Genomic DNA, 72,089 nt, shown 5'->3' with positions numbered 1-72,089 from the left:
TGTCATAAACTTTTTTATTCCACAAAGTTCAGAATTCAAGATTGGACAGACTGCAGGAAGAGGGGCATGAGGGGATACAGGAGAGGTCAGCTATTGTTCAGTTAAACTGCTCTTGGTTTATGGTGGGTGGGGATGTGGATGGTGGTGGGCATGGCAGTTGATGTGGACCCACAAAGGGGCCAAATATGTTTCTTGTGAAGAACCACGGAGTTAAAGGCACTGCTGCCTGACTTCCCGGGTGGAGCCTGTGCCACCGGGAGTCCCAAAGGAAAGTAATGTTGTGAGTAGGGCTTTAATTCTGTAATCACCAAAGGTTTAGTGAAGTTCCTGTGCAAAGAGACCTGAGGTCATGTCACTCAGTCCGAGTCAAATCACAACAGCCAAGCAGAGCTTCTGAAACTCATTCTGCGCCTAGAGGAGGTTTAGCAGAGACCACTGGTTGGGTCTGGAGATGTCACAAGCACTGACATGCTGAGCAGAAGGCCAGGCAGGGTCTACACCAGCAGGGGGTGCAGTGGGGATCCAAAACCATGTCAGTGATTCAGACATGTATTCAGAGTGTTCTGTGCAAGTCTGAGGATTTGGAAGAGCACGCTGAGTCTGTGGGAGTTTTATGTTCTTCTAGCCCATCTCCTCCAGCTGCCTGATGACTCAGAACTCAGCAAATGCTCCATGGAGGATTCAGGCCATGTAAAGAGGTTGCCCTGTGCAACCCTGAGGGTCAACCCGATTCATTTTTCCCAGGAGACCTCCTCTGCCTGTGCCAAGACAGAGCTTGTGTCCACATGCAAACTTGGCAGATTTGGCAGGAGGACAAAATGTCAGAAGAGCATCAGTTCAGCTAGAAGGGATCCTATTCACTTTGTAATTGTAGGTCACTTAGTTCTCATTTCTTCTACCGTTCTCTGGTGTTATTAATATAAAATTTTGTATTATTTTCTTTCCAGGTTCTTGCAGTGGTTCTCTTAGCCTTTCAACCCCACGTCATTGTCCCAGAATAGGAAGATTCCTTTTGAAACTCACTAGTCATTTAGAAATAACAATTTGGGTTCTAAATTACCATAAAAAACAATAAAAGGTATTGAAATAAGTGAATGTATAATTTTTACACGATGTGGTCATTACCTGAAAATAAACCTGACTCCCATATTCTAATAGTGGTGGGACGGAAAAAGTATGCCTTGTATGGTTTCACTCAAAATAATTCCTCAAAAATATTTGTGAAGATATTTAAACCAAGCTTTCCTCTGGAATCTTACCTAGAATTTCATTTATTTGTGTTCTTGGGCAATTAAATATGAATTTCTGTCATATTACCCAAGATTACACAGCACAGCAAGCTAGCATTTCAATTGTTCTTGGTTTTTTTGCTTGTTTGTTTTGCTTTGTTTTTGCTTTTGTTTTTTTTCCGAAATGTGACTGTCCTTGTGATAGTGTTTGGAGCTGACAGCATTATTCAGGAGCTGTTCAATTAAATATTAAGCACATCACTAACAAATAAAGAAACATGAGATTGTTTCCCTTTGTGATGATCAACTGTGGGGCAGACTCACATCCCTGAGCTGTGCGCATCTTTACATGAAACCATGAGAATGTCAGTTTCAGGTACAGGTTACCCTGAGACATAAAACTGTAGATGTAGGTGCTTGGTCTTCTCACATAGACAATTTCCTTCTCAACTGCAGACTCATGGCTGTGACTGCACCACATCCAGACTGGGGGAGACTCAGGTCTCACTCAGAGTTGGCAAGCACCTGGAAGCCCTGATAGGACCTGATCCCACATGATCAGGGAGACTGTGTGAGAAGAGTTTTCCTAATCACCACTCAGAAAAACATCATGCAATGTTATTTCTTATTTGTCTGTATCGTTAATCTAGGAAATTCTTCCCTATGAGAGCCTGCTGGTTAATCTTGTACATGTGAGATGATCATGATGGGATACATCCCAGATTGAAAGGTTGGTCGCCAGGAATTTTATATTCACTGCCTGAGGCATAAAATTCTTGCGCCCTTTCCTCTTACTTACACTGGGCTCTTGACTCTAAATGTAAAGACCCACATCATTCTCCCTGTGAGGCCGTTGGACAGAGCACTCTCATGGGGCTCACTCATCAGGTGCCAGAGAAGGGGAGATTCTAACCCTTGCATTGAACAATGTTGACCAGTTACCCAGGAAACAGCAGACACCAGGCAACACTTGAACTGGCTCAAGAGCACTTTTCATTTGCAGGCCCTCTGCCCATCAGTGCTTGTGGGAACGGGGCTGTTTTCTTCTCTAGATTGACTGGGAGGGAGCCATGCAGGATAACGTTTACCTCCCAGAGATGCATCCTAGAAACACATTTCCACATTGTCAGGGTGTTTGTGCTTTCTCAGTGTGGCATGCACTGCACAATGTGTCCCTGCCTAAGGTCCCAACTTTCACAGTCAGAGCCTTCTTCCCTTGACCACAGGCAAACTTGACTTGAACTATGTTTGTTTTGCTCCAACGAACATTTTATGTCACATTGTTCACTGAAGAGACAACCGCCCACTACACCACTGACCCTTTTCACGCTGCTGCACCCACCAGGTGATTTGCATGTTGTCCCCTACGGAAGACCTTTCCTTGTGAGTCTGAGATAAAAGCTCAGCTCTAGCCTTGCCTTGACTGATCAGGACTCCTCAGGTCACCTTCTCACAATGAGGCTCCCTGCTCAGCTCCTGGGACTGCTAATGCTCTGGGTCCCTGGTAAGGAGAGGATTAAAATGAGTTGGGAAAACAGGGTGGGAGAGTGAGTTCTGGGGGCACCACAGCTTCCTATATTTATTTCAACCATGTGTTAGAGGCACATGGTCTTTGCTCCAGGAATGAAAATTCATAAATTCATATTTTTGTCTCAGGAATAAGCATGAATCATCTCCCAAGAACAATGATCAGTGCTCTGATTAATACCTTGAAACTGAAGAGTTCCCTGTTGGCTAGTAAATAATAGGTTCATTTTAAAAAGCCTACTTTTTATGATATAAATCAAAATTTGTTAAAAATACGTAACTATAAAATCAGTTTCTTAGGGAAATAATGAAAGTTGCTTATAATGTGTCTATATAACTTTGCACATCTCTGTTATTATTTCAGGATCCAGTGGGGATATTGTGATGACCCAGACTCCACTCTCCCTGCCCGTCACCCTTGGAGAGCCGACATCCATCTCCTGCAGGTCTAGTCAGAGCCTTGTATACAGTGATGGAAAAACCTATTTGCATTGGTACCTGCAGAAGCCGGGCCAGTCTCTACAGCTCCTGATGTATTTGGTTTCCAAACGGGCCTCTGGAGTCCCAGACAGGTTCAGTGGCAGTGGGTCAGGCACTGATTTCACACTGAAAATCAGCAGGGTGGAGGCTGAGGATGTTGGGGTTTATTACTGCATGCAAACTCTACGGTCTCCTTCCACAGTGGTACAGACCCGAACAGAAACCTCCCTACTGGGGTGTCCCAGCTGCTCACATGCACTGCTTGTCTGGGGAGCAGCTCGGTAGGGTCTCTGAGACTGCAGAAGAGGAGGCTGTTGGAGAATACAGGGCAGAGTTTGCTGCTGAGGACTCTGGCCCACGAGAGCCACAGCTGTGTTTTAGTCCCGTATGTTAAGGCCCCATCAGCTGCCACAGGTGGCCACGTGCTCTGGGAGCAACCAGCTCTGATGAAGGGAGAGTGAATGAAAGCCCATCCTCACCCTCCCTGTCTGGCCTACATTTGTCGAGTCCATTTATTTGGCAGAACAATCAGATCATGGATGCAGGTTAGTGGTAACACAGTGAAGTACATACATATTAGAAACGACTGGTTTGGGGATAGCTTTATACATGATAACACTTGGTCATATTGGGAAATTGCTATCGTCCCACTTTCCAAATGTTCTCTCTCCTTTACCACTCCCAGGAAACTGCCTTCTCTAGTATTATGGTGGAGAAAGCATTCTGCACCAGCTGTCTTCACGGGAGTATGACTAAGAATAATTAGTTATAATGTTTGATTTTTTTTACTACTTACAGATTTTTAAAACCCAAGTCAGATATAAATCCTAATACTAAAATAGCTTGATTTGCCTCAATTACGTTTTGCTGACTGAAAATGGAATTCTTGCAATTCCAATAGTGGGCTTTGAAAATAAACAACATAATTCAGATGGAAAACATAAAGTTTACGTAATGTACCACAGAAAAAATGCAGAATTGTATGAGATTTTTATTTCCTTCTCAAATTCTTAGAATTTCACAAGTATTTTACTGACAGTATTTTAGAGAGGAAATATTTAGTGCTATGTTGTCATAAGAAAATGATTCAAAGAATGAATAAATGCATTATTTTTATATGACACTTTTTTCATGAAAATAAACCTGAATCCTGTATTTTAGTTGTAAATGCATAGAAAAATTATGCTCTTAATAAATTCCATTGACAATAGTGCTCTAAATTTACATTTTTTGTTTGTTTGTTTGTTTGTTTGAGACAGAATCTCACTCTGTCACCAGGTTGGCGTGCAGTGGCACGATCTCGGCTCACTGCTGCCTCCGCCTCCTGGGTTCAGGTGATTGTCCTGTCTCAGCCTTTTGAGTAACTGGGACTACAGGTGCGTGCCACCACACCCAGTTAATTTTTATATTTTTAGTAGAGATGGAGTTTCTCCATGTTGGCCAGGATGGTCTCGATCTCCTGACCTCGTGATCCACCCGCCTCGGCCTCCCCAAGTGCTGGGGTTACAGACGTGAGTCACTGTGCCCAGTCTATGCTTTCTTAATATGAGGGCTACGGTCTGATAAATATCTGTATTCATTTTTCCATGCGACTTTTAAACCTAACAGAAACGCTTTCTGTTAAAAAAGTAATAGCGCTTTCTCCACCATAATACTACGGATGGCAGTTTCGTGTCAGTTGGTAAAGGAGAGAGAAAGTTTTGAAAATGGGAAGACAGCAATTTCCCAATATGACCAAGTGTTTTCTTGTAGAAAATTATTCCCAAGCCAGTCATTTCTAACATGTGTTTCACTTGTGTAACCACTAATCTGCATCCATGATCTGATTGCTCTGCCAAATAAATTTACATGAATTCAAGTAATGAGTGATGTCCATTACATGTAATAATACGGTGTAGAGACACAAAAGACTGATTGAATCAATAGAACAAGATCCTGATGCAGGCTATGGGTTTAAATTATACATGAGATGATTTATGTCAAGATAAAGGATTCCATAGCAAGTGCAATTAAAATTCCAATGAGTCATTTCTGTTAGGTTTAAAAGTTGCATGGCAAAATGTATTTCTTGTTTATTCTCATCATAAACCTATGAAATTCTTCTCTTCCAAGAGCGCCCTCTGGTTAACCTGGTATAGGTGAGATGATTAGGATGGGATATATTCCAGGTTCAACAATTGCTCATCAGGAGTCCTATATTCACCACCCGAGGCATAAAATTCCTGCCCTGTTTCCTCTTACTCAAGCTGGGCTCTCGGCTCTAAATGTAGAGACTCACATCCTTCTCCCTGTGAGGCCATTGGACAGAGTGCTCTAATGAGGCTCACTCACCCGGTGCCAGCAGAGGGAAGATCCCAGCACTTGCATTGAACATTCTTGAACAATTATCCTGGAAACAGCAGATACCGGACCACTGTTGAAGGGGCTCAAGATCACTTTTTATTTGTAGGCTGTCCGCGTGTCAGTGCTTGTGGAGAGGGGGCTGTTTCTTTCTCTAGATTGATTGACTGGGAGGGAGCCATGCAGAATGGCACTCACCTTCCAGAGATGCATCCTAGACACACATTTCTACATCATCAGGGTCCTTCTGCTTTCTCAGCATGGCATGCACTACACAGTGTTTCCCGGCCCAAGGTCCCAACTTCCACCACGAGATCCTTATTCACATCAGTATAGGCAAATATGACTTCATCTTTCTTTGTCTCCCTTCAAAGGACAATTGATGTCACATTGTTCACAGGATAAACATACCCCTCCCCCACTGGCTGTTTCCACACCTCTGCACCCACCAGAGGATTTGTATATTGTCCCCTAGGAAGGACCTTCTCTTGTCAGTCTGAGATCAAATCTCAACTACAACCTTGCCTTCACTAATCAGGACTCCTGTATTCAATTTCTCAAAATGAGGCTCTCTGCTCAGCTCCCGGGGCTACGGATGCTCTGGGTGCCTGGTAAGCACAAAAGGAGATGAGTGTGGAGCATGGGGTGGAAGGATGAGCTCTGGGACTCCACAGTGTTCCATGTTTATTCTAACCAAGTGTTAGAGGCATATGGCTTATGTTTCAGGGAAGGGAATTTATAATTTGTGAATAATTAGAAACCTGTAAATAATTAGAAACCATCTGAAAGGAACAATGACCAGTACTCTGAATAACATTTTGAAAAATAAAGGAGTCTCTTGTACCTAGTAAATAATGGGCTCATTGTTAAAAGTTTATTTTTTATGATGTATATCAAAATTATTTTAAAAAATAAATCAATATTATAAGAACAATTACAAAAGTTGCTCATAATGTTTGGACACAACTTTGTACTTTTCTCTCATTGATTCAGGATCCAGTGGGGACATTGTGATGACCCAGACTCCACTCTCCCTGCCCGTCACCCCTGGAGAGCCGGCCTCCATCTCCTGCAGGTCTAGTCAGAGCCTCCTGCATAGTAATGGATACACCTATTTGCATTGGTACCTGCAGAAGCCAGGCCAGTCTCCACAGCTCCTGATCTATTTGGGTTCCAACTGGGCTTCCGGGGTCCCTGACAGGTTCAGTGGCAGTGGGTCCTGCACTGATTTCACACTGAAAATCACTCAGGGTGGAGGCTGAGGATATTGGCTTTTATTACTGCACGCAACATCTACAAATTCCTTCCACAGTGCTACATCCTCAAACAGAAACCTCCCTTCTGGGGTTGCCTAGCTGCACATATGCACTGCTTCTCTGAGGAACAGCTCAGTTTGGTCTCTCACTCTGCAGAAGAGGAGGCTGTTGGAGAGCTCAGGAGCAGGATTTGCTGCTGAGGACTCCGGTCCATGAATTCTCAGTTGGGCCTCAGTCTCACATGTTAAGGCCCCATCGGTTGCCACAATCTGGGAATGGCATCAGCAGTAGGAGAATTCAGGTAGCCACAAGCCCTGCGAGCAAGCAGCTATGATGAAGAAAGAGTTAATAAAATCTTATTCTCACTCTCCCTGTCTTGCCCACATTTGAAACATACATTAGGTTGGGCCAGGCGCGGTGACTCATGCCTATAATCCCAGCGCTTTGGGAGGCCGAGGCGGGCGGAGTCCGAGACCAGCCTGGCCAACATGGTGAAACCCTGTCTCTACTAAAAATACAAAAATTAGCCAGGCATGGTGGTGCATGCCTGTAATCCTAGCTACTAGGGTGGCTGAGGCAGGACAATCACTTGAATCCAGGAGGTGCAGGTTGCAGTGGGTCAACATTGCACCGCTGCTCACCAGCCTGGTTGACAGAGCAAGATTGTCTCTAAAAAATCAACAACAAAAAATTTGGTTGACAGAGCAACCAGTCCATGGATGCAGATTAGTGACAACACGAGGGGAATACATGTTGGAAATTATGAGTTTAAGGTGCATTTTATACAAGATAATACTTGGTCATATTGAGATATTGTTTCTGTCCTACTTTCCCAACTTCATATCTCCTTTATCAATGATACACTAAACTGCCATCGCCAGTGTCATGCTGGAGAAAGCACTCTACACAAGCTGTTCTCAGGGGAGTATAGCTAAGAATATTTAGTAAAAATGTTTGATTTTTGATTATTAATAGACTGTAAATTCATGGCAGATATACAATCCTAATGCCAAAATACCTTAAGTTTTCTCAATTACCTTCTTTCCAGTGAAAGAAAATTCTTGCAATTCCAAAAGTAAGCTTAGAACACAACATGTTCAAAGATGTAGAACATAGACTTTATTAAATGCAATAATACAAGACATTTTTCTTCTTCACCCCAGTTTTAAGAATTTCAAAAGTATTTAACCTAAGTATCATTTTAGAGATGACATTTAGTATTATATTCTCATAAAAATACATTTCAAATAATACAAAAATATCTTATCCTCATATTACTTCATCATTACCGGAAAATAATTATGAATCCGTTCTTTTGGTTCTAAAAGCACAAAAATCTTATGCTTTCAATTGATCCCACTGAAAATAGTGTTCTAAAGTTCCATCAAAATCAATGATGAATCATATCAGTTACAAGACATAATGCAGAGTGATAGACACAAAAGAATGATTGAAGCAACAGAATAAGAATAAGAAGCTCCTGCTTCAGGCTTAGGGTTTAAAGTGTATTTGAGATGATTTTCAACTCCAAGATAATGAATTTGATGGCAAGTGCAATTAAAATTTCAAAGTGACATTTCTTTATAATTAAAAGGTATATAGATAAACTTATATAGAAATCAAGCAAACTGGAACCATCAAATTAAAAAACATGACACTTAACACGCGATTTTAAAGTACTCCTAAAAGCAACATGAAGCTTAAAGATATGAAATATTACAGAATGCAGTGGGAGACAACAAAGTGTGAGTAGTTAGAGCAGGAGGTGAGCAGCCATCGTCATTGCTAGCCCTCACGTGATTGACAGCACCTAGTCACTATAGAATCTACTTTGGTGTGAGACAGGGGATAAGTTATAAAACCACTCAGTGTGGTTGGACACACCTAAAAAATAAACAAGCTCAAAATCTACATGATGGTGATATCCCAAGGGGCTATACTCTTAAATAAAAATGGTGAAAAATAAAATATTCCAAAAACTGAAGGTGGATACCAAGCAGAATCAGAAGACAATCAAATTAGCAATTACAGAGAAGCCTTAAAATAAGGTGGACTAAATATGACAAGGTTTCTCTGTCTATGCCATGGCAGGTCAGAAACAGGGGGTTCGCCTTGGTGGTGTGGGCGGCTCTGCTCCATGAGGTCACTCAGACGGGCAGGAGGCACAACCTCCGTGAGAGCACAGCCTTCTTCCTTCCTCACAGTCATTGCCCCCATGCCCATTCCTCAGCAGCATGAGTGGAACAGAATGGAGAGAAAGCTGTTTTTTTCTAAAGATCAAAGAAAATTTAAACTTTCCATCAGGGATAAATGTTCTTTTGGATAAAGCACACATTTGTGAAATTTTTCACTCTGTGAATCTCACGATAAACTCAAGGTTTTGTTTGTTTCAATTTGAAAATGTATTTACACATTATTTGGAAATAACTTGGAATATCCAATCACATTTTGGCAGCCTATTTGAAATTGTCATTTGCTGTTGATATTTACTGCTCAAAAGTCATCTGTAAAAGAGACTTTCATCTGTGACTAACACGCCTCCTCTGAAAGGAATCTGTCTTTTTTTTTCTCTCTTCAGACTCTTTCCAAGCTCTTTAATTAGCCTTTGGTTTTTTTAATATTCAATTTATTCAGCTTGATATATTATTTATGTGAACTAATGAATTAGTTTTCACTATTACAAAGTTAAAAACCGTATATGTTGCTGTGTCAAACACCTGCCCGTAGATGGCAAACAAATCCCACAATTAAAAAAAGAGAGTTCCATGAACTAAGAAATACTGGGAATGTAAGGGTGATGGTGTCTCACTGTCAATAGGGAGCTCAAAGGCTGGAACAGGGTCTCATGTGTGACCTGGAGCACCTGGGAGGAGCTGCCAGGGTGCCGAGTTGTGAGGAAAATCTGCTCTGCGCTCTGTGCTCTGAGGCTGGAGGCTAGGCCCTGACCCACAGTGTAGCTGCAGAAGATGATCAAGTTTGGGTGAATGGCTGTGTTGTGCAGAATGGAGTGCTCTAGAGAAGAGAAGATAACATTCCCCACTTATCCTGGCCAGCTGGACACCACCATCGTCTGTCTGCAGGGAGTGGAATCACATACTGAAGAGTTTGAGCCTGGAGTCTGCTTATCTTTGCAGCTGTGATCATTCATGCACCCACAGGGCTTGGCCTAACAAAGTGATGTCCTTTACTAGTTCTTCCAAAGAATGGACTATGTTCAGGGCTCATAGAAAAGATGGATAAGCTGCAAAGGAAAAGTGTGTATGGAAGATGAATTTCTGATCAATCACTTCAGCCAGGTACAATCATGCAGCAAGGAAGACGACTGGGTATTTTGGGGGAAAAAAGAGAAAAAGAAACCACAGATTTTTATTTTTTCTTTCAAGAAGTTTGTACTAAACACCATCTGCCTGAATCTAGGTGATTGGTGAGGTAGGAGGACAGGGATAAAATTGTGTGTCCAGAGGGGAGAAGGTCTACTCCTAAGCTGAGCCAATAGCCTTTCTGACCTGATCACCTGGGCAGGGGCTTCTCAGTGCAAAGAAGAGGAGGCAGGTGGTCTCTGCAGCTGGAAGTCTGGCGCCTTCCCATACTTCTTTACATGTTCTTCCCCGCCACGCTGCTGTCTAGAGCCCATATCAATGCCTGGGTAGACCTCAGGGGAAGAGCTGCTCAGTTAGGACCCAGAAAGGTTCATGGAAGCCCCAGCTCAGCTTCTCTGCCTCTTGTAACTCTAGCTCCCAGGTGAGGGGAAGAGGAGATGTCTCTGCACTGAACCTCTCTCAATCTTGTTGTTTCCTCTGGCCTGGCATCCCTGCTGAGCAAGAACAGTAATTATAATTCAATGTAGATCAGTGACTGTGGCTATACTATGAGGATGGTGCGCTTGAGGCAGTTTGTATGGGAAAGTTTAAAACTTTCCTGTTTTATTCCAATCTCAGGTACCTCCAGAGATGTTATGCTGATGCGGTCTCCTGACTCCTTGTCTTTGTCTTCAGGGTAAAGAGACCCTCTCGTCTGTGGGTGCCGTCAGAACATTGGAAGCTCCTTAGCCTTGTATCAGCGGAAACCTGAGGAAGCTCCCTGGCTTCTCATCTATGGTGTATCCAGCAGGGCCACTGGCATCCCAGAGGGGTTCAGTGGTCATGGGTTGGAGACAGACTTTACTGTCACCATCAGCTGCCTGGAGCATGAAGATTTTGCACTTCTTTGTCTTTTTTGATCTTTGTTGGTTTAAAGCCTGTTTTGTCAGAAACTGCAACCTTTCCTTTTTTCTGTTCTCCATTCCTTGGTAGATTTTTCTCCACCTCTTTATTTTGAGCATATGTGTGTCATTGCATGTGAGATGAGTCTCTTGAAATCACCATACCAATGAGTCTTAGTTTTTTTTCCAGCTTTTCGCTCCATGTCTTTTAATCAGAGCATTTAGCCTACTTGCATCTAAGGTTAGTGTGAATATGTGTGGATTTGATCCTGTCATTATGATGTTAGCTGGTTATTTCACAGACTTGTTTATGTGGTTGCTTTGTTGTGTCGCTTGCCTGAGTACTTCTGTGTGTTTTTGTAGTGGCTGGTAATGGTCTTTCCTTTCCAAACCTAGTGCTTCCTTCAGGAGATTTTGTAAGGCAGGTTTGGTAGTGACGTATTCCCTCAGCACTTGCTTGTTTTAAAAGGATGTTATTTCTCCACACTTACGAAGTTTAGTTTAGACGGATATAAAATTCTGGGTTGGAGTTTCTTTTCTTTGAGAATGTTGAATATTAACCCACAATCTCTTCCAGTTTGTAGGATTTCTGCTGAGAGATCCACTGTTGGTCTGATGGGTTTTCTGTGTAGGTGAGTGGGTCTTTCTTTCCAGTTTCCTTTAACATTTTTTCTTTTATTCTCACCTTGGAGAACCTGATGATTATGTGTCTTGGGAATGATCTTCTTGTGGAGTATCTGACTGGTTTTCTCCAAATTTCCTGAATTTGAGTGTTGGCCTCTCTAGATAGGTTGGGGAGGTTCTCATAGATGATATCCTGAAATATGTTTTCGAAGTTTGCTTCATTTGCCCCATCTCTTTCAGGTATACCAATAAGTCGTAAAATGGGTCTCTTTACATAATCCAATATCTCTTAGAGGTTTTGTTCATTCCTTTTCATTATATTTTTTCTCCTCCTGTCTCCCCACCTTATCTCAGAAAGTCAGTGTTCAAAGTCTGAGATTCTTTTCCTCACTTGGTCTATTGTGGTATTAATACTTGTGATTGCATTATGAAATTCCTCTAATGTGTTTTTCAGATCTATCATGCTGGTTATGTTCTTCTCTGCACTGGCTATATTGTCTGTCAGCTCCTGAAATGATTTTTTATTACTTTTAGCTTTCCTGAATGGGATTACAACATACTTCTGTAGCTCAGTGACCTTTATTTCCATCCCTACTTCTATCATTTCAGCCAGCTCATGTTCAGCCCAGTTCTGAACTCTTGGTGGAAAGGTGATGCAGTCATTTGGAGGAAAGAAACCATTCTGACTTTTTGAGTTTTCTGGGGAGAACTAGTTGATCAACTTTTTTTGTGCTTAGTGATTTGTGGACCTTCTTTACGATATATTTTTTTACATGTATAGTCATGAAATACCTTTTTGTACTATTTTTGAAAAGTTTTATATTTTTGACTTGTACATTTCAGGTTATAATTCATTTAGAATTAATATTTGTATCAATGTACAGGGAAAATATACAGGTTAAGATTCATTTTAATGTAATATGGATATCTAATTGATCCAATATAATTGTGTATTATACTTGTTTCTACTAAATGACTGCTATCGTCTGATCATTTTTGTCCCCTCCAAAGTTCCTGCTGAAAGTAAATTTTTATGGTAACAGTATTAAAAGTTGGACTCTTTGGGTGTTTAGGTCATGAGGGCTCTGCACTCAGGAATAAGACTAATGTCTAATAAAAGCGGCTTCACATAGAGTTACCCCTTTGGCCCTCCCATCTTCACCATGTCATGATGCAGCTCACAAGGTGCCATCTTGGGAGCAGGAGCAGCTCTCACCAAACACCGAGATTGCCAGTGCCTTGATACTGGACTTCTCAGTGTGCATAACTGTGAGAAAATAAATTTGTGTTGTTAATTAATTACCTGGTCTATATTTTTCTTTTTTTCAGTACAAGTGCCTTCAGACAATTGTCGTAGGACTTCTATTGTAAATTGAGTGACTATATATGTGCAGAATTGGTTTCAGATTCACTAATTCATTGAACTTGTTTATTTGTCTCACCCTTCACTAGAACAATAATTTTTAAATTTTTAAATTAATTAGTTATGTTTTGGGACAAGGTCTTGCTTTGTTCTCCAAGCTGGAGTACAGTGGTGCGATCCCAGCTCACTGGAACCTCTGCCTCCCAGGCTCAAGCGATCCTCTTACCTCACCCTCTCAAGTAGCTGAGACCACAGGCATGCACGACCATGCCCAGGTAATTTTTTTATGCTTTTTGTAGCAGTGGGTTTTCACCATAGTTCCCAGGCTGATCTCAAACTCCTGAGCTCAAGCTATCCACCCACTTCAGCCTCCCAAACTGCAGCAACTACAGGCATGAATCATAGTACCCCGCCACAAAATGGTTATTTAATATAGGTTTTCATATCGAGAAGTGTTCATCTTTCCATCTTGTTTTCCTTATGTAAGATTACTGTAGCTGTTTTTTGCCTCTTTTTTGCTTGTCTGTCTGAGTTAGAAAAATTGTTTCAATTTTAACAAAAATCCCCAGTGTTTTTGATTGTGACTGTATTGAATTAATTTGGAGAGATTTATGTTTACAATATTAAGTTTTCTCATACATATACATGGAATAATTTTCCATTTATTGGAAAGTTATTGATTCTCTTTCCATAACCTTTTGTACATTTGCATATATTCTTCATACCTTTTTATTTTACCATAATGTTAAATGGAGACAAGTTGCGAAAATACTGTAAGAAATATAAGAAGGACCCACATTCATTTGTCAATCAATCGTTGGCTTTCTACTTCCATATTCCTTCTATAAGTTGATATTCTGGGTAATATTGATGCAAACATCAAAAACTACTCCCAAACTTGACATATGTAAACTGCAATCATCTGTCTATCATCTCTGTGGTTCTGGGTGTTGCCTGGGCTCGCCAAGCTTCCTGCCAGGCTTTCCTAAGAATGCAGTCAGAGGGTAGGTGGGGAAGGTGTCATCACAAAGGTGGTTGATGCTAGATATAGAGTTCTCAGCTGGGGCCCTTTGCCTATTCATACGTGGACTTGGTTCACTCAACCCTTTCCTAAGGAGTAGACAGAAGTTATGTAGCCTAAATGGCCTCTTATAGCCTCAGAAGGCAAATAGTGTTACCTTACCACTGTCCAATACCACCAAGAGTCAGCAGAAATGAAGTGTAAGGCAGTAGGTTTAATGGGAGGAGCATCAAAATCACGCTGTTAGAAGGAACTGTAAGATGGGAGCTCTTCTCACAGGCGTCTTAGAGGATACAACAGGCATCAGTCCACCCTGTGACCAAAGCAATTCATTCCTCCCACCTGCTAAATACTCTAATTCTCAGCTCCACATGCTCAAGTATGATTCCATGATAGTGTTAGGGTACCCTCAAAATGTTGTCCTGGGGGAGTGATATTAGCAAGATGACAGAGTAGGAGATACCAGCCTTCACATGCCCACCCAAAAAAGCACAAACACAAAGAAATAAAAGGAAAACCAACAATTAGACAACTCTCCAAGAAGAAAAATAGCCCTTGGAGAGCTCAAGGGTCCAATTAAAGAAGTGCAGGAACACAGTGGGCAAAAAAGCCCGGAATAATCGTACAGAAAGGATCACTGGGAGATGGCACACCTGAGAGTTTTGAGAAATCTAGGAGAAAAGAAGCAGGAGGCAATTGCTACCAGCCAGGAGGCAGGGCCACTGCAGTCCCCATGGCCTGCTCTGTGGAAGACCCTGCAGTCTTTGCAGCTGAGGATCTCAGAATCTCCCAAGGCAGCTCCACTCTACAGCTTTCCTAATGGAAGTCCGTTAGTGTTCACTGATGAGGATCACAGCAGCCTGCTCCACAGAGGACACGGGTGATTGTGGCACTAAAAAATACCTGCAGCCATGGGCATGTACATCACCACAGAGAGGAAGATCCTGTGACACCTTCCCTCTACATCCTCCCAAGAAGCAGCCACTGTTGTGCTGCCTGGGATGGGGCTGCCTCCCAGCCCCAATGCTGCATCATCCCAGATCCAGGCTCCAGGACCTCATCCTGTGTTGGCAACTCAGACCCTGAGCCACTTCCTTGTGGACCTGTCCAGGTCCAGGCCCAGAGCTGCTGGGACTACAAGTGCACCCACACTCCAGATCCTGGCTTGAGGCTGCTCTAGAAACTGCCTAAGACATAACATCAAAAGAGAATGTACAGTAACACAGTAGAGTGAAATGCAGACAATAACCACACAGCATCTCTGGGAGGTGGCACACCTGAGATAACTGATAAATATTGGCAAATGTGTCAAGAGTAATGAAATACATTAGTCTATAATATCAAAAAAATTGAAACTTATCCAGGATAAACATCAATAAATGCATTACTATACAGATTATAGTTAAAATGCTGAATCACATACAAAGAGAAAATCTCAAATGTATCAAAAAACAAAAAAACCTGAAACAGCAATAAAACCCTTGTTTAACTGTTCATGGGACCAATAGAGGCAAGAAGACAGTGAGATTATATATCTAAATGCTGGGTGGAGGGGACTCAATCAAGGATTCATTATCCAGTAAAAATATGCTTCAAAAATAAAGGTAAAGTAAAAACACTTCTTGATGAACAAAATGAAGAGAAATGATTCCTTGCTGATATGCTCTATAAGATATTCAAGAGGAAATTTTTCAGAATCACAGGAGATGAGAGCAGATAGTAAGTTGAATGCGCAGAAATAAATGAAGATTTCATAAATAGTAAAGAAAAGAGCGAGAAGCCAGGAAAAAAACAAAACAAAAAATAGTGTGTTTCTTTCAATTTATATGAAATTCTAGTCCAAGGGAAACCAAGCTATTGTGATGAATATCTGAATTCCAGTTACCCTGATTGGGATGGGAGAGCAGCTGTTGCCTGGGAAGGTGCACGAGGAATGAATCTGGATAATTTGAAATATTCTAGAGATTCATCAGGATGGAGAACATACATAAAACTTTGTTGCATATTTAACATTTCAGCCCTTTACTTGGTATGTGTATCACCTCAAGAAAAAAAAAATTGAAAAAGCTAATTCTAGACTCAAACCAATACGAACAAAGAAAGAAGAATTATCAATTATTTATGGAATCTCAACCTTTCTAAGGAGAAGTGAAAAATGCCCCTGGGAAGTGCTAAGAAACAGGAAATCTAAGAGAGAAGACAAAAGGGAACAGGGAATTTATCTTACTCATGCAGCATAGATTTTATCTCTGTTGTTTTCCCTCCAAACAGAGAAGACATTTAAGGAACTTTTCTCACAAGAGAGGCCCCTTCACCCTTCCCTTGGCTCTTTCCACCTCACTGCACCCACAAGGGATTTTGCATATTGTCCCCTAGGGAGGACCTTCCCTTGTGAGTCTGAGATAAAAGCTCAGCTCTAACCTTGCCTTGACTGATCAGGACTCCTCAGTTCACCTTCTCACAATGAGGCTTCCTGCTCAGCTCCTGGGGCTGCTAATGCTCTGGCTCCCTGGTAAGGACAGAAGCAAAATGAGATGGCAAAATGGGGTGGGAGGGTGAGATCTGGGTGCTCCACAGCTTCCCACATTTATTTCAACATGTGTTAGAGGCACACGGTCTATGCCCCAGGAAAGAGAATTCATATTTTTGCCTTATGAATAATCAGGATTCACCTCCCAGGAACAATGACCAACGCTCTGGTTAAGATCTTGAAAATAAAGCGTTTCCTACTGGCTGGTAAATAATAGTTCATTTTAGAAAGTCTACTTTTCACGATATAAATCAAAACTTGAAAAAAATATGTAACTGTAAATCAATATCATAAGGGGAATCATGAAAGTTGCTCACGGTGTGTCTATACAACCTTACACTTCTTTCATATTATTTCAGGGTCCAGTGGGGATATTGTGATGACACAAACTCCACTCTCCCTGCTCGTCACCCCTGGAGAGCCAGCCTCTGTCTCCTCTTGCAGGTGTAGTCAGAGACTTCCATACAGGGGTGAAAAAACCTACTTGTATTGGTCCCTGCAGAAGCCAGGCCAGTCTCCACAGCTCCTGATCTATTTTGTTTCAAACTAGGCCTCTCGAGTCCCAGACAGGTTCCGGGGCAGTGGGTCAGACACTGATTTCACACTGAAAATCAGCCGAGTGGAGGCTGAGGATGTTGGGATATATTACCACATGCAAAATACAGAGCTTCCTCCCACAATGGCACAGTCCCATAGAGAAACCTGCCTTCTGGGGTGTCCCAGTTGCTCACGTGCACTGCTTGTCTGGGGAGCAGGTCAGCAGGGTCTCTGGGTGTGCAGAAGAGGTGGTTCTTGGAGAATTCAGGGCAGAGTTTGCTGCAGAGGACTCTGGCCCATGAGAGGCTCAGCTGCTCCTCAGTCCCACATGTTAAGGCCCCGTCAGCTATCACAGGTGGCCATGTGCTCTGGGAGCAACCAGCTCTAATGAAAGGAGAGTGAATGAAAGCCTATCCTCACCCTTCCTGTCTGGCCCACGTTAGTTGAGTCCATTTATTTGGCAGAATAGTCAGATCATGGATGCAGGTTAGTGGTAACTCAGGTGAAATACATGTTAGAAGTGACTGGTTTGGGGATAGTTTTATACATGGTAACACTTGTTCATGTTGGGAAATTTCCCACTTTCCAAACTTTCTCTCTCCTTTACGACTCACATGAAACTGTTCTCTCTAGTATTATGGTGGAGAAAGCATTGTACACCAGTTGTCCTCAGGGGAGTGTGGCTAAGAAAAATTAGATAAAATATTTTGTTTTTCTACTTATAGATTTTTAAAAATCATGTCAAATATAAGATCCTAATACCAAAAGAGCTTGATATGCCTCAATTACCTTTTGCTGACTGAAAATGGAGTTCTTGCAATTCCAATAGCGGACTTTGAAAATAAACAAAATAATTCAGATGGAAAACATAAAGTTTACATAAGGTATCACAGGAAAAATGTAGAATTATATGAGATTTTTATTCTCTTCTCAAATTCTTAGAATTTTAAAAGTTTTTTGCCGACATAGTATTTTAGAGAAGAAATATTTAGTACTATGTTGCCATAAGAAAATGATTTAAAAAATTAAAAAATGCATTTTTACATGACACTATTTTTTTCCTGAAAATAAATCTGAATCCTCTCTTTTAGTTGTAAATGCATAGAAAAAATATGCTCCTAATAGATTCCATTGACAATAGTACACTAAATTCATATGCTTTTTTTATTTGAGAGCTAAGGTCAGATAAATATCTATATATATTTTGCCATGCAACTTTTAAACCTAACAGAAATGCTTTCTGTTAAAAATGCAGTAGTGCTTTCTCCACCATAATACTAGAGAGGGCAGTTTTGTAGGAGTGGTAAACGAGAGAGAAAGTTTGGAAAGTGGGAAGATAGCAATTTCCCAATATGACCAAGTGTTACCATGTAGAAAACTATCCCCAAACCGGTTGTTTCTAACATGAATTTCACTTGTGTTACCACTAATCTGCATCTATAATCTGATTTTTCTGCCAAATAAATTTATATGAATCCGAGTAATGAGTGACGTCTGTCACATGTGGTAACACGGTGTAGACACAGAAAAGGCTGATTGAATCAATAGAACAAGATCCTGATGCAGGCTAAGGGCTTAAGTTATACTTAAGATGATTTATGTCAAGATAACGGATTCTGTAGTAAGTGCAATTAAAATTCCAATGTGTCATTTCTGTTAGCTTTTAAAGTTGCATGGCAAAATGTATATTGATATTTATTAGATCGTAGCCCTCAAATTAAGAAACATAAGACACTTAATATGTTATTCAAAAATTCTAATTAATGCATCATTGAGCCTAAATGTTGTTACAGAATGCAGTAAAAGAAAATAAAATGTAAGTAGCAAGAACAGGAGCTAAGCAATACCATTGTCACCTTTACCCCTCCTGTGATTGACAGCACCTAGTCACCTTGAGTTTCTGCTTTTCCACGAGACAGAAGATAAAATCAAACCCCATTCAAGGTGGTTAGATATATTTTTAGGAAAAGCAAACAAATGTGCAACCTACATGATGCTGATATCCTAAAGGCCTATACTCTCAAGTCAAAATGGTGAAAAAATACAGGATTCCAAAAACTGAAAGGGGAGAGATACAAGGAAAATGAGAGCATAATCAAATTTATTACAAAGAAACTTCATAATATGGTGGACTAAATGTGACAAGGTTTCTGTGTCTGTGCCATGTCAGTGCAGAGGCAGGCAGGTGCCGTTGGTGGTGTCGATGGCTCTGCTCCATGAGGTCACTCAGGTGGGCAGGAGGCACGACCACCCTCAGAACACAGCCTTCCTCCTTCCTCACAGTCACTGCCTGCCCAGCCATCCTCAGCAGCATGAGGTGGAGCACAGTGGAGAGAAAGCTGTTTTCTTCTAAAGATTAAAAAAAAAAAAAAAACAAAAAAAACAGAAACAAAAAAAAAAAACCATGAAACTTTCCATCAGGGACAAATGTATTTTTGACTCAATCACAGATTTGAGAAATTTCCCAGTGAGTGGATCTGCTGATAAACCCACCTTTGTTGTTTGTTTTAATCTGCAAATGTGTTTACATGATTCTTGAAAATAATTTTGACTATAAACTTATATATGTGGTAGCTTATTTGAAGTTGTCATTTACTATTTCGTAATTGCTGCTAAAAAGTCATTTGTTTAAAAATCTGTGACTCTAACTGTTCTTGTTTGAAGGAATATGTCTTCTTAAGACATTTTGTTTTTTTTTTAAGCTCATCATTTGTCCCTCCTCTTTTCTGAATAAATGTATCTCTTAATTTATTATTCATGATTAATTAATCAATAATTAATTTTCATAATCACAGAATCAAATATCCTGTAAGTTGCTATGTCAAAGACCTGCCTGAAGATGGCAAACACACTCCACAATAAACAAAAGACAACGCCATGGTCTCAGGGACACTGGGAAAGTAGGAGTGCTGGTGTCCTATTATCAACAGGGAGCCCTAGAGTTAGAGTCAAATTTTCCCCGTGACCATGGCACCTGGGAGGAACCACCCGTGTGCTGAGTTGTGGGAACCTGCCCCGTGCTCTGAGACCGGAAGCACAGCCTTGGCTGTGTCCCACCTACTATGGACTCAATTGTGTCCTCAGATTCACGTTGAAACCCTAATTTTAATGTGACTGTAGAAATTAGGACCTCTAAAGATGTAATTGAGGTCATAATGGGGAGTCTCAGATCCAGCAGGATTGATGTTTTTATAAGATCCGTAGGGCTCTCCATTTTCCTCTCTCTCTCTCTCTAACAGCCTTCTGTTCTATGGAAAGACTGTGTGAAGACATGGTGAGAAGGTGGCATCTACAAACGAGGAAGAACGTCTTTACCAGAAAACAAACCCTGCTGGACATCGATCTGCAATATTCCAGGCGCCAGAAATGTGGAAATTAAATGCTGTGGTTTATGCCATCCAGTCCAGTGATTTTGGTGTGGCAGCGCAAGCTGACTCATCCGCCTTCCCCACTCTCTGAGCAGGAGCAGCCTCAGGAGGCCCTCGGGGACACGGGGATCCAGCTTTGCTCCTCTTCCTCCTGCTTTTCCAACTCTCTCATGAGGAAGGAGAACTCAGGCTTCATCTTCAGTTTCTGTGCATTAAACATGAATGTTTCCTTGAAGATGACATTTTTAGCCCATTTTGCTTTCTCATCAGAATGTAATTGAACATGTAAATTAAGGGCATTAATGAAATGGGCAGATTATCCTGTATTGACCAAGTGGGCCCTGGCCCAGGTGGGTCAATAAAAAGTCTTTGTTAAATGTCTGCCTATCTCTATCTTATAAGGATATCACGATTGTCCTTATAAGATAGAGATAGGCAGACATTTTAACAAAGCCTGCAGAAGAGAAGTCGAATTGAAGACAGAGACAGAGATTGAAGTGACGACACAGAATGCTCAGGAAGGAAACAGAATCATTGCTTCACTTTGTGCAGTTTGTTGGTAGGTGAGGTGGGTTCTGCAAAAACACTAACAAGAACAGAGGCAGGCTCACCACTTAATCCCACCGCTGTGTGCATAGTTTTATAGGATTTCCAAACATTTTTTCCAAGAAAAAGTAAAGAACAATAACTCAAACATTAGAGGTTCAGCTTAGAGAGGTCTAAAACAGGGCCTGAAGGTGCAACATACAAGCAACCCTGTTTCGTCCAGTGCTGGAGAGATGGATTCTCAGAAGCAGAAGATACACATTCCCGGAGCCTTCATTCCCTGAGCTCTCTGTGTTCCAGAGTATTTATCTGTGAATCTATGCTCCATTGAGTGACAATTTACAGGTGGTGAGATCATACAGATAGCTTCAACCACAGGTGCCTTGCAGCCAGGAATCCAGTCACAGGACCTGCAACTTCACCAAGGGATGCTCAGTGAGTGGCTTGATCTTGATTCTCAACCAAACAGAAACTCTCCCCTTCAATCAAAAAGAACCTTCATGGCGCCCCAGGTGGGGAACAGGTCTCTGTGTTTCTCAGCCTCATCCGTGGTAGTGTTGGTTTGGACAATTTGGACTAATACAGTCTGTAGAACAGAGTCTACAGAATTGGAAACAGTGCTATATATAAATGAGCTAAAGACGATCTGTGTGTCCATCCTGTCCCCTATGTTGTGTATTTCAAAACTGTGTTCACTTCTTAATGGACTCTTTCAAGCTCAAATTTTATGATGCAATTGTTTTAAAAACAGCCCAAAGATGAATATTTTTAGCGTTTTCAGAAAATACTTACTTTTCATGTCCAAAAAATTTCAACTACATCTGCTAGCAATAAGATAAACCCCAGTTATGAAAACTTTAAACCAGAAACTCCCCACTGTGCTGCTTTGTGGCGTCCCCCAGACACACAGACCCTTGTCCAATGTCCCATCGTTTTGAGAAGCAACCCTGGCACCTTATTCTCTGCACAGATTCCTGCTGGGAGGAACTTGTCTCTGCAAACCTGTGAAAGTCTCACCCAATAAAGTCATGTGTGCGACTGTTCCCTCTCCCCGCCCCGTGGCCATCTCTTTTCCTTGCTCAGGCCGCAAGTCTTTCCAATCCCCTACAAATTAGATCACAGTGTCCACCCCAAACACTGACTCCAGGGTCATGAACACAAACAATTTCACTTCTAAGACTCTCTTCCCAAGTCTTATGAATAATACAGTTGCTCCCAATTCTGTGGACCCCAAACTAATCGCATCAGAAACAGGAGACACATCCATAATAAACCCCACCTGCATAAGTCCTCCCTCATTCAGGTGACCGTGGTTCATGTTAGAGACACACAGAGGCAGAGGCCTGCTGCACACCTAGATCTGAATGGAGGTGGCTGTGACACCTTCTGATCCGTGTGCACTGTGGAGTGACCAGCTTTGTCTGCTGTTGTCAAAGCCTTGGCATAATGTGTCAGCAGATAAGAGAGGGAGGTTTCTAATCAGAATTAGAAATATTATTCTTTAAGTCTAGAGGTAATATAGAGTAATTTCAAAGTCCTTTTCTGATTGAAAATATTTTTACAAGATTTCACAATTTATAACTATATAAGGCAACAGATTATGAGATTCTTTAAAATCACACTTGTAGACTTCTTAACAATTTATTATTAAGTTTCATAGGAAATAGGAAGGATATCTTAAATTCAAGCATCTCAAAGAATACTTTGCAAAAACAACATTTTCAAGAATTGACTTTTAGTAAAAGAAAACATGACAAATTTTTTTTTCCTGTTAGTCACTTCCCTGCCATTCAAGTTTTTATATTACATAATGGATAGAACTGATTCTTTATTTAACACCCTTTCTGAATAATTATTTAAAACTTGGAATATGATGCACCATCTTGTTCTATTTTAGTTAGGCTGATTGTGTTTTGTGTTTCCTGTTTTCTTTTCCTTCAGCCTCTGATGTTTCTTTTTTCAATATTGTGATTAACTAGGAGTCTGACTTTTGAAGACTAAGGAGATTCAAATTGGTTAATAACATAAGAAAAGAAAAAGTCAGATATGCAAAACTTACTAAATTTAATGAGAAAAGAGTAAATAAAATTGAAATAGTTTAACTAGGGCTTACTGTGAGCCTTTATTCTAATTGAATTTCTTAAGTACAATTTGATCTCCTTAATCCACATTATTGCAATGGAGTTAAATATTTAAAGGTCAATTTTATTTTTATTCAATTAACTTTTCCAATCTTGGAAAAAAGATTATTTTGGTAGATTTCCCAGTAGATATTGAAACCAAGTTTTCCTCTGGAATCTTACCTAGAATTTCATGTGTTCTTGGGCAATCAAATATGAATTTCAGTTAAATTACCCAAGATTACACAGCACTACAAGCTAATCTTTCAGTTGTTCTGGATTTTGTTTTCCAGAAATGTGACTGTCCTCGTGATGGTGTTTGGTATCAGCACCATTATTCAGGAGCTGTTCAATTAAATCATAAGCACATCACTAAAAAATGAAGAAACATGAGATTGTTACTGTTTGTAATGATCCGCTGTGGGGCAGACTCACATCCCTGAGCTGTGCGCATCTTTACATGAAACCATGAAAATGTCAGTTACAGGTTCAGGTTACCCTGAGACATAAAACTGTAGATGCAGTCCTTGCTCTTCTCACGTCGACAATTTCCTTCTCAACTGCAGACTCAAGGCTGTGACTGCACCACATCCAGGCTGGGGGAGACTCAGGTCTCACTCAGAGTTGGCAAGAACCTGGAAGCCATGATAGGACCTGATCCCACATGACCAGGGAGACTGTGTGAGAAGAGTTTTCCTAAACACCACTCAGAAAAACATCATGCAATGTCATTTCTTATTTGTTCTGTATCATTAACTGAGGAAATTCTTCCCTATGAGATCCTGCTGGTTAATCTTGTACATATGAGATGATTATGATGGGATATATCACAGATTGAACAGTTGGTCACCAGGAATTTTATATTCACTGCCTGAGGCATAAAATTCTTGCCCCATTTCCTCTTGCTTACACTGGGCTCTTGACTCTAAATGTAGAGACCCACATCATTCTCCCTGTGAGGCCCTTGGCCATAGCGCATTTTTGGGGCCTACTTACCAGGTGCCAGGGAAGGGGAGATTCTAACACTTTCATTGAATCATCTTCACCAGTTACCCTGGAAACAGCGGATACCAGGCAACACTTGAACTGGCTCAGGAGCACTTTTCATTTGCAGGTCCTCTGCCCATCAGTGCTTGTGGAAATGGGGCTGTTTTCTTCTCTAGATTGACTGGAGGGAGTCATGCAGGATGGCATTCACCTCCCAGAGATGCATCCTGGAAACACATTTCCACACTGTCAGGGTCCTTGTACTTTCTCAGTGTGGCATGGACTGCACAATGTGTCCCTGCTCAAGGTCCCAACTTTCACAATCAGAGCCTTCTTCCCTTGACCACAGGCAAACTTGACTTGAACTATGTTTGTTTTGCTCCAACGAACATTTTATGTCACATTGTTCATGGAAGAGACATCCCTGCTCTACACCACTGACCCTTTTCACACTGCTGCACCCACCAGGTGATTTGCATACTGTCCTCTAAAAAGGTCCCTCCATTGTGAGTGTGAGATAAAAGCTCAGCACTAACCTTGCCTTGACTGATCAGGACTCCTCAGGTCACCTTCTCACAATGAGGCTCCCTGCTCAGCTCCTGGGGCTGCTGGTGCTCTGGCTCCCTGGTAAGGAGAGGATTAAAATGAGGTGGGAAAATGGGGTGGGAAGGTGAGTTCTGGGTTCCACACCTTCATATATTTATTTCAACAATGTGTTAGAGGCACATGGTCTATGCTCCAGGAAAAAGAATTCATATTTTTGTGTCAGGAATAAGCATGAGTCACCTCCCAGGAACAATGACCAGGGCTCTGGTTAAGATCTTGAAAATAAAGAGTTCCCTGCTGGCTAGTAAATAATGGGTTCATTTTAGAAAGTTTACTTTTTATGATATAAATCCAAACTTGAAAATATATGTAACTGTAAATCAATATCTTAAGGGAAATCAGGAACCTTGGTCAAAATGTGTCTATATATCCTTGTGCTTCTCTGTTATTATTTCAGGATCCAGTGGGGACATTGTGATGACCCAGACTCCACTCTTCCTGCCTGTCACCCTTGGAGAGCCGGCCTCCATCTCCTGCAGGTCTAGTCAGAGCCTCTTGGATAGTGAGGATGGAAACACCTATTTGGATTGGTACCTGCAGAAGCCAGGCCAGTCTCCACAGCTCTTGATTTATGAGGTTTCCAACCGGGCCTCTGGAGTCCCAGACAGGTTCAGTGGCAGTGGGTCAGACACTGATTTCACACTGAAAATCAGCAGAGTGGAGGCTGAGGATGTTGGGGTTTATTACTGCATGCAAGCTCTAGAGTTTCCTCCCACAGTGGTACAGCCCCGAACAGAAACCTCCCTGCTGGGGTGTCCCAGCTGCTCACATGTGCTGCTTGTCTGGGGAACAGTTCAGCAGGGTCTCTGAATCTGGAGAACAAGAGGCTGTTGGAGAATTCAGGGCAGAGTTTGCTGCTGAGAACTCTGCCTGGGACGACAGGTGCATGCCAACAAGCATGGCTAATTTTTCTATTTTTTTTTGTAGAGTCGGTGCTTCACCATGTTGCCCAGCCTGTTCCCAGACTCATGGGCTCAAGCCACCCACCTGGCTTGGCCTCCCCACGTGCTGGGAGTCCAGTGTTAGCCATTGTGCCAGGTCAGTGCCCTGTTTATGTTCTTGTCTCCTGCCACAGCCTTGACTCTCATAAGCGACTGGAGAATGAGGAGGTTCTAGGGCCCTGTGAGTAAAAAATTGGGAGGAAAGGGCAAGGAGAATGGAAGTTCATCTGAATCTTCCTTCCTTGCCTGCATTTGTTGAAATTTATTGAGCAAAACAGCCAGACAATTGATCATCTCTGGCAAAACATGTCGAATACATCTTAGGGTTTAACAGTTTGGGGTACATTTTAAAGAAAATATTTGGTTATATGTAACATTGGCATTTCCCACTTTCTAAATTCCTGCTTCTTCTATTTACCATTCTCTTCCACTCCATGAGACAGTAGAGACAGGATTCTCCACTAGTTCTCCTCAGGGGGAATTGGCTGACGACAGTCAGTAAAATCAAGGTTGTGAGTGTTAAATATATTTTGTAATTTCATAGCAGACACAAGTTCCCAATACTAAAATCCTTTGATTACAATTACCTCTTGCTGATAGGAAAAGGGAGTTAATAACATTTCAAAAGTTGTTTTTAAAAATAAAATGCATATGCTGGAAGACGCAGTATACTAAAAATGTCATATTTTCCATGGATCACTGAGAAAATACAGGATGATGTAAACTGTTTTATTTTCCAAAGTTCAGAATTTGAGATTGGGCAGACTGCAGGAATGGGAACATCAAAAGAACATAGGAGAGGTCAGCTACTGTTCAATTAAACTGCCCTTGATTATGGTGGATGGGATGTGGATGGTGGTGGATATGGTAGTTGATGATGTGGATCCAAAAAGAGGCCAAATATGTTACTTGTGAAGAACCATAGAGTTGAAGGCACTGCTGCCTGGCTTCCTGGGTGAAGCCTGTGACATTGGGAGTCTCACAGGAAAGTAATGTAGTGAGTAGGGCTTTACTTCTATAATCACCAAAGGTTTAATGAAGTCCTTGTACAAGGAGACCTGAAGTCATGTCACTCAGTCCGAGTCAAATCACAGCAGCCAAGCAGAGCTTCTGAAACTTATTCTATCCTTCGAGGAGGTCTAGCAGAGACCACTGGTTGGGTCTGGGAGATGTCAGAAGCACTGATATGCTGAGCAGAAGGCCAAGCAGGATGTAATCCAGCAGGTTTTGATAAATGACAATTTTTATATTAAGTTGCCATAAAAATCAATAAAAGATTTTGAAATAAGTAAATGTATTATTTTTACACAATGTGGTCATTACCTAAAAATAAATCTGATTTCCATATTCTAACAGTAATGGTATAGAAAAATGTATGATTTGCATAGAGTCACTTAAAATAATGCTCCAAAAATATTTATGAATTTTTCATGAGCATGTCAGTTACCTGTCATGAGGTGATATGATTAAAGTAATGTTTGTATCAAAAGGACAAGATATCTTTTTTTCTGGTTAAGAAATGAATCACATCAGAAATTATCGTCTATTTTAAGATGATGGATCCCATTGTGAATGAATTTAAAATTGTATTTCCAAGCAGAAATGTCAAAACAAAGGAAATCATGGAATACAGCAAGGAATTTGTCACACATACAAAGAATGACAAGTCTTTACTTCTCCATTCATGAGTGAGAACACACATCCAACCCAAAATCTATCGATTTCACTCCCACAATCACCAGTGTGGAAACTAAAGGTAGTGCAATTAAAATTATATTCCTAACCAAAAAAAAAGTTCAAAAACAAAGAAAGGATGTTTTATAGAAAATAGTTTGCAAAACAAAGAATGACATGTCTGTAGAAGGTATTCACAAGTGGGGACTCACATCTAACCAAAATTCAAGGGATTTCACCATCACAAACACTACTTTGGAACCTGGAGATGCTGCACATCCTCCTGTGAGCAGGACGCTCATTGGGACCCTGCACAGTGTGATGGCCCCAAACACAAAGCTCTCAAGGAAGCTCAGCCTCTCCGTGTGGAAGGAGAGGTTGTGGTGCCAGGGAATGTGTCCACAGAGGGTAGAGTCAGGTGGGCTCAGGCAGTTGCCTGGAGAGTCTTTGAGGAAGAGGACATGAGGCCTCAGTCATGGGTGCATGCTCCTCTTCTGTGTGAACAGGGGCCAGGTCTCTCCAAGGCACCTTCCAGAGCCTCTTCCTTCCTAACTCCTTGGGGCGTTCAAGCCCCACAGACCCTCCAGTGTTGGCTGCCACATCCTCCCTGGAGCAGCCACTAAAGTTTCCTGCTGTCCTCATGGCTGCAAGGATGCTCAGTCACGTCACTGGGAGGAGATCCTAGTGTGTCCTGTCCTTACCTGCTACAGGCATACTTGACTTGAACTATGTTTGTTTTACTCCAACGGACGTTTTATATCACATTGTTTACAGTAGAGACATACCCCTCCACCATTGACCCTTTCCACACTGCTGCACCCACTAGGTGATTTGCATATTGTGCCCTAGGGAAGGAGGTAAAAGCTCAGCTGTAACCTTGCCTTGACAGACCAGGACTCCTCAGTTCACCTTCTCACAATGAGGCTCTCTGCTCGGCTCCTGGGGCAGCTAATGCTCTGGCTCCCTGGTAAAGACAGAAAAAATATGACGTGGGAAAATGGGGTCAGAAGGTGAGTTCTGGGTGCTCCACAGCTTCCCATATTTATTTCAACCATGTGTTAGAGGCACATGGTCTATGCTCCAGGAAAGATAATTCGTATTTTTGTCTTACAAATAATCAGGATTCACCTCCAAGGAACAATGACCTCTGATTAAGATCCTGAAAATAAAGAGTTCCCTGCTGGCTTGTAAATAATGGGCTCATTTTAGAAAGTCTACTTTTCATGATATAAATCAAAACTTGAAAATATATGTAACTGTAAAACGGAAATCATGAAAGCTGCTCATAATGTGTCTATATAACCTTGCACTTCTCTGTTATTATTTCAGGGTACAGTGGGGATATTGTGATGGCCCAGACTCCACTCTCCTGGCCTGTCAGCCTGTCACCCTTGGAGAGCCACCCCCATCTCCTGCAGGTGTAGTCAGAGCCTCTTGTCCAGTGATGGATACACCTATTTGTATTGGTCCCTGCAGAAGCCAGGCCAGTCTCCACAGCTCCTGATCTATTTTGTTTCAAACCAGGCCTCTGGAGTCCCAGACAGGTTCAATGGCAGTGGGTCAGGCACTGATTTCACACTGAAAATCAGCCGGGTGGGGGCTGAGGATGTTGGGGTTTATTACTGCATGCAGGCTCTACAGCTTCTTCCCACAGTGGTACAACCCCATAGAGAAACCTGCCTTCTGGGGTGTCCCAGCTGCTCACATGCACTGCTTGTCTGGGGAGCAGGTCAGCAGGGTCTCTGAGTCTGCCGAAGAAGAGGCTGTTGGAGAATTCAGGGCAAAGTTTGTGGCTCAGGACTCCGGCCCATGAGACCCTCAGCTGCACCTCAGTCCCACATGTTAAGGCCCCATCAGCTGTCACATGTGGCCATGTGCTCTGAGAACAGCCAGCTCTGATGAAGGAAGAGTGAGTGAAAGCTCATCCTCAGCCTCCCTGTCTGGCCCATATTTGTCGAGTCCATTTATTTGTAGAACAATCAGATCATGGATGCAGGTTAGTGCTAACTCAAGTGAAATACATGTTGGAAATGACTGGTTTGGGGATAGTTTTATACATGGTAACACTTGGTCGTGTTGGGAAATTACTGTCTTCCCGCTTTCCAAACTTTCTCCTTTACCACTCGCACGAACCTACCCTTCCTAGTATTATGGTGGAGAAAACATTTTACACCAGCTATTTTCATGGGAATATGGCTAAGAATAATCAGTTATCATGTTTGTTTTTTTACTACTTATAGATTTTTAAAATCCAGGGGAAATATAAATCCTAATACTGAAATAGTTTGATTTACTTTAATTACCTTTTGCTGACTGAAAATGGGGTTCTTATAATTCCAAAAGTGGGATTTGAAAATAAACAAAATAACTCAGAAGGAAAACATGAAGTTTACATAATGTACCATAAGAACAATGTAGAATTGTATGAGACTTTTATTCTCAAATTCTTAGAATTTTAAAAGTATTTTACTGACATAGTACTTTAGAGAGGAAATATTTAGTACTATGTTGTCATAAGAAAATCATTCAAAGAATGAATAAATGCATTATTTTTATGTGACACTATTTTTTCCTGAAAATAAACCTGAATCCTCTATTTTAGTTGTAAATGCATAGAAAAATTATGCTCTTAATAGATTCTATTGACAATAATGTTCTAAATCTATATGCTTTCTTAATACAAGGGCTACGGTCTGATACATATCTGTATACGTTTTGCCATGCAAATTTTAAACCTAACAGACAAGCTTTCTGTTAAAAAAGCAGTAGTGCTTTCTCCACCATAATGCTAGAGAGGGCAGTTTTGTGTGAGTGGTAGAGAGAGAACGTTTGGAAAGTGGGAAGAGAGCAATTTCCCAATATGACCAAGTGTTACCACGTAAAAAACTATCCCCAAACCAGTCATTTCTAACATATATTTCACTTGTGTTACCACTAATCTGCATCCATGATCTGATTGTCCTGCCAAATAAATTTATATGAATCCGAGTAATGAGTGACGTCTGTTACATGTGATAACACGGTGTAGAGATAGAAGAAGGCTGATTGAATCAATAGAACAAGATCCTGATGCAGGCTAATGGTTTAAATTATGCTTGAGATGATTTATGTTAAGATAACGGATTCTGTAGTAAGTGCAATTACAATTCCAATGTGTCATTTCTGTTAGGTTTAAAAGTTGCATGGCAAAATGTATATAGATATTTATTAGATCGTAGCCCTCAAATTAACAAACATAAACACTTAATGTTATTCAAAAATACTAATTAATGCATCATTGAGCCTAAATGTTGTTACGGAATGCAGTAAAAGAAAATAAAATGTAAATAGCAAGAACAGGAGCTAAGCAATGCCATCGTCACTTTTAGCCCTCCTGTGATTGACAGCACCTAGCCACCTTGAATTTCTGCTTTTCTATGAGACAGGAGATAAAATCAAAACCCATTCAAGGTGGTTAGATATGATTTTAGGAAAAGCAAACAAATGTACAACCTACATGATGCTGATATCCCAAAGGTCTACACTCTCAAGTCAAATTGGTGGAAAATACATGATTCCAAATCTGAAAGGGGAGAGATACAAGGAGAATCAGAGCATAATCAAATTTATTACAAAGAAGCCTCAAAATATGGTGGACTAAATGGGACAAGGTTTCTGTGTCTGTGACATGGCAGTGCAGAGGCAGGCAGTGACCTTGGTGATGTAGGTGGCTCTGCTCCATGAGGTCACTCAGGTGGGCAGGAGGCACGAACACCCTGAGAACACAGCCTTCCTCCTATCTTAGAGTCACTGCCCCCATGGCCATCCTCAGCAGCATGAGGTGGGACAGAGTGGAGAGAAAGTTGTTTATTTCTAAGGACCAAAAATAAAAACAGAAACAAATAAAACCTCAAGCTTTCCATCAGTGACAAATGTACTTTTGACTCAATCACAGATTTGAGAAATTTTCCATTAAGTGGATCTCCTGATAAAGCCACATTCATTGTTGGTTTGTTTGAATCTGAAAATGTGTTTACATGATTCTTGTAGATATTTTTTGACAATAAACATACATATGTGGTAGCCTATTTGAAGCTGTCATTTACTATTTCATAATTGCTGCTAAAAAGTCATTTGTTAAAAACTCTGTGACTCTAACTGTCCCTTTTTTTTCTTTATTATTATTATTATTATTATACTTTGAGTTCTAGGGTACATGTGCATAACGTGCAGGTTTGTTACATACGTATACTTGTGCCATGTTGGTGTGCTGCACCCATCAACTCGTCAGCACCCATCAACTCATCATTTACATCAGGTATAACTCCCAGTGCAATCCCTCCCCCCTCCCCCCTCCCCATGATACGCCCCGGTGTGTGATGTTCCCCTTCCCGAGTCCAAGTGATCTCATTGTTCAGTTCCCACCTATGAGTGAGAATATGCGGTGTTTGGTTTTCTGTTCTTGCGATAGTTTGCTGAGAATGACAGTTTCCAGCTGCATCCATGTCCCTACAAAGGACACGAACTCATCCCTTTTTTTGGCTGCATAGTATTCCATGGTGTATATGTGCCACATTTTCTTAATCCAGTCTGTCACTGATGGACATTTGGGTTGATTCCAAGTCTTTGCTATTGTGAATAGTGCTGCAATAAACATATGTGTGCATGTGTCTTTATAGCAGCATGATTTATAATCCTTTGGGTATATAACCAGTAATGGGATGGCTGAATCATATGGTACATCTAGTTCTAGATCCTTGAGGAATCGCCATACTGTTTTCCATAATGGTTGAACTAGTTTACAATCCCACCAACAGTGTAAAAGTGTTCCTATTTCCCAACATCCTCTCCAGCACCTGTTGTTTCCTGACTTTTTAATGATCGCCATTCTAACTGGTGTGAGATGATATCTCATTGTGGTTTTGATTTGCATTTCTCTGATGGCCAGTGATGATGAGCATTTTTTCATGTGTCTGTTGGCTGTATGAATGTCTTCTTTTGAGAAATGTCTGTTCATATCCTTTGCCCACTTTTTGATGGGGCTGTTTGTTTTTTTCTTGTACATTTGTTTGAGTTCTTTGTAGGTTCTGAATATTAGCCCTTTGTCAGATGAGTAGATTCCAAAAATTTTCTCCCATTCTGTAGGTTGCCTGTTCCCTCTGATGGTAGTTTCTTTTGCTGTGCAGAAGCTCTTTAGTTTAATTAGATCCCATTTGTCAATTTTGGCTTTTGCTGCCGTTGCTTTTGGTGTTTTAGACATGAAGTCTTTGCCCATGCCTATGTCCTGAATGGTACTACCTAGGTTTTCCTCTAGGATTTTTATGGTATTAGGTCTAACATTTAAGACTCTAATCCATCTTGAATTAATTTTCATATAAGGAGTAAGGAAAGGATCCAGTTTCAGCTTTCTACTTATGGCTAGCCAATTTTCCCAGAACCATTTATTAAATAGGGAATCCTTTCCCCATTTCTTGTTTCTCTCAGGTTTGTCAAAGATCAGATGGCTGTAGATGTGTGATATTATTTCTGAGGACTCTGTTCTGTTCCATTGGTCTATATCTCTGTTTTGGTACCAGTACCATGCTGTTTTGGTTACTGTAGCCTTGTAGTATAGTTTGAAGTCAGGTAGTGTGATGCCTCCAGCTTTGTTCTTTTGACTTAGGATTGTCTTGGAGATGTGGGGTCTTTTTTGGTTCCAGATGAACTTTAAAGCAGTTTTTTCCAATTCTGTGAAGAAACTCATTGGTAGCTTGATGGAGATGGCATTGAATCTATAAATAACCTTGGGCAGTATGGCCATTTTCACGATATTGATTCTTCCTATCCATGAGCATGGTATGTTCTTCCATTTGTTTGTGTCCTCTTTTATTTCACTGAGCAGTGGTTTGTAGTTCTCCTTGAAGAGGTCCTTTACATCCCTTGTAAGTTGGATTCCTAGGTATTTCATTCTCTTTGAAGCTATTGTGAATGGAAGTTCATTCCTGATTTGGCTCTCTGTTTGTCTGTTACTGGTGTATAAGAATGCTTGTGATTTTTGTACATTGATTTTGTATCCTGAGACTTTGCTGAAGTTGCTTATCAGCTTAAGGAGATTTTGGGCAGAGACAATGGGGTTTTCTAAATATACAATCATGTCATCTGCAAACAGGGACAATTTGACTTCTTCTTTTCCTAACTGAATACCCTTGATTTCTTTCTCTTGCCTGATTGCCCTAGCCAGAACTTCCAACACTATGTTGAATAGGAGTGGTGAGAGAGGGCATCCCTGTCTTGTGACAGTTTTCAAAGGGAATTTTTCCAGTTTTTGCCTATTCAGTATGATATTGGCTGTGGGTTTGTCATAAATAGCTCTTATTATTTTGAGGTACGTTCCATCAATACCGAATTTATTGAGCGTTTTTAGCATGAAGGGCTGTTGAATTTTGTCAAAGGCCTTTTCTGCATCTATTGAGATAATCATGTGGTTCTTGTCTTTGGTTCTGTTTATATGCTGGATTATGTTTATTGATTTGCAAATGTTCAACCAGCCTTGCATCCCAGGGATGAAGCCCACTTGATCATGGTGGATAAGCTTTTTGATGTGTTGCTGAATCCGGTTTGCCAGTATTTTATTGAGGATTTTTGCATCAATGTTCATCAGGGATATTGGTCTAAAATTCTCTTTTTTTGTTGTGTCTCTGCCAGGCTTTGGTATCAGGATGATGTTGGCCTCATAAAATGAGTTAGGGAGGATTCCCTCTTTTTCTATTGATTGGAATAGTTTCAGAAGGAATGGTACCAGCTTCTCCTTGTACCTCTGGTAGAATTCAGCTGTGAATCCATCTGGTCCTGGACTTTTTTTGATTGGTAGGCTATTAATTATTGCCTCAATTTCAGAGCCTGCTATTGGTCTATTCAGGGATTCAACTTATTTCTGGTTTAGTCTTGGAAGAGTGTAAGTGTCCAGGAAATTATCCATTTCTTCTAGATTTTCCAGTTTATTTGCATAGAGGTGTTTATAGTATTCTCTGACGGTAGTTTGTATTTCTGTGGGGTCAGTGGTGATATCGCCTTTATCATTTTTTATTGCGCCAATTTGATTCTTCTCTCTTTTCTTCTTTATTAGTCTTGCTAGCGGTCTGTCAATTTTGTTGATCTTTTCAAAAAACCAACTCCTGGATTCATTGATTTTTTGGAGGGTTTTTTGTGTCTCTATCTCCTTCAGTTCTGCTCTGATCTTAGTTATTTCTTGCCTTCTGCTAGCTTTCGAATGTGTATGGTCTTTCTTCTCTAGTTCTTTAATTGCGATGTTAGAGTGTCAATTTTAGATCTCTCCTGCTTTCTCTTGTGGGCATTTAGTGCTATAAATTTCCCTCTACACACTGCTTTAAATGTGTCCCAGAGATTCTGTTATGTTGTATCTTTGTTCTCATTGGTTTCAAAGAACATCTTTATTTCTGCCTTCATTTCGTTATGTACCCAGTAGTCATTCAGGAGCAGGCCGTTCAGTTTCCATGTAGTTGAGCGGTTTTGATTGAGTTTCTTAGTCCTGAGTTCTAGTTTGATTGCACTGTGGTCTGAGAGACAGTTTGTTATAATTTCTGTTCTTGTACATTTGCTGAGGAGTGCTTTACTTCCAATTATGTGGTCAATTTTGGAATAAGTGCGATGTGGTGCTGAGAAGAATGTATATTCTGTTGATTTGGGGTGGAGAGTTCTATAGATGTCTATTAGGTCTGCTTGCTGCAGAGCTGAGTTCAATTCCTGGATATCCTTGTTAACTTTCTGTCTCGTTGATCTGTCTAATGTTGACAGTGGGGTGTTGAAGTCTCCCATTATTATTGTATGGGAGTCTAAGTCTCTTTGTAAGTCTCTAAAGACTTGCTTTATGAATCTGGGTGCTCCTGTATTGGGTGCATATATATTTAGGATAGTTAGCTCTTCCTGTTGAATTGATCCTTTTACCATTATGTAATGGCCTTCTTTGTCTCTTTTGATCTTTGATGGTTTAATGTCTGTTTTATCAGAGACTAGTATTGCAACCCCTGCTTTTTTTTGTTCTCCATTTGCTTGGTAAATCTTCCTCCATCCCTTTATTTTGAGCTATGTATGTCTCTGCGTGTGAGATGGGTCTCCTGAGTACAGCAGACTGATGGGTCTTGACTCTTTATCCAGTTTGCCAGTCTGTGTCTTTTAATTGGAGCATTTAGTCCATTTACATTTAAGGTTAATATTGTTATGTGTGAACTTGATCCTGCCATTATGATATTAACTGGTTATTTTGCTCGTTAGTTGATGCAGCTTCTTCCTGGCCTAAATGGTCTTTACATTTTGGCATGTTTTTGCAATGACTGGTACCGGTTGTTCCTTTCCATGTTTAGTGCTTCCTTCAGGGTCTCTTGTAAGGCAGGCCTAGTGGTGACAAAATCTCTAAGCATTTGCTTATCTGTAAAGGATTTTATTTCTCCTTCACTTATGAAACTTAGTTTGGCTGGATATGAAATTCTGGGTTTAAAATTCTTTTCTTTAAGAATGTTGAATATTGGCCCCCACTCTCTTCTGGCTTGGAGAGTTTCTGCCGAGAGATCTGCTGTGAGTCTGATGGGCTTCCCTTTGTGGGTAACCCGATCTTTCTCTCTGGCTGCCCTTAAGATTTTTTCCTTCATTTCAACTTTGGTGAATCTGGCAATTGTGTGTCTTGGAGTTGCTCTTCTCGAGGAGTATCTTTGTGGCGTTCTCTGTATTTCCTGGATTTGAATGTTGGCCTGCCCTACTAGGTTGGGGAAGTTCTACTGGATGATATCCTGAAGAGTGTTTTCCAACTTGGTTCCATTTTCCCCCTTACTTTCAGGCACCCCAATCAGACGTAGATTTGGTCTTTTTACATAATCCCATACTTCTTGCAGGCTTTGTTCATTTCTTTTTCTTCTTTTTTCTTTTGGTTTCTCTTCTCGCTTCATTTCGTTCATTTGATCCTCAATCACTGATACTCTTTCTTCCAGTTGATCGAGTTGGTTACTGAAGCTTGGGCATTTGTCACATATTTCTCGTGTCATGGTTTTCATCTCTTTCGTTTTGTATATGACCTTCTCTGCATTAATTACTCTAGCCATCAATTCTTCCACTTGTTTTTCAAGATTTTTAGTTTCTTTGCGCTGGGTACGTAATTCCTCCTTTAGCGCTGAGAAGTTTGATGGACTGAAGCCTTCTTCTCTCATCTCGTCAAAGTCATTCTACATCCAGCTTTGATCCGTTGCTGGCGATGAGCTGCGCTCCTTTGCCGGGGGAGATGCGCTCTTATTTTTTGAATTTCCAGCTTTTCTGCCCTGCTTTTTCCCCATCTTTGTGGTTTTATCTGCCGCTGGTCTTTGATGATGATGGTGACATACTGATGGGGTTTTGGTGTAGGTGTCCTTCCTGTTTGATAGTTTTCCTTCTAACAGTCAGGACCCTCAGCTGTAGGTCTGTTGGAGATTACTTGAGGTCCACTCCAGACCCTGTTTGCCTAGGTGTCAGCAGCAGAGGCTGCAGAAGATAGAATATTGCTGAACAGCGAGTATACCTGTCTGATTCTTGCTTTGGATGCTTCCTCTCAGGGGTGTACTCCACCCTGTGAGGTGTGGGGTGTCAGACTGCCCCTAGTGGGGGATGTCTCCCAGTTAGGCTACTCAGGGGTCAGGGACCCACTTGAGCAGGTAGTCTGTCCCTTCTCAGATCTCAACTTCCGTGTTGGGAGATCCACTGCTCTCTTCAAAGCTGTCAGACAGAGTCATTTGCGTCTGCAGAGGTTTCTGCTGCTTTTGGCTTTTGTTGTTGTTTACTGTGCCCTGTCCCCAAAGGTGGAGTCTACAGAGACAGGCAGGTTTCCTTGAGCTGCTGTGAGCTCCACCCAGTTCCAGCTTCCCAGCGGCTTTGTTTACCTACTTAAGCCTCAGAAATGGCGGGCGCCCCTCCCCCAGCCTCGCTGCTGCCTTGCCGCGGTATCACAGACTGCTGTGCTAGCAATGAGGGAGGCTCCGTGGGCGTGGGACCCTCCCGGCCAGGTGTGGGATATAATCTCCTGGTGTGCCTGTTTGCTTAAAGCGCAGTATTGGGGTGGGAGTTACCCGATTTTCCAGGTGTTGTGTGTCTCAGTTCCCCTGGCTAGGAAAAGGGATTCCCTTTCCCCTTGTGCTTCCCAGGTGAGGCGATGCCTCGCCCTGCTTCAGCTCTTGCTGGTCGGGCTGCAGCAGCTGACCAGCACCGATTGTCTGGCACTCCCTAGTGAGATGAACCCAGTACCTCAGTTGAAAATGCAGAAATCACCGGTCTTCTGTGTCACTCGCGCTGGGAGTTGGAGACTGGCGCTGTTCCTATTGTGCCATCTTGCTCCGCCTCTTCTAGGGTTTTTATGGTTTTAGGTCTAACATTTAAGTCTCTAATCCATCTTGAATTAATTTTCATATAAAGAGTAAGGAAAGGATCCATTTTCAGCTTTCTACTTATGGCTAGCCAATTTTCCCAGCACCATTTATTAAGTAGGGAATCTTTTCCCTATTTCTTGTTTTTGTCAGGTTTGTCAAAGATCAGATGGCTGTAGATGTGTGGTATTATTTCTGAGGGCTTTGTTCTGTTCCATTGGTCTATATCTCTGTTTTGGTACCAGTACCATGCTGTTTTGGTTACTGTAGCCTTGTAGTATAATTTGAAGTCAGGTAGCATGATGCCTCCAGACAAAGTTGGTTTTGAACTCAAGCAGTCCTCATGTATTGGCCTCCCAAAATGCTGGGATTACAGGCATGAGCCACTATGCCTGGCCTTTTATTTTATGTAGATCACTGTCCCTTACTGAGTATTACATAACTGTTATTATAAATCTTGTATAGGAGATTACATGTGTTGGCCAGGCATGATGGCTCATGCCTGTAATCCCAGCACTTTTGGAGGCCAAAGTGGGCAGATCACCTGAGGTCAGGAATTCGAGACCAACCTGGCCAACATGATAAAACCCCATCTCTATGCAAAATACAAAAAAAAAAAGAAAAAAAATTAGCCAGGTATAGTGGCACATGCCTGTAGTCCCAGCTACTGGGGAGGCTAAGGCAGAAGAACTGCCCGAACTTGGAAGGCAGAAGTTGCAGTAAGCTGAGATCATCCCACTGCACTCCAGCCTGGGCAAATGAGTGAGAATCCATCTTAAAAAAAATAAATAAATAAAATAAAAATAATTCATACAGTATTCCAAAAAACAACAGTATGCTTTGCTTTTCATTACCATGAATCTATAAGTTATTAAGCTTTCAGTACTGCAAATATTGTAACATATTAACAGTTTGACTTGAAAATATGTACAATTTCTACTAAAAATAGAAAATAAAAGCCTCGTCTTTAGAAGCTTCCAAGGACATTATAACAGAAGTTATATTTTCCACAATTTGGGTTTAATTAATCTTATATAGTGCAATTGATTTAAATAAAATTTTAATTTTTGAACACTATTGGGTTTACAGAAACATTGTAAAAATAGTATAATGTTCCTGGTAAGTACCCAAACTCTGCTTTCTCTATTACTAACATTTTATATTAGTGTGGTGCATTCATTACAATTAAGGCATCAATATTGTTATATTATTATTATCTAAAGACCATACTTGTTCAAAATTCCTCAGTTTTTATTTAGTGTCCATTTTCTGTTCTAGTATACATCCTAGAATCACATATTACATGTAGTCATGGTGAGAGAGACTCCAAGTCAGTCAGTTTTGAAACAGGGAATATTAAAAAAGAACCAACATAGATTACAAAAGGAAGACTCGAAGCTTCCGGAATGATTTTCTTTCTATCTAAAATCATTTTCTATCTTTCATCCTATCAGCACTCATAAATTACACACACTCATAACCTGCCACAAATTACTGGCAGATTGTGAAAGTGGAGCAGGGCATGTCACATAGTGAAAGCAGGAACAAGTGAGTGAGAGGGGAGATACTACACACTTTTAAACAACCAGATCTTGTGAGAGCTCACCTGCTATCATGAGGAGTACCACGGAGATAGTACTAAACCATTCATGAGAAATCCACCCTCGTAATCCAGTCACCTCCCTCCAGACACCACCTACAACACTGGGGATTACAGTTCAACATGAGATTTGGGTGGGGACACATGTCCAAAACATATCACAGGGGTTTCCCTATGTTGCTTAGGCTGGTCTCAAACTCCTGGCCTCAAGTGATCTTCCCGCCTCAACCTTCCAAAGTGCCAGAATTACAGGCATCAGCCACCATGACCAGACAGAATTTTATTTCTCAAGGGGCTTTTCATCTTACTTGAAATTTTAGTTTAGGGATCTCCCAACTTACAAAGGGTTTCTGTTCCAAAATTTTGTTTCTAAGTCAGGTAGGCTCACTTTCCTAAAGAAAATGAGAAGAAGCCAGTCTCGAAGCAAGTAATAAAAGCCTGTTGCCTCACGGGTGAACTATGATGTTGCTAAATCCATCAGAAGTAATTTTACTTTTGCTCTTTGTTGAATGGGCTACTGTGAGCTTGTGAGGGCACCTAACCACCATTTAGAATTCTATAAATAATTCTATAATTTATAGAATTATTTCTTTGAAGCAGGTCATGCTGTCATGTGTGGTCAAAAGGGAATTAATGATGAGAACGGGGCTTTCTCTGCCTCTCTCCCTTTTGACTGCCAAGGTCCAGGGAAGTTCACATCTACAGTGGTCAGGGGCTGGCCAAGTAGATCCCCACCAGTTACTGGATAATGCCTGTGAACTACTGGCTTGCATCTGTTCTGAAAAACTAACTTCTGGTTTGCTTGTTTATTCACCAGTAGTTCACATAATTTTCTTATGACAATCTGGCACCTAACATAGATCCCAAAAGAGTTTAGGAGGATTTACCCTTTAGGCAAAAAATATTGGCAGTGTTTATAATCCCCTCAAAAAGAGAGAGGGAGAAAAAAAGAAAGAAGAAATTTTTTAAAGGCAGAGATAACATCATGTAACTAAACTAAATAACTTTCTATATCTGACTGAAAATAAATTTTTGTTTTTTCCTTATTTTGGCTCATTTGGTAAGCTAACAAACTGGAAGAACTAGTTTTAACCAAACAACTCTAAAAGATTTCAGAATTTGAAAACTTAAGAATTATGAATAGATTTGATTCATTTAGCCCCCAAATTATCAAAAAAGTATATAAAATATTAATAGTCAATTTTCCACCAAAACCATTGAGCTATAGAATTCCAGATATCAAAAATTCTAAGGAAATGTTGTGTTTTAGAATCAAATCATGTACTAGGCTGAAATTAAACACCATTACTGAGTATTGTTATTAGGATAAACATCTTTCCATACTTTGGTGAAATTGGAAATACTCTTGCAGAAGTGTTTTCATCTCTCACCCAGAAAAAATAAATAATGACTTCTTCCTCCTTCCACTTAAGGTAAAATCCTACCTTTACGTATATTGCATCATCCCTTGTTTTGTGATTATTTGCTTACAGATTTTCTCTCAGTGCTCTCTAAGCAAAGAGAACAGGGTACTGGTCAAGATTGTGGATCTAGGGGATCACTGATCTAGGTCCTATTCCAAATTTGATTCCTCACCTGCTAAGCTTGCAAGTGCAATTCATTTAAATTCTCTGAAGGTTAAATGTTTCATCTAAATAGGGACAATAATAAACACCTATGTCATAGATTTGTTTGAGATTAAATGAGATAATACATGTAAAATTATGTGCCTGGAATACAGCAAGATTGTTGTGGTTGTTGATGATGATGATGATGATGATGATGATGATGTTTTTCTAGCCTCAGTGCACAACTGCTTGAACGTATTAGATAATCAATACCTGTTTCTTGAACTGAGATGAATTTCCCCATGTTGTCTGCCTAGTGAAACCCTACATCTTCTTCTAGAGGAGATGACATTTGAGCAAGATCTTAAAGAAAATCAGATGCCTTCACCTGACCACTGCTTGGTGATCCCATGGCACTTTGTACATCTCTTCATTAGCTCTCATCTCACCAGCCCATAATTATTGTATGTGCTGCCTTCTGAAGCTTGCAGCTGACTACATCAGGTAGAATAAAATCATCCTTTCATAAAACAGTGACCTCCTTTTTTATTTGCATTTCCAAAGTCAAGCATATGATAGGTAGACAATGAATGCTTGCTCCTGGGCTGTGCTAAAGGTATCTATAACCACTAAGCCCAAAGAGTGTCATGTGCTTTCAAAAGGAAGGAGCCAGTGTTTATATCACTTTTTCTCAACCTTCAAGGCTCCATTCAAACCCCACCTCCAGCATGAGGCACTATCCAGTCCAATCCACAGTCATCGTTCCCTTTCTGAGTCCTTCCAGGAAATCAGACATAGTTATTTGAGGTGTGTGTTAGTGATCTTTCCTCAGAGGCCCTGTGAGCTCTTTTGCATGGTACAAAGGCATGTAATAGGCAGGAAACTAGTATTTAATTGCTCGGCTTAGTTATAGTTTTCAGTGTGTACTTCTCCAGAATTATCCAATTAACCCTAACTTGAGAAGACAGGCAAATGGGATTTGCACACACTGGAGTCAATTCCTGATACGCCCGGGGTGTGAATGAACAGAGGTCTTCTTGCTGGCTTCTGTAACAGTATCTCTCTTTGGCCAGCACCCAATTTTTGGAACCATTATAAGCACATAAAAACCGCATTTTACACAAACCAAAAAATAGTTTCCAACCATGTTTCTGTGGCATTGTTAACAGTAAATTCTACTTTGAGTTATATTTCCGCTAATTAAATGAAATGAGAAGTGGGCTCTAGTCCCCCAGAAAGAGACTGGAGGGAACCACAATTTTTCCTGTGATTAGATACACCACTAAGGAAATCTGACCCTGGGCAACTGAAAGCTGCCTATTCTCATTAAGAAGAGCTACAGACTGACACTTTTCAAAGACTAGTAACTGGACACTTACTTCTTTCACAGATTATCTTCTTTTCCCTTTTTTATACTAGGAATTCTCAGGGATTATAATAATCATCAACATAACAAGCCTCCAAAATCACATTTTTTAACTTTTTGAAATGCCCTCCCACCTAACTACCCCACATTTGACACTTGCAGCCATCCTCTGGAGAGGTAGACAAGATCGACCGTCTCACTTTACAGAAGTGCAAAGAGTAGCTGGCCTAATGCCACAGCCAATGAACAGATGAAGGAGACCTACAACCACCCAGTCTTCCCTGCTTCTCCTCACTCCTCCCTTCTGACCCCCTTACGTCACCACTGACCAATGGACCACTGTGTGGCCCTTCAGCATCTTCCTGTGCTGTGTCAGGCAAGAGAACTTCTGGAAAGAGAACATCTCATGTTTATTAAGGAGATTGGGTGTCCTTGTAGAAAGTCCTGGCATGCACAACCCGTCTTAACCAATGTGTTTCATCATACTGAAGGCAAGTTGCCATCTAGCATAGTTGAAGGGGGGCCAGTTGTGGTGATCTTTGTTCTTGCTGAAATATGGAAAGAAAACAAGGAAATGAGCTCATTTTCAAAGAAAATGAACATTATTTCATGTGAAAGAAAGATGAGTAAAGTGACAGGAAGGAAAAAAAGCTTAGGGTTGGTGTGAGATACACAGACAAGGTGTTAGCCCCGCATACAGTGCTGCTGGCCCAAGTTAACTCCTGGCTTTTCCCTATATATGTGGTGTGGAAAAGCTATTTATAAAATGCGTTTAAATATTTAGAACCAAATAAATCAACATTATTGGGAAACATTGACTCGGACCAGAACTCACTTCCTTGCCGTAGTCCAATGTGAATAACAAAATGAAGAATATCAGGATGATTCGAGACCAGGAATACTACAGATGTCTAACACTTCCATCTGGAATCCCCAAAGAGGCCTGCTTTTAGCCTCCTTACTGGTTGGTGACCTGGCATGACAGAAATGACAGAAATCTCAGAAGACTGGCCTCATGAATAATCTTTAGTATCAGTCTAACAAAGCAAGCCTTCTAGAAATTACCTGACTCTGCGGTTCCCTCTGCTGCTTCAGGTGAAAATGTTCAGGTCCGTCTGCCACTGTAGTGAAGGACTGCTTTGGGTAGTGTCTGTGGATAAACTTTTTAAAGGACATAGTTAAAATATTGTGCTACAAACCAACTCTTGAACACCAATTGTTTTGTCCTTCCTCTCTGTGACAGTGAAAGAGGGCTGTGCTCTTGGCAAAGGCCACTGATTATCTGTCACTCAGTTATCCCCACTCTCTCCCACAACTTTAACTTCAGCTTCTCTGTTCTAGGAGATTCTTCTCACAGGCTCAAGGCTCTCCTACCCAGCATCATTCCTCCCTCTACCCCACACACCCAGCATGTGTCCAGCTAGTCTATCCTTCAGCCAAACTTCCTTAAAAAGAGGTCTTACCTCACTGTCCCTACCCATCTCCTCTCTGACTCACTCCTTAACTCCATGACAGGGTTCTGGTTTCTTTCCCTTGCCTGTTGTGACTTCCTGTGGACACAGTCAAAAACCATTGCATAGTCCTGTTGTATGACATCCCCTCCATCTTGAAATGTCCTCTCCCTCAGTTCCTATATGTCACCACGCACGCTTGCCTTGGCTTCTCCCTCTAGTTGTTTCTTCCCTGTCTTCTGTGGGCTCCTTTTTGTCTGCTCACTCCTTCTTCAGTGTCCTCAAATGATCGGTGTCCTCCAATGGGCTTCCTTCCCTTCTCAGCTGACACCATCACCAGGGAATTACAGTTTCTCAGCAGTGTTGGGGCCTCTCTATCTTTATGCTGGTCATGCACATGTGTGAGCTGCAGACCCAGTGGAATTTCCATTTGTGCATCCCATGCCCAGCCCACCCTCCACTAGTCTCAAATGCAGCTGTTCAGCCCTACCCCAGTCCTCAGACAAGTTCCTCTCCTTGGATCCTCTTTTTCCTTCGTGAGTGGCCAGTTGCCCAAGTCAAAAACCTGGGAGTGATATAAATTCCCCACACATCCAGTCAGTCACTCATCAACTCTATTGATTATGTCTGCTAAATATATCTCAATTATATTTACCTACACATATGCATGTATCTTCTTCTTCACTACATTTGTAATTGTGGGCTGCACTTACCTTTCAGGGAACAACAACACTGGCCCCTCTTGCCCTTCTAGTCAGAAGTGCCAAAATGATGAGAGCTAGCCATGACAAACCCACAGCCAACATTACACTGAATGTGCAAAACTGGAAGGGCATCCAAATAGAGGAAGGAAGAGAGGAATAGATAGGAAATCAAACTGTCTCTGTTTACAGATGACATGATTCCATGTCCAGAAAACCCCACAGTCTTGGCCCCAAAGCTGCTTCTGCTGATAAACTGTAGCAAAATCTTAGCATACAAAATCAATGTGTGAAAATTACTAGAAGTCCTATACATCAAGTCAAGAAGAGAGTCAAATGAAGAACACAATCCCATTCATAATTGCTACACACAGAAAAACAAAAATACCTAGGAATACAGCTAACCAGGGAGGTGAAAGATCTCTAGGAGATCTCTAGGAGAATTACAAAACACTGCTCAAAGAAATCAGAGAAGACATAAACAAATGGAAAAACATTTCATTCTCACGGATACGAAAAATTAATGTCATTAAAATGGCTATACTGCCCAAAGTAATTTACAGATGCAAGCTATCCCTATTAAACTACCAATCGCATTCCTCACAGAACTAGAGCAAACTATTTCAAAATTCATGCGGAACCAAAAAAAGAGCTCTAATAGCCAAGCAATCCTCAGCAAAAACAACGAAGCTGGAGGCATCACGTTACCCAACTTCAAACTACACTACAGGGCTACAGTAACCAAAACAGCATGATACTGGTACAAAAACAGCTCATCATTTTGAGTTATGTTTCTTCAATACTCAGATTTTTTGGAGTTTTTAATATGGAGAGGCATTGAATTTTATTGAAAGCCTTTTCTAGATCTACCAAGTAAATGGAAAACAAAAAAAGGCAGGGGTTGCAATCCTAGTCTCTGATAAAACAGACTTTAAACCATCAAAGATCATAGACAAAGAAGGCCATTACATAATGGTAAAGGGATCAATTCAACAAGAAGAGCTAACTATCCTAAATATATATGCACCCAATACAGGAGCACCCAGATTCATAAAGCAAGTCCTTAGAGACTTACAAAGAGACTTAGACTCCCATACAATAATAATGGGAGACTTTAACATCCCACTGTCAACATTAGACAGATCAATAAGACAAAAAGTTAACAAGGATATCCAGGAATTGAACTCAACTCTGCACCAAGCGGACCTAATAGACATCTACAGAACTCTTCACTCCAAATCAACACAATATACATTCTTCTCAACACCACATCGCACTTATTCCAAAATTAACCACATAGTTGGAAGTAAAGCACTCCTCAGCAAATGTAAAAGAACAGAACATCGATGCAAAAATCCTCAATAAAATACTGGCAAACCGAATCCAGCAGCACATCAAAAAGCGTAACCACCATGATCAAGTGGGCTTCATCCCTGGGATGCAAGGCTGGTTCAACATACACAAATCAATAAACGTAATCCAGCATATAAACAGAATCAAAGACAAAAACCACATGATTATCTCAATAGAGGCAGAAAAGGCCTTTGACAAAATTCAACAGCCCTTCATGCTAAAAACGCTCAATAAATTCGGTATTGATGGAACGTATCTCAAAATCATAAGAGCTATTTATGACAAACCCACAGCCAATATCATACTGAATGGGCAAAAACAGGAAGCATTCCCTTTGAAAACTGGCATAAGATAGGGATGCCCTCTCTCACCACTCCTATTCAACATAGTGGTGGAAGTTCTGGCTAGGGCAATCAGGCAAGAGAAAGAAATCAAGGGTATTCAGTTAGGAAAAGAAGAAGTCAAATTGTCCCTGTTTGCAGATGACATGATTGTATATTTAGAAAACCCCATTGTCTCAGCCCAAAATCTCCTTAAGCTGATAAGCAACTTCAGCAAAGTCTCAGGATACAAAATCAATGTACAAAAATCACAAGCATTCTTACACACCAGTAACAGACAAACAGAGAGCCAAATCATGAATGAACTTCCATTCACAATAGCTTCAAAGAGAATAAAATACCTAGGAATCCAACTTACAAGGGATGTAAAGGACCTCTTCAAGGAGAACTACAAACCACTGCTCAGTGAAATAAAAGAGGACACAAACAAATGGAAGAACATACCATGCTCATGGATAGGAAGAATCAATATTGTGAAAATGGCCATACTGCCCAAGGTAATTTATAGATTCAATGCCATTCCCATTAAGCTACCAATGACTTTCTTCACAGAATTGGAAAAAACTACTTTAAAGTTCATATGGAACCAAAAAAGAGACCACATTGCCAAGACAATCCTAAGCCAAAAGAACAAAGCTGGAGGCATCACACTACCTGACTTCAAACTATACTACAAGGCTACAGTAACCAAAACAGCATGGTACTGGCATCAAAACAGAAATATAGACCAATGGGACAGAACAGAGCCCTCAGAAATAATACCACACATCTACAGCCATCTGATCTTTGGCAAACCTGACAAAAACAAGAAATGGGGAAAGGATTCCCTATTTAATAAATGGTGCTGGGAAAATTGGTTAGCCATAAGTAGAAAGCTGAAACTGGATCCTTTTCTTACTCCTTATACAAAAATTAATTCAAGATGGATTAGAGACTTAAATGTTAGACCTAAAACCATAAAAACCTTAGACGAAAACCTAGGTAATATCATTCAGGACATAGGCATGGGCAAGTACTTCATGTCTAAAACACCAAAAGCAACGGCAACAAAAGCCAAAATTGACAAATGGGATCCAATTAAACTAAAGAGCTTCTGCACAGCAAAAGAAACTACCATCAGAGTGAACAGGCAACCTACAGAATGGGAGAAAATTTTTGCAATCTACTCATCTGACAAAGGGCTAATATCCAGAACCTACAAAGAATTCAAAACAAATTTACAAGAAAAAAACAAACAACCCCATCAAAAAGTGGGCAAAGGATATGAACAGACACTTCTCAAAATAAGACATTTATGCAGCCAACAGACACATGAAAAAATACTCATCATCACTGGCCATCAGAGAAATGCAAATCAAAATCACAATGAGATACCATCTCACACCAGTTAGAATGGCTATCATTAAAAAGTCAGGAAACAACAGATGCTGGAGAGGATGTGGAGAAATAGGAACACTTTTACATTGTTGGTGGGACTGTAAACTAGTTCAGCCATTGTGGAAAACAGTGTGGCGATTCCTCAAGGATCTACAACTAGAAATACCATTTGACACAGCCATCCCATTACTGGGTATATACCCAAAGGATTATAAATCATGCTGCTATAAGGACACATGCACACGTATGTTTATTGTGGCACTATTCACAATAGCAAAGAGTTAGAATCAACCCAAATGTTCATCAGTGATAGACTGGATTAAGAAAATGTGGCACATATACACTATGGAATACTATGCAGCCATAAAAAAGGATGAGTTTATGTCCTTTGTAGGGACATGGATGCAGCTGGAAACCATCATTCTCAGCAAACTATCACAAGAACAGAAAAGCAAACACCGCACGTTCTCACTCATAGGTGGGAATTGAACAATGAGATCACTTGAACACAGGAAGGGGAACATCACACACTAGGGCCTTTTGTGGGGAGGGGGAAGTGGGGAGGGATAGCATTAGGAGATATACCTAATGTAAACGATGAGTTAATGGGTGCAGCACACCAACATGACACATGTATACATATGTAACAAACCTGCATGTTGTGCATATGTACCCTAGAACTTAAAGTATAATAAAAAAAAGAAAGCATTTTCTGCATATGTTGAGATAATCAAGTGGTTTATATCTTTAGTTTTGTTTATGTGATGAATCAGATTAATTGATTTGTGTATGTTGAGGCAACCTTGCATCCTGGGGATGAAGCATACTTGATCATGATGGATTAACTTTTTGATGTGCTGCTGGATTTGGTTTGCCAGTATTTTGTTGAGGATTTTTGCATTGATGTTCGTCGAGGGTATTGTCCTGAAGTCTTTTTTTGTGGTGTGTCTCTGCTAGATTTTGGTATCAAGATGATGTTGGCCTCACAGAATGAGCTGGGGAGGAGTTCCTCCTCAATATTTTCAAATAGTTCCTGTAAAAATGGCACCAGCTCTTCTTTGTACTTCTCGTAGAATATGGCTGGGAATCCATCACGTCCTGAGCTTTTTTGGTTGGTAGGTTATTTATTACTGATTCAATTTCGGAGCTTTCTATTGGTCTGTTCAGCACATCAATTTCTTCCTGGCTGAGTTGTGGGAGGGTGTATTTGTCCAGGAATTTATCTATCTCTTTGAATTTTTCTAGTTCGTATGCATAGAAGTGTTTGCAGTAGTTTCTGATGGTTGTTTCTATTTCTGTGGGGTCAGTGGTAACATTCCCTTTGTCATTTCTAATTGTGTTTATTTGAATCATCAGACTTTCTTATTAATATTTTCAAGAAACCTACCCTGAATTCGTAGATCTTTTGAATGGTTTTTCTGTTTTGTTTTGTTTTTTCATGTCTCAGTTTCCTTCAGTTCAGTTCGGATTTTTGGTTATTTCTTGTCTTCCTCTAGTTTTGGGATTTTGTTTTGCTTCTCTAACTCTTTCAGTTGAGATGTTAGGTTATTAATTTGAGTTCTTCCTAACTTTTTGATGTGGGATTTAGTGCTATAAATTCCCCCTCCTAACATTGCCTTAGCTTTGTCCAGAAGCTCTAGTATGTAACTTTGTTCTCATTATTTTCAAAGAACTTCTTGATTTCTGCTTTAATTTCATTATTTACTAAAAAGTCATTCAGGAGTATGTTGTTTGATTTCCATGTAATTGCATGATTTTCAGCAATTTTATTAGTCTTGACTTCTATTTTTATTGCACTGTGATCTGAGTGTGTGTTTGATATGATTTCAGTTGTTTTGCATTTGCTGAGGATTGCTTTATGTCCAATTATGTGAGTGATTTTAGAGTATGTGGCATATGATGATGAGAGGAATGCATATTCTGTTGTTTTTGAGTGGAGATTTCCATAAAGGCCTATCAGATCCATTTGATCCAATGTTGAGTTCAGCTCCTGAATATCTTTGTTAATTTTTTGCCTCAATGACATGTCTAATACTGTCACTGGAGTGTGGAAATCTCCCACTATTACTGTGAAACATACTTTGTAGGTCTCTAAGAACTTTATTTATGAATCTGGGTGCTCCTGTGTTGGATGAATATATATTTAGGAGAGTTAGGTCTTCTTGTTGAATTGAAGCCTTTGCCATTATGTAATATCCTTCTTTGTCTTTTCTATTTTAAGTTCTGGGATACATGTACAGGATGTGCAGGTTTGTTACATAGTTAAACATGTGCCATGGTGGTTTGCTGCACCTATCAATCTATCACCTAGGTATTAAGCACCACATGCATTAGCTATTTCTCTTAATGCTCTCCTCTCCCCCACCTTCCCAACAGGCTCCAGTGTGTATTCTTCCCCTCCCTGTGTCCATGTGTTCTCATTGTTTGGTTTCCACTTATGAGAACATGTGGTGTTTGGTTTTCTGTTCCTGTGTTAATTTGTTGAAGATTATGGCTTCCAGCTTCATCCATGTCCCTGCAAAAGACATGACCTCATTTCTTTTTATGGCTGTATAGTATTCCATGGTGTATATGTATCACATTTTCTTTATCCAGTCTATCGTTGATGGAAGTTTGGGTTGATTCCATGTCTTTGCTGTTGTGAATAGTGCTGCAATAAACATAAGTGTGCAGGTATCTTTAAAACAGAACGATTTCTATTTCTTTGGATATAAACCTAGTAATGGGATTGCTGGGCCAAATGGTATTTCTGCTTCTAGAGCCTTCAGGAATTGCCACACCGTCTTCTACAATGGTTGAACTAGTTTACATTCCCACCAACAGCATGAAAGTGTTCCTATTTCTCCACAGCCTCTCTAGCGTCTGTTGTTTCTTGACTTTTTAATAATTGCCATTCTGACGGGCGTGAGATGGTATCTCATTGTGGTTTTGATTTGCGTTTCTCTAATAAACGCTACTGAGGTTGAGCTTTTTTTTCATATGTTTGTTGGATGCATAAATGTCTTCTTTTCAGAATGTCTGTTCGTGTCCTTTACCCATGTTTTGATGGGGTTGTTTGTTCTTTTCTTGTAAATTTGTTTAAGTTCCTTGTGGATTCTGGATATTAGACCTTTGTCAGATTGATAGATTCCAAAAATATTCTCCCATTCTGTAGGCTGCTTGTTCACTCTGATGATAGTTTCTTTCCCTGGGCAGAAGTGCTTAAGTTTAATTAGATCCCATTTGTCAGTTTTTGCTCTTGTTGCAATTGCTTTTGATGATTTCATCATAAAATCTTTGCCCATGCCTATGTCCTGAATGGAACTTCCTAGATTTTCTTCTAGGGTTTTTTTTTACAGTTTGGGGTTTTACATTTAAGTTTTTAATCCATCTTAATTTTTGCATAAAGTGTAAGGATGAGGTCCAGTTTCAGTTTTCTGCATATGACTAGTCAATTTTCCCAGAACCATTTAAATAGGGAATCCTGGCCAAGTGTGGTGGCTCACGTCTATAATCTCAGTACTTTGGGAGACTGAGGCAGAAGAATCGCTTGAATCCGGGAGGCAGAGGTTGCAATGCGCTGAGATCATGTGACTGCACTCCAGCCTGGTGACAGAGTGAGACTTTGTCTCAAAATAAATAAATAGGCTTAGGATTGTCTTGACTATTCAGTCTCTTTTTTGGTTGCATATGAAATTTAAAGTAGTTTTTTTTTTTTTTTAAATTCTGTGAAGAATGTCAGTGGTAGTTTGATGTGAATAGCATTGAATCTATAAATTACTTTGGGTAGTATGGCTATTTTCAAGAGATTTATTCTTCCTACCCATGAGCATGGAATGTTTTTCCATTTGTTTGTGTCCTCTCTTATATTCTTGAGCAGTGGCTTGTAGTTCCCCTTGAAGAGGTCCTTCACACCCCTCGTTAGCAGTATTCCTAGGTATTTTACTCTCTTTGTAACAATTGCGAAAGGGAGTTCATTCATGATTTGGCTTTCTTGTCTATTGTTGGTGTATAGGAATTGAAGAATATTGGCTATTGCTGGTGTATAAGAATGCTTGTGATTTTTGCACATTGATTTTGTATCCTCAGACTTTGCTGAACTTGCTTATCAGCTTAAGGAGTTTTTGGGCTGCGATGATGTGGTTTTCTAGATATAGAATCACATTGCCTGCAAACAGAGACAATTTGATTTTCTCTCCTATTTGAACTTTTTCTTTCTTTCTTTCTTTCTTTCTTTCTTTCTTTCTTTCTTTCTTTCTTTCTCTTCTTTCTTTCTTTCTTTCTTTCTCTTCTTTTTTTTTTTTTGAAGGATTTTTCATACCTCTATCTCCTTCAGTTCCACTCTGATTTTAATCATTTATTTTCTCTTCTGCTAGCTTTTGGATTTGTTTGCTCTTGCTTCTCTAGTTCTTTTAGTTATGATGTTAGGGTGTCGATTTGAGATATTTCCAGCTTTATGATGTGGGCATTTAGTGCTATAAATTTGCCTCTTAACACTGCTTTAGTTGTCTCCCAGAGATTCTGGTACATTGTCTCTTTGTTCTCATTGGTTTCAAAGAACTTCTTGATTTCTGCCTTAATTTCATTATTTACCCAGAAGTCACTCAGGAGCAGGTTGTTCAATTTCCATGTAGTTGTGTGGTTTTGAGTTTCTTAATCTTGAGTTCTAATTTGATTGCACTGTGGTCTGAGAGACTGCCGTGATTTCAGTTCTTTGGCAATTGCTGAGGAGTGTTTTAATTCCAATTTTGTGATCAATTTTAGAGTCAATGTCATATGCCACTGAGAATAATATATAGTCTGCTGTTTTGTGGTGGAGAGTTCTGTAGATATCTATGAGATTCACTTGATCCAGAGTTGTGTTCAAGTCCTTTCTTGTTAATTTTGTGTCTAGATGATCCAATATTGACAATGGGGTGTTAATGTCTCCTGCTACTGTTGTGTGGGTGCCTGAGTCTCTTTGTAGGTCTCTAAGAACTTGTTTTATGAATCTGGGTTCTCCTGTACCAGGTGCATACATATTTAGGATAGTTAGCTCTTCTTGTTGATTCCTTTACCATTATGTGATGCTCTTCTTTGTCTTTTTTTATCTTTGTTGATTCAAATCTGTTTTGTCAGAAACTAGGACTGCAACCACTGCTTTTTTCTGCTTTCCATTTGCTTGGTAAATTTTCCTCCATCCCTTTGAACCTACGTGTGTCTTTGCACATGAGATAGGAACCTTGAATACAGCACACTTGAGTCTTGACTCTTCATATCCAATTTGCTGGTCTGTGTCTTTTAATTGGGGCATTTAGCCCATTGACACTTAAGGTTAATATTGTTATGTTTGAATTTGATCCTGTCACCATGATGCTAGCTGGTTATTTTGCTCACTAGTTGATGCAGTTTCTTCATAGTGTCATTGGTCTTTGTACTTCAGTACATTTTTGCAGTGGCTGGCACCAGTTTTTCCTTTCCATCTTTAGTGCTTCCTTCAGGAGGTTTTGCAAGGCAGGCCTGGTGGTGATAAATTCCCTCAGCATTTGCTTGTCTGGAAAGGATTTTTCCTTTACGTATGAAGGTTAGTTTGGCCAGATATGAAATTCTAGGTTGGAAATTCTTTTCTCTAAGAATGTTGACTATTGGATGCAACTCTCTTCTGGCTTGTAGGGTTTCTGCTGAGAGGCCCACTGTTAGTCTGATGGGCTTCCCTTTGTAGGTGACCTGCCCTTTGTCTCTGGCTGCCTTTAACATTTTTTCCTTCATTTTGATCTTGGAGAATCTGATGACTATGTGTCTTGAGGGTTGATCATCTTGTGGAGTATCTTACTGGAGTTCTCTGGATTTCCTGAATTTGAATGTTGGCCTGTCTTGCTAGGTTGGGGAAGCTCTCCTGGACGATATCTTGAAGTGTGTTTTCCCAACTTGGCTCCATTCTCCTTGTCTCTTTCAGGTAGTCCAATCAGTCACAGGTTTGGTCTTTTACATAGTACCACAGTTCTTTGAGGTTTTGTTCATTCCTTTTCATTCTTTTTTCTCTAATCTTGTCTGCCTGCCTTATTTTGGCAAAATAGTCTTCAAGCTCTGATATTCTTTCTTCTGCTTGAGTGACTCAGCTGCTGATACTTGTGTTTGCATCACAAAGTTCTCCTCATGTGCTTTACAGCTGACTCAGGTCATTTATGTTCCTCTATAAACTGGTTATTCTAGTTAGCATCTTCTGTAACCTTTTGTCATGGTTCTTAGCTCCTCTGCTGACAGAAGTAGTGTTCGGAAGGTGGATAATAACAAACTTCACAGAGCTAAAGGAGCATGTTCTAACCCAATGCATTGATTTTTCCACCCCCCTTCCAGTGATGCCAGTGATTTGTAGAATTGGCCTCTATATATAATGCCATACTTATTGGACGTTTTGTTCCTTCCCTTTTATTCTTTTTTATTTTTGGCTGTCTTATTTTAGAGAACCAATCTTTAAGCTCTGGGATTCTTTCCAATGTGTTGGGTTAGAACATGCTCCTTTAGCTCAGTGAAGTTTGCTATTACCCACCTTCTGAAGCCTGCTTCTGTCAATTCATCCATCTCAGCCTCCACCCAGCACTGTGCCCTTACTGTAGAGGTGTTGTGATCATTTGGAGTAAATGAGCCACTCTGGCCTTTTGAGTTTTGAAGGGTTTTTCATTCCTTTCTCATCTTCATGAGTTTGTCTCATTTTGATCTTTGAGGCTGCTGACCTTTAGATGAGGCTTTTGTGGGGACTTTTTGGTTGATGTTGTTGGTGCTTTCTGTTTTCAACAGTCAGGTACCTCTTCTGTAGGGCTGCTGTGGTTTGCTGGGGATTCACTTCAGGCCCTATTTATCTGGGTCCTTCCCACACCTGGAGATGTCACCAGAGAAGGCTGGAGAACAGCAAAGATGGGATCCCATTCCTTCCTCTGTGATCTCTGTCCTTGAGGGGCACCCACCTGATGGCAGTAGAAATGCTCCTCTATAAGAGTCTGGTGACCCATTGGGGTGTCTCATCCAGCTGGGGGTCACAGGATCCAGGACCCACTTAATGAAACACTTTGGTTGTCCTTTTGTGAAGGGGGTATGCTGTGCTGGAAGAAATCCCACCCATCTGGGCTGCCTGGATTCCTCAGAGCGAGTAGGTGGAAAGAATAAGTCTTCTGGTTTGTGGAGACAACAGCCACCCTTCCCCCCAGAGGCTCAGACCTAGAGAGATCAGAGTTCTCTCCCTAATTCCCTGGCTGGAGTTGCTGGAGTTCCTACAGAGAGACCCCACCCAGTGAGGAAGGATGGGTCAGGGTCAGCCTAAAGAGGCAATCAGGCTTATGATCTGCCACGGCCAGCATGCTGCACTGTGGGGAATACTTCTTGAGATCAAGCCATCCAGTCTCCCTGGTATCAGCAAAGGAAAAACAGTGGCCTGGATCTGTAGAAATGGCTGCTGCCCTTCCTCCCCAGTTCAGTGTCTTAGGCAGCTAGCAGCTGTAGTGATGGCTGCTGTCCCTTCCTGGAGGAACTCAGTTTCCTCAGGCAGCAGGCAGCCACAGTGATGATGATGCCCCTCTCTTGGGAAGCTCAGTTTTATTAGGCAGCCAGAAGCCACAGTGATGACTGCTCCCCCTCCACCAGGGAACTCAAGAGGGTTTAGGCAGCAGGCAGCCCCAGTGATGATGACCACCCCTCCCCAACTTGGGAACTCGATAGTTTTAGGCAGACTCCAGCTGAGTGGCTCTTGAGAATCTGCATGGCTCTGTGGTTGGGACCCAAGGCCCTGGTGGTATGGTCTCATGAGTGGGATCTTCTGATCTGTGGATTGCAAAGATCCATGGAAAAAGCAGTTTCCCAGGATGGGTAGCATGCTCACTCACTGCCTCCCTTGGCTGGCTGAAGGTGAGGGCTCCCCTTGCCCCCTGTGGCTCCCAGGTGGGCCAATGCACCAGCCCGTCTTTCCTTGCTCTCTATGGGTCATGCCAACCACCTAGTCAGTCCTGATAGTAGAACCTGGATATTTCAGTTGCTGGTGCAGGATTTGCACACTGTTTTAGTTCTTCTCAGTGGGAGCCTTGAACTGCAGCTGCTTCTAGTTGGCTATCTTGTCCCTGCCCCCTTGTCTTTTTGGAAAATTATTGTTCATTTGACATCTGTTTTGTCTGAAATTAGGATTGCAACCTCTGCTTTTTTTCTGTTTTCTATTCGTCTGGTAGTTTTCTCCATCCCTTTATTTTGAGACTATGAGTGTCATTATGTGTGAGATGGGTCTCTTGAAAACGACATGCCATTGTGTGTGTGTGTCTCTCTCTCTCTCTCTTTTTTTTTTTTAAATCTAGCTTGCCACTCTGTTCCTTTTAAGTGGGGCATTTGCCCATTTACATTCAAGGTTAGTATTGATTTGTGTAGATTTGATCTTGTCATTGTGCTGTTGGCTGGTTATTATGCTGACTTGTTTTTGTGGTTGCTTTATAGTGTCGCTGGTCTGTGTGTTTAAGTATGTTTTTGTATTAGCGTGTAGTAGTCTTTCCTTTCTGTATCTAGTATCCCTTTCTAAAATCTCTTGTAAGGCAGATGTGGTGGTAATGAATTACCTCAGATTTTTCTTGTCTGTAAATGATCTCATTTCTCCTTCACTTAGGAAGCTTAGTTTAGCTGGATATGAAATTCTTGGTTGAAGATTTTCTTTAATAATGTTGAATATAGTCCCCCAATCTCTTCTGGCTTATAGGATTTCAGCTGAGAGATCTGCTGTTAGCCTAATGGGGTTCCCTTTGTAGATGGCCTGCCCTTTCTCTCTGGCTGCCTTTAACATTCTTTCTCTCATTTTGACCTTGGAAAACCTGACGCTTATGTGTCTTGAGGATGGTCTTCTTGTGTAGAAGCTTGTAGGAGTTCTTTGTATTTCCTGAATTTGACTGTTGGCCTTTCTAGCAAGGTTAGTGAAGCTTTCATAGGTGATATCCTGAAATATGTTTTCCAAGTTGTTTGATTTCTCCACCTCCCTTTCAGAGATGCCAGTGATTTGTAGAATTGGCCTCTTTATATAATCCCATATCCTTGAAGGTTTTGTTCATTCTTTTTCATTTTTGTCCCTCTTAGAGAACCAATCTTCAAGTTCTGAAATTTGTTCCTCAGATTCATTTTTTCTGCGTTAATACTTGTGATTGCATTTTGAAATTCTTGTATTGTGTTATTCGGCTCTTTCAGATCTGTTAGGTTCTAATTTATTATACCAGCTACTTTGTCCTTCAGCTCCTGTAACACTTTATTGTTGTTATTATTTTCCTTGGATTGGGTTTTACCATTCTTCTGAGTCTTGATGATTTTTGTTCCTATCCATATTCTGAGTTATATTTGTGTAATTCCAGACAGTTCATCCAGGTTAAGAACTCTTGTTGGAGAACTGGTGTGGTTGTTTGAAGGACATATGACACTGAGGTCATTTGAGTTACTGGAGTTCTTGCATTGGTTTCTTCTCATCTCCACAGATGGGTTTTCCTTTAATTGCAGTGTAGATTGAGTACAGTCAGTAAACTTATTTTTGTGTTTTCACCAGGCTGAGGCTTTGTGCAGGGTCTTTATTTGAAGCTGACTTCTCATTTCTGATTTCAGAGGGGAGCATATTAGTACAGTATTTTTGCCGTTAAAGCTTTGGGATGTGATCCAGTAGGTGGCACTTGGGCTTACTGATCAGTTGGTAGACTCTTGCTTGGTTATGTGTGGCTCCCCTGTTTTCTCACAGTTGCAGCCATTTTCCCTCTCAATGATATGAAAATGTGCTTCTCTTCCCCTTGACTACTGGCTGTAGATCATGGCTTGGCTCCTAGGCTGCCCACTGCAGCTCTGGGGCAATCTCAGTGTTTATATTTCTTCCCCAACTTAGAGGCAGAAGAGGAAGGGACATTAGTAGTGGTTGTGGCCAAGGGTCTTCTGTCTGTCTCCTCAGGGTTCCACTCCTGGAGAGATACAGGTCAGCAACTGTTCATTGCAATCAGCCCAGGATGGAGAATTTGTGCTGTGGGGGCCAATCCAGGGGTTCCCTGTCTTTTATGAGCAGTGGGGAGTGTGTAGAACCCATGGGAGATGGGCTGGCTTCCTCTCCTTGGGTCAACTAAAGCTTGTTGAAGGTGTAGAAAAGGGTGTTAGTTCTTTCATTAATCTGAGGGTAGCAAGGACTGTTCCACTGCAGAAGCAGTGGCAGAAAGGCTTTCAGTTGCCCTTGGAGGCTCTGTCCAGGGAGTGGCTGAGTTGCTACTGGCTCAACAGCTCTGGTACGGGGGTGGGTAGAGGTCCAGGCCTGCAAGACTTGCCTAGTGAGAAGATATAGGAATGGGAACCCAGGTAACAGTCTGGCCACTTTTCCACAGGGCTGCTGCAGTATGCCCAGGGCCCACTTCAGTCTCTAGTAGCCTCAGATTTTCCAGTACCTGAAGTTATCATCAGCGAAGGCTGTGAAACAGCAAAGATGGAAGCCTATCACTCCCTCTGGAAGCTTTGCCCTAGGGAGGTATGAATGAACCTGTTACTGGCCCAAACACACCTGTAGGAGGTGGCTGGAGACCCCAGTTGGGAGGCTTTGCCCAGTGAGGAGGAATGACATTGGGAGAGCACTTAAAAAGCAGTCTGGCCACATTTTTATAGAGCAGCTGTGCTATGCCGAGGGTCCACATCAGCCCCTGATCTCCTTGGACACTTCAAAGACTGAAGGTTGAAGTGGCTAAGTTGCAAAAACAGCAAAGATGGTGGCCTGCCCCTTCTCTCAGGAGCTCCATCTCAGGGAGGTTCAGCACTGCTGCTGGTGGCTGGCTGGAATTCCAAGCCAGTTGCTCTTATCCTGTGAGGTGCTGTGGAAGTGGGGCCTGCAGGCTGTTGCTGCTCAGCTCCCTGGATTCAGCCTCTTCCCTAGGGATATGTACAAGGGTCTAACCTCCCACTTTGCCAGAGTTGCAGCTACTTTCGCAGGAAAGCCCAGGTACCTAAGGCTCCCAGGTGTCCATGTGTGCCTGAGTGGCTCCTGTGCCAAGACTCCACATAGCTCCGTCAGACTGACGGCCCTGGTAAAGCGGGTTCACGAGAAGATCTCCTGACCCAAGGGTTGCAAAGATCCATGGAAAAAGCATGGGTTTCCAGGGTCACACATTCACTCACTGCTTCCCTAGGTGAGGGAGTTTCCCCTGGCTCTGTGTTGCTCCCAGGTGGACTGTTGTTTTGCCTTTCTTTTCTTCATTCTCCTTGGGTCAAGTTGTTTCCCTAGTTAGTCCCAATGTGAGTACCTGGATGTTTCAGTTGAAAGTACAGTATTGACTCTCCCTTTGTGTTCCTCTCTGTGAGAGCCAAATACACTAGCTGCTTCAACTCAGCCACCTTGACCAGCCCACAGCCCTCTCACTGCTGTATTTTTATATATAACACTTACAACTCTATAAAGTACTTCATTATACTCATTTTACAGGTGAAGATATTTTAGGCAGATAAAGACTGAATAAGATCTAAGTCCTTACAAGATGCAAAATCTGGAATTGACAATGTACATAACTGCTACGTGTCTCAAACTTAAGACGTAATTAGGCATTTCTAAAGCTCCACGCTTTTTAAATGTTGAAATTTTTTTGAGTTTTAAAGAATTATTTACTTAAAAAATATGATTATGGGGATGTGTGGCCAAGATGGCTGACTAGAAGCAGCTACGGTGCATGGCTCTCATGGAGAGGAATGAAAGGGGCAAGTCAATACAGCACCTTCAACTGAAACAACCAGGTGCTTGCAATACCCACATAATCAAGGAAACAACTCCAGCCAGCCACAAGCAACAGTGTTTTATCCACCTGAGACAGAGTTCCTAGGGCACAGGGCAGGCCACCATCTTTGTTGTGTGGGCAACTTGGCCATTCCAGCCTGTGGGCTTTTGAGAGCCCAAACCAACTGAGGGCAGAAGGGATCCCCCACGCAACACAGCTGCTCTACCAAAATGTGGCCAGACTGCCTCTTTAAGTGGATCTCCAATCCATTCCTCCTCACTGGGCAGGACCTCCCAAATGGGGCCTGCAGCTACTCCTGCAGGTGCTCTCAGGCTGACGGAGATTTGAATTCTCCCTGGGATGAGTTCCCTGGGGGAGAAGGGAGCCGCCATCTTTGCTGTTTGGGTGACTCAGCTGTTCCAGTCTGTGGGCTTTGGAGAGTCCAAAGTGACTAGGGTGGAGGGAATCCCCAGAACAGCACAACTGCTCTACCAAATCATGGCAAAATTCTTTAAGTAGATCACCGATCCATTCCTCACTGGATGAGACCTCCTAAGTGGGGCTTCCACCCCTTAGTTCTAGAGCTGACAGAGATTTATATTCTCCCTTGGAGAGAGTTGTCGAGGTCCTGCCAATTAAGAAGGAATGGGTCAGGAACCTGCTAAAAGAATCTGCCTGGCGAAGATTTTGTAGAGTACCTATGTTGTGCTGGGAGATCCCTTCGGCCCCTGGTAGGTATGGATTCTACACAGCCCTCAGGCTCAAGTGGCTAAGTTGTGCAAACAGCAAAGATGGCAGCTCATCTTTGGCCATCTCATCCCAAGAATTCAAATCTCTTTGGGCCCAAGAACACTAGCAGTAGTGACTGGAGGTCCCAGTGGTGTGATTCCTCACCGGACAGGACCTTGAGAACTCCATGCCAGGGAGAATTCAAATCTCTGGCAGCCTGAGGACACTGGGGGTGGTGGCTGGAGGCCCGAGTTGAAAGGACCCTCACTGGGCAGGAACTGGAGACTTCCATGCCAGGAAGAATTCAAATCTCTGTCAGCATGAGAACACAGGTGGGGGTGGCCGGAGGCCCCAGTTAGGAGAACCTTCACTGGGTGGGACCTTAAGAACTCCATGCCTGCAAGAATTCAAATCTCTGTCAACCAGAAAACACCGGGGCCGGGGGTGGCTAGAGGCCCCAGTTAGGAGAACCCTCACTGGGCAGGACCTAAAGACCTCCATGCCAGAGATAATTCAAATCTTTGTCAACCCCAGAACACTGGCGGGGTGGTTGCAGGCCTTAGTTGAGAGGTCTCTCACTGGGCAGGACCTTGAGACCTCCACGCAAGGGAGAACTCAAATCTCTGTCAGCCTGAGAACATGGGTGGGGGTGGCTGGAGACCCCAGCTAAAAGGACCCTCATTGGGTGGGACTTTGAGAACTACATGCCAGGGAGAATTCAGACGTCTGTCAGCCTGAGAATACCAGTAGGGTTGGCTGGAGGCCCCGGTTGGGAGGTCCCTCACTGGACAGGACCTCGAGACTTCCATGCCAGGGAGAATTCAAATCTCTTGTCAGCCTCAGAACACTGGCGGGGATGGCTGCAGGCTCCCCGTTGGGAGGTCCCTCACTGGGCGGGACCCTGATACCTCCATGCCAGGGAGAATTCAAATCTCTGTCAGCCCCAGAACACCAGTGGGGTTGGCTGGAGACCCCAGCTAAAAGGACCCTCACTGGGCACGACCTTGAGAACTCCATGCCAGGGAGAATTCAAATCTCTGTCAGCCTGAGAACACTGGGGGTGGGGGCGGGTTGGCTGGAAGCCCAAGTTGAAAAGACCCTCACCGGGGGCAGGAACTGGAGACCTCCATGCCAGGAAGAATTCAAATCTCCCTCAACATGAGAACACAGGTGGGGGTGGCCAGAGGCCCCAGTTAGGAGAACCTTTACCGGGTGGGACTCCAAGAACGCCATGCCTGGGAGAATTCAAATCTCCATCAGTCCGAGAACACTGGCGGGGGTGGCTGGAGGCCCTGGTTGGGAGGTTCCTCACTGGGCAAAACCCCGAGATCTCCATGCCAGGGAGAATTCAAATCTCTGTCAGCCTGAGAACACCAGTTGGGGTGACTGGAGGCCCCAGCTAAAAGGACCCTCATTGGGCAGGACCTTGAGAACTACATGCCAGGGAGAATTCAGATCTCTGTCAGCCCGAGAACATGGGTGGGGGTAGCTGGAGGCCACAGGTGAGAGATCCCTCACTGGGCAGGACCTCAAGACCTCCATTTCAGGGAGAATTCAAATCTCTGTCAGCCCCAGAACACTAGTGAGGGTGGCTGAAGGCCAAGGTCTTTCACTGGCCGGGACCCCGAGACCTCCATGCCAGGGAGAATTCAAATCTCTGTCAGCCCGAGAACACTGGTGGGGGTGGCTGGAGGCCCCAGTTGGGAGGTCCCTCACTGAGCAGGACCTTGAGACCTCCATACCAGGGAGAATTCAAAATCTCTGTCAGCCCGAGAACACTGGTGGGGTGGCTGGAGGCCCCAGTTGGGAGGTCCCTCACTGAGCAGGACCTTGAGACCTCCATGCCAGGGAGAATTCGAATCTCTGTCAGCCCGAGAACACTGGTGGGGGTGGCTGGAGGCCCCAGTAGGGAGGTCCTTCACTGGGCCAGACCCGGAGACCTCCATGCCAGGGAGAATTCAAACCTCTGTCAGCCTGACAACACCGGTGGGGGTAGCTTCAGACCCCAGCTAAAAGAACCCTCATTGGGTGAGACCTCGATAACTATCTGCCAGAGAGAATTCAAATCTCTGTCAGCCTGAGAACACAGGTAGGGGTGGCCAGAGGCCCCAGTTAGGAGAACCCTCACTGGGTGGGACCCCAAGAACTCCATGCCTGGGAGAATTCAAATCTCTGTCAGCCCAAGAACACCGGCGGGGGTGGCTGGAGGCTCCGGTTGGGAGGTCCCTCACTGGGCGGGGCCTAAAGATCTCCATGCCAGGGAGAACTCAAATCTCTGTCAGCCCCAGAACACTGGCGGGGGTGGCGGCAGGCCCCCAGTTGGGAGGTCCCTCATGGGGCGGGACCTCGAGACCTCCATGCCAGGGAGAACTCAAATCTCTGTCAGCCCAAGAACACTGGTGGGGGTAGCTGGAGGCCCGGGTTGGGAGGTCCCTCACTTTGAAGTAGGGACCTAAACACCTCCATGCCAGGGAGAACTCAAATCTCTGTCAGCCCCAGAACACTGGTGGAAGTGGGTGTAGGCCCCAATAGGGAGGTCCCTCACTGAGCAGGACCTTGAGACCTCCATGCCAGGGAGAATCCAAATCTCTCTCAGCCCCAGAACACTGGTGGGGCTGGCTGGAGGCCCCAGTTGGGAGGTCCCTCACTTGGCAGGACCTCAAGACCTCCATGCCAGGGAGAATCCAAATCTGTCATCCTGAGAACACCGGCGGGGTTGCCATAGCAAGGTGCTCTACCAAAATGTGGCCACACTGGCTCTTTAAGAAGGTCTCTAATGCATTCTTCCTCACTGGGCAGGACCTTCCAACCAGGGCCTCCAGCCACCCCTACCAGTGTTCTGGAGCTGACAGAGATTATCCCTGAGCATGGAGGTCTCAGGAATCCCAGTGAGGACCTGCATAACGAGAGACCAGTGTTCTCTGAGCTGACAGGTAATTCTGAGATGGAGTCTTGAGGTCCTCAAGTGAGGAGTCTCTAACGAACTCCCCACTTGTCAGGCAGCATTAATTCTCTAACATCAAAGTCTCTCAAAATCCCACAGTGAGGACCTCCTTTGGACTTCCTACCAGTATTCTCGGCAGAGGTGTCTCCATGGAAGATGGAGTCCTGCTCAGTGAGGGACCTCCCAGCCACTTGCAGTGTTCTCGGGCTGACAGGGGTTTGGTGCTCCCTTGGAGGTCTCGGGTCTGGCCAGTGAGGACCTCCCCGGGGCCTCCAGCCACCAGTGTTCTCGGGCTGACAGGGGCGGGGTTCTCCCTGTGAAGATGCTCTGCTCGAGGACACGCCCAACTGGGGCCTCCCAGCCACCCTCCCAGTGTTCTGGGGCTGACAGGGGTACTCCCTGGTGCTCAGGTCTCAGGTCCTGCTCAGTGAGGGACGCCAGCTGCCTCCAGCCACCCCACCAGTGTTCTCCGGGCTGACAGGGTTTGGGCTCTCCCAGCAATCACCGAGGTCTGGCCAGTGACGGACCCTGGGGGCCCATGCCCCTGTTCTCGGGCAGAAGGTAGTGCTCAGTGAGGGACCTCCCAACTGGCCCACCAGTGTTCTCAGGCTGTTTGAGATGCTCCCTGGTATAAGGTGAGGTCCTTGCTTTCAGTCTCCTAACTGGAGTCAACCACCCCCCCTGTTCTCGGGCTGACGAGAACTATTCTCATTGTGGAGATCTCGGTCTGGCTGAGGGGACACTCCCAGCCCTTGCAGTGTTCTCAGGCATTTGTGAGGCTTCTCCCTGGTGAGAGGTCTCAAGGTCCCTGTAATGGTGAACTCAGCCACCCACGTGTGCTCGAGCTGACAGAGGTGAATTGCTCCCCTGGCATGGAGGTCTCAGGCTGCTCGGTGAGGACCTCGGACTACTCCAGCCACCCTCGCCGGTGTTCTGGGGCTGACAGAGACTTGAATTATCTTTGGGATGCGGGCAGGGAGGTCCTTCCTACAACTCGAGGGACACTCCCAACTGGGGCCTCCAGCCACCCCCACTAGTGTTCTCGGGCTGACAGAGATTTGAGTTCTCCCTGGCATGGAGGCCTGGAGGTCCAGCCCAATGAGGGTCCTTTCAGCTGGGGCCTCCAGCCACCCATACTGGTGTTCTCAGGCTGACAGAGATTTGAATTCCTGGAATGAGTTCCCATGGGCAGGAGCAAGGAGCCATCTTTGCTGTTTGTGCAACTTAGTTGTTACAGCCGGCAGGCTTTGGAGAATCCATACCTACCAGGGGCAAAAGGGATCCATCAGCACAGCACAGCTACTCTACAAAATCTTGGAAGGCAGATTCTTTTACCAGGTTCCTGCCCATTACTCCTTACTGGGCAGGACCTCGACAACTTCTTCCCAGGGAAAATTTAAATCTCTGTCAGCTTGAGAACACAGGTAAGGTGGTGGGGGCCCCAGGTGGGAGGTTCTACCCCGTAAGGAGGAAAGAATCAGGGATCTGCTTAAAGAATCTGCCTGGCCACTATTTGGTAGAGCAGTTGTGCTGTGCTGGGGGATCTCTTCTGCCCCCAGTCGGTTTGGACTCTCCAAAGTTGGCCCCACCCTCTCCCCCAGGCCCCAGTTGGAAGGATTCCCACTGGACAGGAACTCCAGAACTCCTTCCCAGGGAGAATGCAAATTTCTGTCAGCCCGAGACACCGGCGGGGTGTCTGGTTTGGAGGAACAGATTGGGAATCCCCTTAAAGAATCTGTCTGGGGCCGGTCACGGTGGCTTACGCTTGTAATCCCAACACTTTGGGAGGCACAGCAGGCCGGATCACTTGAGGTCAGGAGTTCCAGACCAGCCTGGCCAATATGGTGAAACCCCATCTCTACTAAAAATACAAAAAATTAGCTGTGCGTGGTGATGGGCACACGTAGTCCCAGATATTTCGGAGGCTGAGGCAGGAGAATTGCTTGAACCCAGGATGTGAAAGGTGCGGTAAGCCGAGATCATGCCACTGTACTCCAGCCTGGGTGACAGAGCAAGACTTCTCAAAAAAAAAAAAAAAAAAAAAGAATCTGGGCACATTTTGGTAGAGCAGCTGTGCTGTGCCAGGGATCCCTTCTACCTCATCAGTTTGCACTGTCCAAAGCCCACAGGCTGGAATGGCTGTGTCGCCCAAACAGTAAAGATGGTGGCCAGCTCCTCCCCCGGGAAACTCATCCCAGGGAGCGCCAGCATCCTTGGCACAAGTTGGCAAGTATTGGCTGAAATGACAGGTGCCCTTGGGAAATTTGAAAGGGTTATCCACGTACGGTTGTTGATTATTTTTACAATTTTCCCGAGATGTCTTTATCGTTCTCTGACTCTCCTGTCTATGGTCAGACATTTGGCTCTCAGAGGTGACTTTCTGGCTGAAGAATGTGGATTCTTCACTGTCTTGTGCTTAGAGGGGGCTCTGTAATCCCAGAAATGTCCATATCTGATGAAAGAAAGCAAAGAAGAATGAAGCAAAAAGAGATACATATCATATTCATAAGAAGATTCAATGCTATTAAGATGTCAGTTCTTTCCAATGTATAGATTCAATGCAATTAAAAATCTAAGTGAAAATGTTTATATGGAGAGGCAAAAGACCTTGAATAGCTAACACCATATTGAAGGAGAAGAACAAACTTGGAGGACAGACACTACTCAATTTCAAGGCTGACTGTGAGGCTACAGTAATGGAGACAGTGTGGTATCAGTGAAAGAACAAACGGATAAAATGAGATAGAGAGTTCAGAAATAGAAACACATTAATGCATTCAATTAATTTTTGTCAAAAAAGTAAAGGTATTATGATGATGAAACAGTTTTTTCAGGAAGGGCTTCTGGAATACCTGGATATCCACATGCAAAAAATAAATAAATAAATCACAGACCTTACACCCCCAACAAAATTAACTCAAAATGGATCATCAACATAAATACACAAAAACCCATAAAATTTATAGAAGATAATATAGAAGAAAATACAGATTATCTTGGGTTTAATGATGACCTTTAGAAAAAACACCAAAGTTGAAGTCAATAGAAGAAAGAATTGATAAGTTGGACTTGATGAAAATGTAACATTTTTACACCATTAGAGACACTGAAAGAAAAGAAAAACCACAGATGGAAAAAATATTTGCCAAAACATATCTGATTAAGAACTATTATTCAAAACATATTAGTATTCTTAAAGCTGATCAGTAAAAGACATGAGCTAAAGACCTTAACAAGTACCTCACCAAGTAAATTATACAAATGGAAAATAAACATATGTAATGAGGCTACATACAATATTTCCTCAGAGAAATGCAACCATGAGATGCCACTGCACACGTATTAGAATAACCAAAATCTAGAATGACTGACAACATCAAGTGCTGGCAAGGATCTGGAACAAAAGGAAACTTCATTCATTGCTTGTGGGAATGCAAAATGGTGCAGCCACTTCTTGAAATTTGTATTTTATGTACCTCAACAGCATGGCCTTCACTGTTCACATTCCTATTATCATTTTGGTCAACCACTTAACCAAGGTCTAATAAGTTCCACACATTTCCTCATCTTCCTGTCTTCTTTGCCTATTACCCAGTTCCAAAGCAAATTCTGCATTATCAGGTATTTTTAAAGCAAAACCCCACTCCTTGTTGCTAATTTCTGTTAGCAACACAGAATAACACAGAAAAGAGCAACACAGAAAAACACAAACTTTTGTGTTGCTATAAAAAAATACCTGAGACTGGGTAATTTATAAGGAACAGAGGTTTGTTTGCCTTACAGTTTTGCAGGCTGTAGAAGCATGGCAGTGGCATCCACACAGTTTCTGGTCAGGGACCCAAAAGGCTTTTACTTGTGGCTAAAGGTGAAGAGACAACAGGTATGTCACACATGGCTAGAGAGGTAGGAAGAGAGAGGAGGGGTGCCACACTGTTTTAAATAACCATCTTTCATGTAATACAGTGTGAACTCACTCATTAGTGAAAACAGGGCAAAAAGCTATTCAGGAGAGATCAACCACCATGACCCAAACACCTCCCACTAGGTCCCACCTCCAACATCGGGGATCAAATCTTGACACAGTATTTGGAGGGTACAAGTTTGCAAACAATATCACTCTCTTTTTGTCTTTGACTTTGGACAATTTCATTATAGTGTATCTTGTTGTGAGTCCCTGGATTCACCTTATTTGGTTTCCTTTGGGCTTTCTGGACCAGGCTTTCTGTTTTCTTCCCCATGCTTGATAAGTATGTCATTATTCCTTTAAATATTTTTCTGTTCCTTTCTTCTTCTCTTCTCCTTCAGGCATGCCGATAATGTGAGAGTGGTCCTGCTTGACGGTGTCCCATAACTCTCTAAAGTTGTCTTCATCCTTTTTGCATTATCTTTTTTTTTTCTGATCCTCAGATTAGATAATTTTCAGTGACCAGTCTTAAAGCTCACTGATAGATTCTGTCAATGAACACCTCTATTAAATTTTTTTCAGTTCAGTTACAGTACACTTTAGATCTATGATTTGTTTGACATTATTGTATAACGTTTTTCCTTTTCTTGACGTTCTCAGCTTGTTCTTGCAAAGCTATCTTGACCTCAGTGATTATTGTTACGACCACTATTTGGAAATATCTATCAGATAAATTACATATCTGCACTTCACTCAGGTGCTGGAGATTTATCTTGTTTTCTTACTTTGAATGTATTTCCTTGTTTCTTCATTTTTCCTTGACTCTCTCTGTTGGCTCCTGTGCATTTGATAAGACTGGCCTCATGTAGGAAAAGGATCTCACCAAACTTTCCAGCCAGAGATCTTCAGGTACCTCTCAAATCCTTGTGTGCTATAGTGTTGTCTTTGTTTTTTGTGGCTCCCTGGAACTTAGGATGTGCCATGCCTTGCCGGTAACCAAAAATTGGTTAAGGTAGGAGCCAGACAATCCAGATGTAGTTAAAAAGTTAGAAGGCTGGATGAGTGTTTCAATTCTTTCTAACTACATGATGAAGATTAGTATGGACATTTATCTCCCACTCTCTCTCCATTAAGCTTGGTAGAGGATCTGTGACAAACACACGTATGCACACTCTGGATGCAGCCTCTGATCCTGAGGAGATAGCTTCTGAATGTGGGCCCATTGTATGCTTACATCTTTGTTTTCTGTGGTCTAAACACACTCAAAAATACAAAATCCTGTCGACTCCTAGAGCAAAGTTGTCAAGAAAACAGTTCCTTGGGCACTAACTATAGAGGCTGTGGAATTTGATGCATGATCCAAAAATATTTTCATTTAATAAACATCTTTGCATGTCACACATTTAATGGGAAACAAGATATGTTAACAGTCTAGTAATACAATTTTATCTTTTAGATTTTGTTTTGTCAGCACGTACTCTTTTTGTTTTGTTTTGCATTTGAGATGGAGTCACTCTGTCGCTCAGGCTAGAGTGCAGTGGCACGATCTTGGCTCACTGAAACCTCTGCCTCCCAGTTTCAAGTGATTCTCCCACCTCAGCCTCCTGAGTAGCTGAGACTATAGGCATGCACCACCACTCCCGGCTAATTTTTGTATTTTTAGTAGAGACAGGGTTCCACCATATTGTCCAGGCTGGTCTTGAACTCCTGGCCTCAAGTGATCCATCCGCTCTGGCCTCCCAAAGTGCTGAGAAAACAGGCATAAGCCACTGCAGCCAGCCAGCACATATTCTTGTTATGCTTTTAAAACTAGTTATTGATTTAGAGTTTACTCATTGGTAGATTCTAGTGCAGAAGCTATAGAGCAGCAGTCCCCAACTTTTTTGGCACCAGGCACCAGTTTTGTGAAAGATAATTTTTCCATAGATGGGGGTTTGGGGGATGGTTTCAGGATGATGATTCAAGCATATGACATCTATTGTGCACTTTATTTCTATTATTACTACATTGTAATACATAATGAAATAATTACACGACTCATCATAATGTAGAATCAATGGGAGTCCTGAGCTTGTTTTTCTGCAACTAGATGGTCCCATCTTGAAGAGACAGGAGACGATGACATACCATCAGGCATTAGAGTCTCATAAGGAGCATGTGACCTAGATCCCTTGAATGTGCAATTCACAATAGGGTTTTCACTCCTATGAGAATCTAATGCCTTTGCTGATCTGACAGGAGGCAGAACTCAGGTGGTAATGTGAGCCACAGGGAGTGGCTGGAAATACAGATGCAGCTTCACTCGCTTGCCTGCCACTCACCTCCTGCCGTGTAGCCTGGCTCCTAACAGGTCATGGACCTGTCCGTGGCCTGGGGGTTGGGGACCCCTGCTATAGAGGATCCGGATTTAAATTCAGAAGAAGTCAGAATGAAAAAGAAAGAATTATATTCCTTAGCTAAATGATTTCACAGTTAACTAAGAGAAAGTCAGTATGAGTTGAAACGTTTATCAGTGTTAATAAGAATGAAAAATAAGTACAATATGCAATTACTATTAAATGTAATTTGCCCATAGTTGCACACTAAATTCATTATCATGGCAGTTAAGTATCAGAGCTTCTGCATTTCTCACTCTTCATTTGTGTATTCAGCAACCATGTGCTAAGGTACTAGGACAAGCACTGGAATTATAAGATAAAGATGATACGGTCCACCCCTCAACAACTGTATGCTATAATCTGAAAAAACAAACAGGCAATTCCCATACAGAGTCATACATACAATGACAGGCATAAGACAGCACTTACTGGAAAACACAGAAGGGATACTAGCCCAGGTTTGTGTCAGTATTGTAGGCTTTTTGGTGGAGACAATTCATAGGTTAATATCTGAAGGAGAAGGAAAACACATGGCGAATAGAGGGAAGAAGTAAATGCAAAGAGCTGGAGGTGAGGATGCTCACTGTGGAACTCCATGTAGTCTAGTTTGGCTGGATGCTAGAACAAAGGGGCAGAGTGTGGTAAGTGGTGAAATATAAGGCTGAATAACTTGACAAGAACCACACTGATGTGGGAGTTTTGATTCCATGCTAAGGAATTTTCAACTTTTCCCAGGGGCAAAAGTAAACCAATAACAAAGTCAATGACTGGAGATTTAAAATGTCACTGGTCAAGTGACTGCTTGTGACCTGTAATTGCTTAACTAATTATTATCAACGAGTGTGGGGTCTGTTTGCCTTAAATCACTACCTTAAACCTTGAGAAGTTGATGATGCCTTTGTTTTCTGAGAACAGTTTCAGTGAGCAGGCTGACAGTTCTATAGGGGTGGCAGAAGAAAAGTGTAGGGCCAGAAAAAAAGGGATACACAGACTTCTCACGATTTTTTTAAAGCTATGGAACATGACGAATTAATAAGGCATAAGTATACTCTTCACTGTGAATGTTTATGTTTTCACATCTTTCACTGGATATGTGTAAGAAAAAATATTTAATGTAGCATTTATTAACCAAGCAATTGAGAGGAATACCGTTTATTTCAGAAATCAATGATTTGAATTTAATTCATAAATTTTGGCAACATACCTTCATCTACTTCCTGAACACAGGCAGCATCTGAAATAAATCAAATATTACTTATAATGTTTCAGTCAAACAAGGGACATTATCATGTAAACCCACTGTAAGTCATGGAGCATCTGTCCTGTAGATTGATCATCCCTAATCTAAAAATCTGAAATCCAAAATGCTCTACAATCTGAAACTCTCTGAGCACGGACATGACGCCACAACTGCAGCATTCCACACCTGACCTCATGTGACAGGCTGCGGTGAAAACAGTAAAAACTTTGTTACCTGCAAAAAATTACTGTAGAACATCATAGAGGATTACCTTCAGGCTATGTGCATAACTTATATATGAAACATAAACGAATTTCATGTTTAGACTCAGGTACCACCCCCAAGGTATTTCATTAGGTATACACAAATATTCCAAAATCTGAAAAAAATCTACTTCTGGTCCCAAGCATTTTGGACAAGGGATATTTAACCCGTCCTACTGGAAAAATAAAATTCCTTTTCAGTATGACAGAAATTAAGAGATTGGCTTACCAAACTTGAACGCTGCAGGATTTTCTCAAGCCGCTCAATTTGGTCATCCTGTTTTTTAATAGTTTTTCTCATCATGGCATTTTCTACTTCAAGCCTAAAATGTGCATTTTAAAATAATTACTCTCACACATAAATTTTTTAACATCATGTAAATTCTACATAAACTTCTGAAGGTATAATTACACAAATTCTTAGCAATTGTAAAAGTAGATGATTGGGCTACTGTGTCATTTTTCTACCTGCGTTTTGTTGATAATATGAAAAATTTAGGAATAATATAGAAAAATGATGTATTTCAACATAGCTTACAAATGAAACTTCTTTGGCTTCACAAAGGCATACTTATTATCATAACTGATACAATTTTCATACTACAGTGCTCTTTTGCTTTATAAATACTCAAGTTATTTTGTGTGCTGCTTCAAATTTTACTTGTGTACATGGCCTTCCGTCTCCTTAGTACATCTTATAGTAGCTATAAGTTGATCCCGTATTTCTTGAAACTAAAACAAAGAATTAAAAAAAATTACATTTGGAAATGATCTAAATGTCCATTAGTAGATGAATGAACCAACAAAATACATATAAAATGTTTTTAGACTATTAAGATCTTTTAAAAAAGATCATAATCTAGTAGAAACCATCCCATTACCTGTTTTTTGTAATTAATTTGAGTGGGACACTGCTACACCCCTTCAATCTGCATACTGTTTACGGCTACTTTTGTGCTACAATGGCAGGGCTGAGTTACTGCAACAAGGATCTTATGGCTCACAAAGCCTTAAAAAATACTATCTGGCCATTTACAGAAAAGTTCACTGACTCCTGCTCTAGGACTAAAACACAACATTCTTCTTGCTTTTGAATTACATTTTATCAGATAAACACTCAAACTTACAAACTGGTAAAATGTGGAAAGATAAAGGATTACCTCATGCTAAGCATTTATATTTTGAATTCTAAACGCTACCACATCAACTATAATTTTATTTTTTGTATGTATGCATTTAGTTTTATTATAGCAAAGCAACTTGCACATTTTTTAATATTTAAAACTAAATAAGCATCATTTTTCCTTTCTAGGGAAACAAGAAGAAAATTTAAAAATAAGCAGAAACAGGGAAGGGCCCGGTGGCTCATGCCTGTAATCCCAGCACTTTGGGAGGCCGAGGCTGGCGGATCACGAGGTCAGGAGATCAAGACCATCCTGGCTAACACGGTGAAACTGCCTCTCTACTAAA

General features: G+C 41.9%; 1 protein-coding gene, 1 long non-coding RNA gene and 2 gene segments (V, D, J or C); 2 read left to right on the top strand and 2 right to left on the bottom strand.

Moving 5' to 3' along the window:
- Positions 1-2,610: 2,610 nt before the first annotated feature.
- On the top strand, positions 2,611-6,882 carry LOC101006133. The segment is given in 2 exon segments: positions 2,652-2,733; positions 6,570-6,882. Coding segments are annotated over 2 exon segments (318 nt in total).
- Positions 6,883-19,192: 12,310 nt separating this feature from the next.
- On the bottom strand, positions 19,193-45,330 carry LOC116270366. 6 transcript variants are annotated; one of them, XR_004178407.1, is made up of 8 exons: positions 43,308-45,330; positions 43,078-43,215; positions 42,572-42,790; positions 30,847-30,912; positions 28,227-28,314; positions 24,666-24,753; positions 24,139-24,356; positions 19,193-19,457 (listed from the first exon to the last, which is right to left on the bottom strand). It is a non-coding gene; the product is annotated as an uncharacterized LOC116270366 (long non-coding RNA). The 6 variants fall into 6 exon arrangements; XR_004178408.1 differs by lacking the exon at positions 30,847-30,912; XR_004178409.1 differs by lacking the exon at positions 42,572-42,790.
- Positions 24,657-25,672, top strand: LOC101005441. The segment is given in 2 exon segments: positions 24,657-24,756; positions 25,133-25,672. Coding segments are annotated over 2 exon segments (462 nt in total).
- A 25,029-nt stretch (positions 45,331-70,359) lies between the features above and the next one.
- LOC116270365 (ankyrin repeat domain-containing protein 36B-like) overlaps positions 70,360-72,089 on the bottom strand; it is a gene marked incomplete at its 5' end in the record, with an annotated part of 3,307 nt that continues 1,577 nt past the window's right edge. The window contains 2 exons of the mRNA XM_031655584.1: positions 70,360-70,942; positions 71,281-71,351. Coding sequence (XP_031511444.1) covers positions 70,783-70,942; positions 71,281-71,351 — 231 coding nt within the window. The remainder of the gene's footprint in view (positions 70,943-71,280; positions 71,352-72,089) is intronic.

This window comes from Papio anubis, chromosome 14 (assembly GCF_008728515.1).
Source record: "Papio anubis isolate 15944 chromosome 14, Panubis1.0, whole genome shotgun sequence".
Lineage (NCBI taxonomy): Eukaryota > Metazoa > Chordata > Mammalia > Primates > Cercopithecidae > Papio > Papio anubis.
The sequence above is the reverse complement of the archived record's forward strand: the minus strand, read 5'-3'. Positions and strand labels throughout refer to the sequence as shown.